The sequence below is a fragment of the Aythya ferina genome (genome assembly GCF_964211825.1).
Source record: "Aythya ferina genome assembly, chromosome: 12".
NCBI classification, from domain to species: domain Eukaryota; kingdom Metazoa; phylum Chordata; class Aves; order Anseriformes; family Anatidae; genus Aythya; species Aythya ferina.
The window spans coordinates 9,571,233-9,634,150 of NC_140308.1; the positions used below are offsets into that span (position 1 = coordinate 9,571,233).

Sequence of the window (62,918 nt, forward strand, 5' to 3'; positions counted from 1 at the left end):
TCTCCTCAGGAGGAATTTTCAGCTTATCAATATGTTCTTGCAAGACACTGGCCCATTTCTGTAAAGACTCCATAACAGTCCACGGTCTAGACATATCTGCGACAAAGACCACTATGGTGTCTTGCAGGGATTCTGCAGAAACAGCAAACTTCAATAGCCCTTTATGGTATAAGTCTCCATCCAGAATCCAAACGTTACAGCGGGTATGATCTGAAAAGAAAAGGCACAGTTGAAGCTCAATTGATGCCAACTTGTTGCTTTGCTAGTCTGTAAGCAAACAGAGGAGTGTGCATCAAAGACCACAGCCCAGCTAGCAGCAGATCTTGATGGTTTACCTTTTAACTCAGGAACATATATAAATGCCCAAGTTATTTGGCAGATGCTTCCATTTGAGAGGACTTTTCTTAGTTCAGAATATTTTTAACAGGTAACTTCTGTTCTTTGGCTTTTCTTAATGACAGCTGACACAACAGTTTCTAGATACTGCACAGCACTCCTCAATTTAAGCACGGGTATTACAAGTAAATCAAGGATACACATAACACAAATGTAATTCCAAATTCTAAAGAGAGTTACAGTATAGCTGCGCTCAGCTGGGAAGCCCTAAGTGTCCCTCAGACACTGTTTTAACATACTGAAGACATCTTACAACAAAAATAAGCTGCAAACAAGATACAAGCAATAAGCAGCTTTGGTTTCTAGCACAGAAGTAGGAGGAGCCAAACACGGGATAAACATAAAGCCTACCAAACTTTAAAGCTGTGCTATATGCTCCTAATTCACAGTGACTTAACATTGGCTTCTACTTACAGCCTCTTTGTAGAATTAGTACTAGACAAAAGATTTGGTTTTTAGTTTTTGTGTTTCTCCCCACAGCATTTTGATAGTGATTGAAGAATTTTTGTTGAAACACGAGGGGAAATAATCAGCTGGAACAGACAGCTGGCATGAGAATTTTGGACCCAAACATGAACTTTGGCAATAAAAAAAAATTAAAAAACGGAGCATCATCTAGGAACCATGCTTCAGGCACTCTGGATAAACAATTCTCCTCAAATTAAAAAAAAATAAATAAAAAATTATATTATCCTCAGAAGCCTTCTCCTCAAAAAAAAAAAAAAAAAGCCAACTCCCTTTGTTTCTATCCACTAGACTCATCCTATTATCTTTTCCAAAATACTCTCCATTCTCTTATAGTTGTCCAGAGAGAACAATGGTTCTCTACAAGTATTACAGATGAGAGGTGAATTATGAATTATTATGTACTAGATCAGCAAACCAGTAACTGTAGAGTACATATTTTCAAAACTGCTGCAGGGCTTGCAGGGTTGATTTTTTCCTCCAGCTTGTTGCCCCCTGTATTTTCCTGTCATGTGCTCCAAACCTCTCAACTTCACACACTACATCCAGTCTCTGTGGCTGGCCTATCTTAAGGATCAGGTCATAACATAAGAATCCATCAGGATCAAAACCACCGTCTCTAGAAAAAGGCAAAAACTTGACTAGAGAGATTGGAAGGAGAAATGAGCACAGAAATACACATACAACACTTGCTAATAAGGTCTCCAACATCTCTGAGCAGCCCAGATTACATCAAGATGCTGTATGTGGGCAGTCTTCCTTTAGCATCTCTGTTATGCTCCTGCTTAAGTACTCCTAGAGTATCCTAAGTTATTCAAACATCAGTCATCACCAAATAGCCCAAAAATCATGTTTTTAACTTAAATATCTTACTTCCAATTGTGCACTTCAATGCTATTGTTTGCAGTAAACAAAATCGTTATTGTGTACTTAAGAAATACACCATGCAGCGATTATTTTCACCTTCCTTCTCCCCCCACTGCAGCAGACTGTCTCACTGATAACCAGCAACGAATCTCACAGCACTGGATGCACGAACTGAAAGCTGTTGGAAGGCTTCTAAGGACTGAAGGAAAGTCTGGTCAAAGTTTGGAAAAGAATAAGTGAAGCTAGAACACAATGTGAGCACAATCACAAGGGCACATCAAAGATCTCTTCAGGACTCTTACCCCTGCACCCCTTTGTGAATTCCCAGAAGCAAAAATCTACCAGTGGACAACTCCTTGGGCTTTCCATGAGCTACAGATTATTAGGAGACATTTGATAGCACAATGCCTTCTTGAAGCAAATATGCAAAGTTTTAAAGAACTATCTTAAGTCTATCCGCGATCTATGGAAACTTAAACTCTCAACAGCACTTTGATAGCTTCTTCTGTTGTGAGAGTCACAGGAAAGACTTTCACATCTTAGTAAGCAACAAAAATTTACAAACCCCTTAATTCACCGATTTTAAGTCACATATTAAGCCAAATTCTAAAGGTTACAAAGGTTTTGTTTACTAAACACCTTTGTCCTAGGGTTTAATTTCTACTTAACATCTAGAATAGAGTGGAACTAGAACACACAGCAGAATTACCGCTCAGATGAAATCCATCTGCCAGGGTGACTGCAAGCCCAAAGCCTAACGCTCACAGCACACGATGGTTGTTTTTTTGTTTGTCCGTTAAAGATAGCTTCATAGGAAAATAAAAGGTTTCCTCCTTTCTTACAAAGAAAGACAAGCACCAGGTACGGATTGGCAATTACATTTACTATAAGTATTAAACACTTAAAAATACAGTACTGCTTGTTCACAATTTGGCAAGGACTTGACGGCAAATTCAACTTTGTCAGCACCGCGTCAAGCTCCCAATTAGTCACCCGATGCAAATGTTAACTGGACCTTTCGTAACGCCTATGACATGAGATACCGAAACAGAGCAAACAATTATCAGATCCTGTTGGAATAACAGGTGTTGCTAACTAAAGACTATTAAAATAGCTGCCAAGATTACATTTTAAATCCTGTCAATACCTTATCCCTTGAGCCCTGAAAAGAGTTTCCTATCTCTGATTAATTTTGCTGTAGATGGTTGATTCTGTGAACTGCAACTACATCTTCTGTATTTATTCAAAATGTAGCAGTGGTAATTAGATATCATATCCCTTATCCAAGCCGTAAAGAGAAGCAAAATGGTGAAAAAATCATTTTCAAGAGAATGACTTTAAAGATCTTGACAAAAAAAAAAAAAAGTCTCCCATTGGAAACCAGTGTACCATCAGCACTTGGCTCACTCTGGAACAACCAGTTCAACTGGAACGTGTGCATGGTGTGACTGAGGCCAGTCCAAACCTGAGGCAAAGAAACAAGACTACTTGACTTTCTTACAAGGAGGAGCACCACAACAGAAGGGCTGTACCGCACCTGCATGTTTGGTACAGCCAGAGCCAACTCTATTGCATTTGGAATGTGAGGCAGTCCAACTCAAAAACCTCCAGTGTTTATAATTGCCTGCTAGCCCAGACATCACTGCTACCAAACCAGTCACCTGAGCAGCTGATACAGTTTGCCTCACTCCACTGCTGCACATCCTCGCTTCAACTCTGACCATAAGACACTCTGAAAGCTACTCTAGAAAAACGTATCCTGTAACAAAATGATGCAGAACCCCCCTTTATATCCTACCAATTAAGACCCTCTGCTCTCAAAAGTGAGCACAGACACAAGACATCTGCTCATCATAAAGTAAGGCAAGAAACTGAGACTTAACACATCCCTGGGAAACTCTACTAAGAGGAATCTAGGGCCTGAGCTCCAAGGTTATTAAATGTTCTATGTGAATTCTACAGTTAGCATTCTAAGTGCTTTCATCCAGATGAACTAAGGTGTCATGTATGTAGAAGCCATACGCTCCAAAGATATTGTACCTGAGGCTAATGATCTAGGAGAATCCTCTCAGGATTGCTTGTCAGGCTTCCCCAAGCCTCTTCTTGAACAAATGCCTTAGCCTAGGCACAACTGGGGATTGTACCCTAAGGAGAAGATTTTTCAGGCAGAGATTCAGTAGTGGACTTATTCTAAGTTATCCTGAGACCTAGGGACCAAAGTAGTGCATGTTACATTGAACAACTAACATCTGGCAGAAACAGAACTGAAGCAGCTAATTACCAAGGTAGTGGTGACATGCATCTTGGCATCCAAGCTAGCTGTGAGGCACTGCCAAGAAACAGGCAGCAATGGTGAAAACAAGAAGTCAGTGGACACCTGCATCGGGCACAGAGGTTCGTAAACAAACAAAACCAAAAGTGTTTTTATAAATTTATTTAACTTTTCTTAAATTTGTGTAACTTTTCTTAGCAGAAAAGACAAAAAGGAAACTAAATTATGCACCCTGTGTGAGCCAGCATGAAGTAGTAACTCTATGATTCTACTTTAAGCGTAGGACGAAGGAGGAGCCAGATTCAAATATCCCTTAATGAGGGAGACAGGAAAGGAAGGGGGAGAGGTAGAAATAAGAAGCAACACAGAAGATTTCCTTCAAGACTTCCAAAGGGAGGTAGATAATAACTTGGCACTATGACCAAACTATTTTACCCAGAAAGAATAAACTCTTCTGAAATGAGGAGAAAAAAGGTAAAAAGCAAAGAAGCCTTCCAGCATCTGGGAAAGGAGCTGACAAGATCTTGACTCTACTATTCCACTAGTTTCATCCGCAAGGATTGGCTTGACACCCATGGAAATCCTCGTGGTTTGCTGGTCTCAGAGACTGGGGTATAATAAAAAGCAGATAGCCTCAAAAATGGGTATGTGATAGTAAGCTCCTGATTACCTATCTTCAATTTTTTATGACTTCAAGAACTGTGGGACAATTATATGGGCTTGTTCCCACATCTGTGTCTGACCACACACACACCATGCAACAAGTTTAAAGAACCCAAGTGCGTCGCAGAGAAGTCAGAGTTAACTCTGCCTGCCAGGAGGTCCTGACCTACTTTGCTATTTATTTTGCTTGCTGATGACACCAATGAGACAAAAAGGAAAGAGGCAGATATTATTAGATCCTAACACAACCATGAAAGGGACGTGCAAAGATCTGAATTCTGCAGCTGAGTCTGATAAACTAAAAGGTCTCATTTTTTCCTGCTACTGGTACAAGAGTTCTTATGACAAGCTTCTCCCAATCACCTCAAATACTTATCACTTAGAGATACTCACAAACAGACCCAAAATAGTTCCAGAGTGGAGACATACTTGAGGTTTAATAGCACCAGTAAGAATAGCACACCCAGCAATCGCCTGCTTACAACAGCAAGAAGCTCGATGCCACAAGCTATCCTAACACCCCTACCGGCAGGCTTTTCACCCTGAACTATTTCCGCAGTACAGAAGACAATCATACACAGGGAGCAAGCACGTACAGTAAGAACCTCAAAAAGCGAAGAATGGCCTCAACATTGAAAATTACAACACACAAGATTTTTAGGAACTGCAAGGTCAGGTGGCCACTGAAGACACAGGCAATGTACTCATGTACTAACGGTGCCTCACTAGTATCTGAAGACAGTTTATTACCACAGGAGCACAGGATCAATCTCCATAACAACCAGACACATATGGTACTTAATCACTTATGCAGTACATTTCCATTTCCAAAATACCATTCTAGGATCTATCCAGTTCATCTTTCTTCAGGAAAGATGGATGAACCACCATCAGTGCTTTCCTCTTCAGCATTGGAAAATCACAATGTCACAAGTTGGAAGACCATCATTCCCAGTTTTGGGGGAGGGAAACTAACATGAAAAGGTCCAGCATTTTGCCCAAAATGAGATAGGCAGAGGAAGACTTAGGAGTGAGGATAATTAGCTCACTCTTCATTTCTTCTTGTCTCTAGCCTTCCTAACAATATCCTAACAGTATTCTCATTGTTAGACCTGCTTGTATCAGTCTCTTGCCTCCCATCTACTAGAAAAGATGTATCGTTAACAGCAACAAAAAGAAATACAAGGGACAAAGAGACAAGCTCCATTCTGAGAAAATAAAATCCTAATTCTGACTTATCTACTAACATATCTACTAGTAAGTCAACAGCAGGAAACATATCTACCCTAAAAGTAGATGGATCCTTAACTATATCAATAGCTCAAGTGTACTTTCGCCTCTTGCATAGGGGAAGTGTGAAATGGGTGAAAATGAGAAACTAGTCCAAACATAAAATGCATTTCACTTAAGAAAATGATATAGTTTATAAAACATACCCAATAATACTGGAACTAGGTACTTGGGTGTAATCCAAAATGCACTGATGAAACTGGAATTATAAAAAAGCTTGTCAGCTATTACTGAAAAAAGATTACATACAAAATAAACTTACCATCCCTGTCTTCATCGTGAATATTTAGATATAAGTATTCCAGTCCTCTTCCTTTTTTGCCATGCTCTGCTCCCTGTATTTTAGCCATAAGTGTGGTTTTACCAGAACCATCATCACCTGCCAATAAGTTTGTACAGAAAAAGAAAAAAAGAAAAAAAGAAAAAAGACAATTTCAGAATTAACTTTAACTTTGTAGAAAAGACTTTCAAAACACGCTTAGGAAATCAGAAGTGTTCTTGCATATTTTTGGACCACACTTACTGTATTATTTTAAGCGTTCTAGCAGAATCCAGCAGCTTATACCACAACAATAAGAAAGAAGCACTTCATTGTTCAGTATTACATTCCATTTATTTAAATATATCTTGTAAAACTAACAGAGTAAACCAGAAAAAAAATAAATCTACCAGCCTGAAGACAAGAATGCCATAGATCATATTATGTAAGCTAATTTTAACAAAGTGATGTGTCAATTTGTTCACATCATTGTTTTCAACATGCTTTGCTTCTTCCAAAAGAAGAAAACCCTCACGCTTGCATGTACTACTTACCAAAAACAAGAATATTTTTGCCTGAGGGCAATTTAGATCTCGACCGGGTAGAAACTTCGCTCAGTATCGAAGACCTAGAAAAAGAGCATCGTCCTCGTTAGGCTGACAGGCACACGCTGCACACAGGCAGCAGCACGCACCGCACCGCTCGTCTGACAGCGCTGATGAGCTCAGCAGATCTACACGGACCAATCCAGTCACATTCGTTCTATTTACAAACTGGGCTTGCTGCAGGTAAAGATTTGAGTTCATCTCAATAAAAGGCCTCCCCAGCAGCCTGTCACCTTTTTGAGGAAAGTTTTTGTGGCACCTTGAGCACGGGCACTGACGCCTCCCGAAGCTGCTCTCCCGCAGCGGAGCTCACGTTACGGCTCAGCAGTGCTTCCCAGCTGATGACTAACTCTTCCCACAATCCATTCCTGCATTTCACACGCGTTTCTTTTTCTTTTTAAACAGATAACTGACTGAAAAGCAACACGCCGACCCCCCCAGGCCCCCTCCCACAACCCCCCGATCGCCACCACCCAGCCGCCGGCCGTGCCCCCATCCCGGCCCCGTTCCCCCCCGGGCCGGGAAGCTCCTGGCAGCGGCTGCGGGCTGCGCTCCGCCACGGCCGGGACTCAGGGCTCGGGGCACCCGCCCGCCGCAGCAGGGCCGGGGCGGCGCCGCGGGGCAGGGGGACCCCGCCGTGACAGGCAGGGCACGCCCGGCTGGCGGGGCACGAAGGACGCGCGTGTGCCCCCCTCCGTCCCTCCGCCGGGGGCTCACCACAGGTTCTGCCCTTCCTCCTCCTCGCTGGGCAGCTCGGCGCCGCCGGGCCCGTCCGGCCCCAGCAGCTTCTTCTCCACCAGCACCGGCGCCATCTTGCGAGCCGCAGCCACAAAGAGTGACCTCAGCCGGGCGCGCCGAGGACCCCGCTCCTCCCTCTCCCCGGCCCGCCTGCTGCCGCTGCCGCCGCCGCCCGCTGCCGCCGCGCCGCCCCCGGCTCCCCGCTCCCGGCTGCGCCCTGCCCGGCCCGGCGCTGCCCCTCGCGGCCGCGCAACCGCCCGCAGCCGCGGCCGCGTCGCGATCAGGCGGCGCCCGGGCAGCCCCGGCAGCGCCTCCGCCCTGGGCGGTGCCTCCCGCGGCGGGGGGCGGCCCTCGGCAGCGCCCCCTGGTGCCGCAGGGTGAGGCGCGACGGGGCCACAGCGCTGCCCGGGCTGCCCGGGGTGAGGTGTGAAAACTCCGGCCATAGGTGTAGTGAGAGGGCTGGAGTAACGCTCGGAGATTCGCCCCCATTTTCTTGCACTTCTCCGATAAATTTTGTTCTTCTACTCGTGTTACAAAACAATTTCTTTTTTTTTTTTCTTTTTTTTTTTTTTAAATACTTTTTCTGAAATTCTTTCCCTCACACCTGGGCAGTAACCACCAGGCACTTGGACTTCTCAAAGCATGAGGTAGCATAAGAAGTCTAAAAGTGACATGAATGGGTCTTACACAACTATATTACTAATAACCATTCCGTGTGCATTTCAAAGCAGTTTATACAAGAAAATACAATTACCCAGAGTCTTCGATCACTTACTTTCAGACAGATGAATCGACTTGCACAAATTCATACAACACGTCTCTACTCGCTCCCAGTCATGACTCTCCCTTGCTGGATTTTATAAGAACGTTTTAATGATGCCTATTTCAGCAATTTTCATTACGAGAGAATTAAAGCGGCAGAGGAGATTGTGGGGATTTCAGCTTTGGAGATTTTCAGCACTTACCAAGGCACAGAGCACTTGAACTAACTTTGAAATTAGGCCTGTTCTAAGGAAGGTAGATTACTGACTTCACAACCTAAACTGTTACCTATAAATAGGTAAATTGTCAATATTGCAATACTCTGATTACATCTGTCAACTAAAGATGTACGTCTTCCATATTTTTTCCACTTCAAATACATTTAGGCCAGAATAATATGGATTACTAATACACATTCAGATACTACATGAAATAGAAGCTTGCCTGGACTAGCTTATGAGTCCTTGGAAAAATACGTTGTGGAGTGCGTAACAGACCAAAATCTCGCTGATGTATGCACCACTCCTTGGTATTACTTTTGGCTCAAGTTCTGCAAATATGTAGGCCAATATTTAATTACACCCCTTGGAATAGCTCCATTCATAAAGGTTTATAGGATTGGGCCTTTACAAAGATATGCCTTAAGGCATCTTTTATAGGTTCTTTAGTATTTTAACAAGATATATATATATATATATATAAAGAGCAACAGCTGAAAAACATTTAAAAACGATTTATTATACCATCAGCATCAGTGGAAGTCCTTCAGTTTCAGATTATCATTCTCACTTTTAAGCATTCAAGCTACATCATAGTAAAAGCCTACAGCAAATAAGATGACCAAGCTTTTTCTATAATAAATGAACTAATTAGAACAGAAATACTAAGGCTATCACTGAAAAATCAAGCCTTTCACTAAAGCTTTTTACAACCATTGTATATTTAGCAAGAACAGTTGTTCTGCTCATGCACTTATATAATATACAAATAAATGTTCCACTGCAAATAGAAGTCAAATTAATCAGTAGCTACACTCTATTTAGTTCACCACATAAGTATTTTACATAGGTCCATGAATGTCATATAAGAAATACTGCAGCTGAACCACACACTATCTTACGTGTATAAGTTCTGAAATCTCCACAAGCTCTGTAATTCAATTTATGTGAACCTCTGTAAGATTTGCCTAGCGTATTCAGCAATGCTCAAACATACATTTGGTGCTTTCTCTCATAGATATATCCTGTTTTACTCAGAATTATTTGCAAGTAAGAATTTAACAAAATTATAAAGCTTGTCCTACCAGCCCTTTCTCTCTGAAAGTATACAACCTTCTGTTCAAAAATACGTCAGGTATGTTAATTTTCTTGAACGTTTCCTACAACTTCTATGTTCAAAATTAATAGTTATTAGCATTTATATTGTGAATGTTTTGATATCATTAGAAAGGTCCCTATAACCTCTGCAATCACTTAAACATTTCTGCTAACTATACGATTCTCTTAATTGTTGACCTGACTGTATAACTTAGAATAAAAAAAAACACCTCTTCTAGATGTCTGGAAATGTATTCTATTTTTCTACACATACTGCACATCAAGTGCATAAAGTATCTTAGCTGCTGATTTCACTGATTAAAAGGGGAAAAAAAGTCAGAACATTAACACTTAGCAGTTTCTGGCATAAAATATTAATAAAAATATTCAGTAATTCAAATAATTAAATTCAAAATATTCAATAAACCTTTTCTTTACAAATACATTTTGAAAAGAATCAAAGCAAAATAATTGTTGCAAAACCAAAAGTGTAAGAATGTTAAATTAAGTTCTTTTAAAAAATAACTTTTACTGGTAAAGACTATTTTAGTAGCTATTTTAGCATTATTAAAAAAATTACATTTAAGTGAAAATCGCAAAGCATAACAATTTCTGTAAATGAATGTTAGCAGTGAAAAACACAAGTTCAAACCAATCTAAATTCTCAACAGGCTTGTATCATTGTGGTAGTACATCTTCATTAATAAAGCTGTTCTTCAACTTTCTGCATCAAAATCGAAAATATTCTTGAAAGATGTTATTGATGGATTTTGTTTTTTTCCTGCCTCTGTAAGATAGTAGATACAAAAACCATCATGACCAATGTTGACACAAGACACTATACAATTTTAGAAAAAAGTCTCAGTAGAAAAATGGTTGCCCAGTCCCACATTTACCCAGAATACAGCAAAAAATGCTATCTGATCCATCCGTTGTGATAGCATCTCTAAATTACATTGGAGACCATTCAAATCCTCAGCATGCAAAACATTGAAATGACAGAAAGACCAGCCCCACAGGCTGCAAATTCTAATATCCTATGGGTTTGTGGGTTTGTTTTTTTTTTTTTTTTTTGAGTCAAATCAGGGTAAAAAGATTAAAAATGACCTGGTAGTATATATTATTAGTAGAAAACTAAACTTTAGTTATTTGCACCTGCAACTTGTAGTATTTGCTGGAAAGATCAACGTTCGTCCGTCCTTCCTGAAATGGGTAGGACCACAAAATCAAATTCCAGTGATGACCCATTTCTTTTACTCCAGTTAAAAGATAATTGATTTCTTCATCTGTGAAATCTTTTCGGATTCTTCTTTTCTTGTTGAAAGTTCTTATGTTTATATCCAGGGAGTCTCTCTCATTGTTCTGGAAGTATTTATTTTGCTGTAATTAAAAAATAACTAAATTTACACAGTATTTCCCATTCAGAAGCAATGCATTATTACTGGTGATGCAACCTTAACTAGTTCTGAAGAATCAATTGCTTTATCAGGATAATGATGGTTCTTCAATATATTACATTCAGCCATTTCTTCAGTCATCCACTCAATGAAATACAATATTTTTAAACATTGACACATTTATTTCTGTTGTGCCTACCTAACTTCTACCCTCAGTATCTGTTTTCTAGCCAGAACAGCTATGTCTTTAGTTTTCTACTATTTCTATACTGTAGGAATTTTTGTAAGTACAAGAAAAAAGTATACCTCCATATCCACCAACTTGAAAGGGCTAACAGTAGAAAAATGCTTAACTTCTTTCAGGGATAAATCACTATGAAGTAGAATCAGCAGAGGAGGATATGTTTTGAATATGGTTCACTTTGTTACTGGGGTCCTGTTAAGGGTGACTTGAAAAGAAAATATGTAATTCACACTCATGTTACATTTATAAATATGTGAGCGTATGAGTAGGCTTCGCATAACTAACCTCATTCTCACCAAGTGAATATATACAATTTTCTTTTAACTGTTGGCATTCCTGGCTGTGCTTTTCTTTCACACATTGTCTCTTCAAGTTAGCATCCTGTTTTTTTTGGAAAGCTATGAAATTGTGAACAAGGCCACCTCTTAGTTGTTCTGAAGTAACTGAGCTCTACTGTAAAACTGAATGTAGTGTTGTAAAAGAATATTTATTCTAATGAACATGAATACATAACTGTTGCTTTATTAGTAATATCTAATTTTCATTATATCTTTTTCCAATCATTGTTATTAACGTGTCAGGATTATTTAGGTACTGGAAGCAACTAGCAAATAATAGGATTTAGCCCAAAATAAACCTCAATAATACTATGAGTGAAGGTACAAGAATGACTATTTAAATTCTCAGCTACTTGTCTCTAGCAGCAAGCATGGATTCCTTTTTCTTCAATGCCCTGAGCTAAAGGTAATGAATGGTCTTTAAGTTACTCTTATTACAGTATTAATTTTCTGGTAATACTCACACTTTTCATATATCGGTAGCAAGTTATATTCTTCAGGTAACCGAGTATTTTTATTATGTTCATCTCTATGGGAAGTATCAGGTTTGTTTCTTCTAATTGGAGTCAAAAGAATACCTAAAAAAATAAAACATCTTGTCTTTTTCTTGAAAAAAAAAAAAACCACCACATAAAACACAGGTAACATTTTAGGAACTAAAATTTATGACAAAACCATGTTTTGAGCCATACTACTATCTGTTCTTGGAAGAAAGAATGAAAAATCCAGTTAAGTTCAGAAAATGTTTACTTGCTAAAGGTTATTAGTGTAATAAGTTATTGAGATGAAATAAACAGCTGCTCTTTTTAACAAAAGTTTTTAAACTTCCATGGCTATTATTGCCAAATTAGTTTCTGAATATGATTTTAAATATGTATATATATATACAGACACACACACTAGCTATTACCAGAAATCAATTACATAATGATGTAAACAAGGTTTTTGGAAATAGAACACTAAAAACAAATTCCTGACTGGTGGGCTGATTTTTCAGAATTGATTTTTTATTTTTTATTTTTTTAAGTAATATTAACATTTATGAATTTAAGTACTGATTTTGAGAGCTTCTTCAGCTTGCTTTAAAATTTCTGGTCAGTCCTAAGTTAACAGTATAGGTCAGTAGTTGCTGAATGTATTATTTTGACTGCAGTCAGAGCTCTGCAGGATGTGCCCAAAATCACCACATTCTGAAGAAAATTCCTTGTGAATTATGCAAAAAAAATAGATATATTTGTGGAGTAAATAAAAGAGTTCAAATTATAACCAACTATTTCATTATATTGTAGAATAAAATATTTTAAAAGATACATATTCCGCTATTTACAAATGGACAGTTGTGCATTATAGACATAGACCTTAGCATTATAGACCTTTTTTTAGGGGCAACTGATGCTTTTGTAAGCACAGGGTTCTGAAATTGTCCTGCAGAGGCTGATAGAGCTAATATTCACTTTTCCATCTCTATTTGTCAGTAATGTCTTACTCAACAACTCAGTATACAGGACAGGTAAACAAACCTCTTTAATTTTCTGATAGATCACTTCCAGACACTTGCTCCAGTACTGTTGTATATTTCAAGTTTACTTTTAGCTATTTAGCACACAGAAACCCAAGTCCTTAGCGGAACTCCAAGAAGGAACAGAAACAGAAATAGGATAACACAGCTATAGTGCTGAATCTAGGTGCAGATGAATGATGCTGAATCTAGGAACAAACAGCTGCACTGTGATCTGATCTTGACTGTGCCTCTACATTTTTAAACTTAAGGCTACAAAATTGAGAAATAGTAGATGGCATGGCAGTAACCCTAGCAGGATTCAATGCAATCACCAGATCACTTAATTGTAAAGTAGTATGTGTAATAATTTCATGAGTATAAATTACGCATTCTCTGACAGATTGTTGACAGAATCCATGTACAATATCATAATTCTTTATCCACAGGCTCTCATGGTGAAACCCTGCAATAAGATTACTCAGACAACAAATGCTTTTTGTATTAATTTCCAAACTAAGGCCTTACTTTGGACATTATCCTTTTTGCTCTTAAAAGTTGATGTCTCTGTATGCAATTTTCCTTTCTTTATTGGGGTCAGCAGTATTTCTAAAAAGTATAAGATAGAGACCATTAAAAATGCCAGCAGACAAGAACTATTTAATTACTTTTAAAATTTGCCTCTGTTAAACCAGAAAAATAAAAGATGCTTTTAAATAAGATTAATGCTCTTTTTATTGATCAATAATTGTAAGCCTCTTTTCATCCATGAGCATGTAATATTGGAATGAAACAAGTTCGTTGTAAAGTTCATCCATTCACACTTTTTGCAACTTCATATATTCACTTCTATTAATATTTGACTAACTGATCCTCCCAAAAAAATGGCAGTTCCAATCTCACTTAGTACAAATCATTGGTAAATCATATAAAGTGAGTAGGATATCAGAATAAGAATGTTAAAACAAGTTACTAAACAGTTACTAAAAAACAAACAAAATAAATTACGCTCAAAAGCTGCATATCCACTAATATGAGAAACAGACAACTTCTGAAGTTCCTTTTTATATCTTTCTTCAGCTTCCAGAACAACTTTGTGATGATAACATAGGTATGGACAAGTTCGCAGCATCTTGCTAAAAGTTTTGCTATTGACAGACAGACCTGCTGTTGTACAACCTGGAAAAAAAAATAGGGCATTGTAGAAACAGTAAGCATAACTGCTATAGCAGCCATCATAAAATTCAGCATGTTACTATGATCTACAATTTAACCTCCAATTTTTCATATACATATGTTAAAAGAAGTTATTTATCTCTGTATCTTCTTGAAAATACTTATTTATTGTTTTGCGCTTGCTCTCTAAATTTGTTTTCAACATGACCTATGGAACCAAATTGCACTGCACTTCAACTCTAAAATTACTTAATTAGGCACAGATTCTCTACAGAAATAAAAATATTGATGGGATGGGAAGAAAGGGCCCCTGTTCACTTTGCACAGAAGGAACGATTTCTGCAGGAGCTAAAACATAAAACATGTCTTTGCTTTACTGTGAAAATTTGTGTTGTGACAGCTATCTGCATTAACCTGAATATAACCGATAAGCCTAGTTTATGCATGAATTCCCTCACAGGAAGCCTTCTGATTTTTTTTCTGAGGTCATAACCCATTCTAATATACAGTTTAGTTACTCTTAAGTGCTCTCACTGTTAGTTATGGCAGCTGAAAAAGAACTTCTGTGAAGAATTTGAAGGGCACAGGTGTATCTCAGCAATATTCTAGCCTAAGATAAAGCACTGCTGAAACTCAGGTTGAAACTATTTGGACAACTTGATTTCATATGCCCACATGATACTTCACAGTGGACTGTGGATCTATTTAAAAAAAGACCATACAGATTCCACTTACAAACGCTGAGTAGCAGAGGCACTGTCATAACCTACTGATGGACTGTGTTCAGGAAGGAAAATACAGAGGAAATGCAGGCTGCAGTCATGGATAGCTGTGATAGCCTCTCTCTATTTAAGAGCAGTAAGGCAGAGAAAATAGAAGGGCTTCATAATAGTTAGGAGGCTTAGCAGGGCGAATACATAAGGGATTTGAGCAGGGCTTCTTTTTTTTTTTCCCCTCTGAGGAAGCAAAGACCTGCTCTGTAACTACTAGGTGTTCTCTAAGCTATTGTACATTGTTTCTTAGTAAAACCAGTATTACTAAAGACACACAGATCAGGATCAGAATATGTAAGCTTTATGTCAACATTTCTTTTATTTTAGAAGCAGAGAAAGTAAAGGAAGCAGTTAAGGATTAGAGAACAGGTAATCCAATAGAAGTGTTAAGATTTCTGTAATGTCAGGTTCACTTTCTGGTTTGGTGGCTCTTCAATGCTTCTTTTTTGAATTTAGGAAACAAGGACCTAAGATATTTACCTATACACCTTATATCTGTCATTTTAAGGGATGCAGTTGTAGTCAAGGTACTTTTTCCTTCCTTGGTTATCTCTGAGGACAATGAATGGTTGTCTAAATAAAGAGGAAAAAAAAAACAACGCTAGGAAGAAAATGCAAGCTATCATTTGCTAGGGGAATCATGCATCAGCATACTTATATTCAATTATATTTTCAATTTATAGATTAGGAAAGTTGAATTCACATTAACAGCAGAAAATCCAAATGAAATTTCCTGAAGTTAAACAGAGAGTATTCATGTTTATGTAAATCCAGAATTATGTATAATTCAATGCTTACTTCTTATTTACTTTCCTAATGAAGCGTACCACTTCAACTTGAACACAGCAAAATAACCCTGTAAACTCACATTGCTTAATTAAGTTCCATGAACATGATCTTTATTTAGAATCAGATACTGAAAGTGTGATGTACTGGAATACTACTTATTTTTCATTTAAATAACCATTTGTGAAAGTCAGCTTTGTCCCTTGTAAAGCTACCATCCTGGCGAACACTGAACTAATGAATGATTTTGTAAATTAATTGGAGACTAAATTATAAGCAAAAATTTGATTGACTATATTCCAATTCTGAAATAAATACACATAAAGAAAATCACTGTAAACCTGAAAAACTCTTATTCTACCACCATCCACACACACTCAAAATGTAGGAACATCTTCAGGCAAAAGTCACTCTCACAGGTAGGTTCTATCCCCACAATTAAAAGTACAGTACAAAACCAGTAGCCTTGCACATGTTCTGTTAAGGGCTTCAATTGTTCAGTATGGATTGCATTCAGACTTAATTTAAAACATTTATCTGTAAGACATTCAGTTGAATAGTTAAAATAAAATAAAATAAAAAGCTAAAAAATCTTAAAAGAAAAAAGAACACTCTAGATAAGGTTGTATTTAATATAAAATTCCAGAATTATTCAGTTAAAGAATATTACAAGTAATGTATTTTGTCATCTAACTTAAAAAAGTAATGATAAAAATAAACAAAACAAATTAAAATAGTTAAGAACAAAATTATCTAAAACACGAATATGATTAGCTATTTGTACCTGACGTGCACGCCTGTTTCATATTTCTAACAGTCTTTGCTGGTTGTTTAAATAAGTCTTTCCTGGAAAGATTAACAATGTGAACCAATTTTATATAAAGTTTCAAAACATACATTTAACTGTAAATTAATACGCACGTTCCAAAATACAGAACAAAAAGCACATTAAATATACAAAAGATAAAATTCTACAAAAAAGATTGTATTTATCCCAAGTTCCTGAGCTAGAAGTATCCAGCATGATATTATCATCTTAGAAATTTGTTTACCCAATACATGTGATTAGCATTCCTTGCAGTGCTATGCAGCATGTTTGTTCCAGCATTCGGAACACAGTACTTTTCCTGGCATTCGCTGCTTTCCAGAATCATTTCCAATTCCAGTTTATATCACAGTTACTTAGTGCACATTAAACTTCCAAAGAAGTGTTCAGAACACTGTAACTTTTACCAGATGTGGCAATTGCTCTGAAAGGCAATTTGTCATCTTCTCTTCTTACACCGAGTATCTTTTATGCAACCAACACATTCCTGTGATACCACGATCATGCGTTTTTCAACATCATTGACCACCTTTGAATGCTGCAGAAGCAAGGAGCCTAATCCATGGTTGTGCTCAGGTAACTCCTGTTTTTACACATACACACATGCAAGGAGAGCACTTTTTCCACAAAATGTATTCATTGATAATTTTGTGCTTCAAAGGTCAGAACAACAAACAAAAAAGCTGTGTGAAATTATGCCGATTAGTAGCAAAGTAGAATTTAAGTGAAAGTACCACGGAAAATATACTAGGCCCTTGATTATTTCTGTGCTAGCTGCAGTCACAATATAACACATGCTAGCAATCTGTATAGGACCATGGTCCAGCCAGCCACATAAAGGAAGCACAATAAAAATGTGGAACAACAACAAAAAAAAGATCCATAGTTTTGTTCATATTCCCACTGCCTGTCTCAGAGGATACTTCTATGTAAATGCAAGACAATGGAATCTATACTTATTCTTACAGGTTGCCTATAAATCATTTTTTGTTTATCAGTAAGAAAGATAACCATAGGAAGCAAAAGAGGAAAATAAGCATTTGTGTGAAACAGGTGTGTAAAGCAAGAGAACAGTAAATGACTGTCTTTTTCTTCCCATGCAGTGAAGGAACTGAGTACAAGGGAAGAGAAACATGGGGGGAAAAAAGCTTTTTTTTTTCCTTCTTCATAGGAACTACAGTTTGAGTTCTTGCAGAACAGTTCTATAACTGCTGTTTTGCTTTTAAGTGCACATTGCAGAAGTATTAAGGGTTTGGTTTCATCCAAACCAATGGGTCAAATCCTCATCTTCTAAATCAGTGTGAATTTGAAGACAGAAGACTACGGATGCTTTCTCATCACTATGTTCAAGACCACAGAACATGGCCTGTAACAGGCTCTCTATACAAATCATCAGAAGCCTACCATTAAGAGGGAAAAAAATATATATATAAACAATGACACTGTAGCGTCTATAACCTTTGGTACAAATACATAGCTAGAAACCACTAATTGAAAAGGCTGACATTCAGTTCAGAAGTTACTAATGAAAAGCAACTTACTATTTCTGCTTAGATGCAAGATACTTACTGTACTTGAAGAATAGATTGCCTTTTTTCACAACCTGTTTTCTCGTTTATACGATGACTTTGAAGTACACTGTCTCTCTGCACTTCACAAACTGGCCGTGGAATATCATTCTGTTCACTTTTTCTAGTAGAAGTGTTTACTGGATTCATAGCATTCACTGCTTCATTTTTCAGGGGAGAATTTACTGCTAGAGCAAGAACCTGACCATCCAAATTAGACGTTAATCGTGGATAACATGTTTCTTTATGTGTTCCTTCTACATATGTTTCTGGATGAATAGGATTCATTTCATGGTATTTTGTTGCTTCAATACTGTTTTCTGAAGGTCTGCCAACAAATACTCTTCCTTGCATTCTTTCCTGTATTGAAAAATATTAGTTAGTAACTGTATGGGCTCTTAAAAACCACAATAACAACGAAGTAAATCTAATAAGATGATCAACTAGGATAGATCAATCTAATCCCTGACTGAATTGAAAGCCGACAAAACATCAAGGCTATCAAAGGTGTCCAAGAGGTAGTTATTAAGTGATAGTTCCAGACTGAAGCAATGGATGTGCTACTAATACAGAACACTTGGTAAATTTTAATTAACTGAAGATCCAGACAAATAACACAACATTTGCTATTCCACACCCAGAGATACCCTCCAGTTATACAGCACAAGCAAAGTTATGTAATAACAAAACTGTTTACGTTCACATGTGCATTAGCTATCCTGTCATAGCTGTACAGTCATGGATATTTCGTGCTTGTGAATATTAAACTATAAATTTAAGCAACTGGCGATTAAAATAAAATTTAACTCTTGTTTTTCAACCTAAATGATCTGAACTTTATTATCAAAATAGATTTTCTACAAACTAAAATACTTCATAACATTCAGATGCTGTCTTTCTCTGACTGCACTCAATCCTTCTAACTTTGTATGATATACAATAACGGCAAAAAACAGAGGTTGTTTCTCATACATCCCATATCTTCCCTACTTTTCTAGCTCACAGTGAAATAATCTTAAGGGTTTACTTCCTATTGCTCCCTAGACTCTGAGAAGATGTGCTTAGTTTTACCCTGCTTTGGTAAACATGCCAACCTCATCATGTTCCTTTTCAATCAATTTTATTCTGTGTAAAATTTCTCTCGCTTTCTTCCAGTAATCTTGTAGACTTCTTTCTCTGATTTGCATGTCTGCTTCCAACTTGTCTGCATTCTTCTCATTTAATGAACTCTCATTTATTTTCAGGGACAATTGTTCAGCTTCATAAAACATAAAGTTAATATTCCAAATTTTAATCACTGAATACTTTAATATTTATTATATTATAGTATTCTGAGGAAGTGACTCCCCGTAAATAATAATGCAAAATATAACCCCCTGTTAATCTAAATTTATACACACATGTTCATACACTTCAAAGATAAACTGCAGTCACAAGAAGCATGTGCAGTGTTTCCATTAAGTAATCACTGAGCTTGCAACTACAGCTGTTATAACCTGTTTATAAAATTATGATTTGTTTTAAGAAATCACTTTATTCTGGACAGTTCCTTCACCAGTATGGCTTTTAAAAATAAAACACCTCTGTATCGATGGAGCCTGAAAAGTACCATGTCCCCTCAGCTATACACTTAAACAAAACTCTCAGATACACTTTTAATGCAAAAATATAGATACATGCTTTTTACTGATTAGCACTGCATAATACCTTCAGTGCTATAGAGACTGAAGGACAAGGTGTCTTTCTGCTCCACGGGTAGTATTACACAATTTAAAAACATTAAACAGGATGCTTCAAAATGCACCCTACTTTAAGATTGAAGTTCACACTTTTTAATATGGTAAAATAATAGTAGCCATGGTGATTACAGGCCTGATTATCCATTGGTTTAGTCTCTAAAGGTACAGTGGTACATACCCATGAACAGAGTACTAATAGGGTATGGGATTATAATATTTTGTACATTGTTTATAGACTGAAAAGGTTTTATGAACTGGGCCTACATATGTAGGTTACACAAATGCGTTCTTGTCACACCATTGAAGTTTTTACTTTTATTCTGCCTTCACTGCAGAAAATAAACATCTCTGAGTACACAGAATCACAAAGCTGCTACAGTTAAAATAATTTAGAAAGTCAAGAAAACTTAAATATGGAAGTCATCTCTCATTTTTAGAGCAGGAACAGTAAGCTTACTCATTTGTTTGCAGTTCTGCAGCACAAAAGTAGCAGCTTTGTTTAGTTCCTCATCTTGAGACTCAGTTAGTACCTGAATCATAAGTGGAAGACCATTGTTCTTGAGCAGTTCATACTGATTTTCTTCTAAAATAGAAAATTGTAAAAGAAAATAAGTTATTTGCAATCTCATACACACTTAATCTGAACTAATTTTAGAAGCTTAATACCAGTAACTTCCAGGGAAATTCTGGGAGGAAAAAAAAACACAAACAACATTGTTATGGATTCAAGTATGCTGTAATGACCCTACTAACCAGGCTGCAGCAGAAGTGCTCTAAATCACACAGGATGATTTGACCATACTTCAAATCTATTGCAAGAAACTTGAAGAAGGACCAAGCCAAACTAGACAAGTCAAAAATGTAAGCACTGCTCGGCATCAACTAAGACAGCAGCCTAAAATTTTATTGTTATCCGTGATACTGTGATAACAGGTAACAGATACTCTTGTACATGCCATGAGGAGCCTGGCAAAAACACTTCAGGGTTACTTAGCAGTTAAGTTACTCTAAAAACATTACCATTGTACAGCATTTTAAAATACTAATAGATATGTAAACAGTGTACAGCAGCTGTATCTATTCAAGGACCATTAAAACAGAGATCAAAAAAATTTGTTATGTATGTGTTTTAGTAGTTTTCAGGACTGGATGAATTTTACCCTGTGATACCTAAAAACAAACTGAATTCTTGCCTACTTTTCTAAAGTTCTGAAAGATACTATGTGTTAACAGGTCTTACAGTTTAGAGATCGAGTATATAGCAAACTTTTTTTTTTCCCTGCATATTAAGTTACATTATTTAAAAGAACATTCCCTCATGTTTCAAAATCTTGATCAAATGTCACCACTGAAATAATGTATGAGAATTCAGTTAAAAAAAGGGGCAGAAAGAAAGAAAAATTTCTTACCACAAACCTCAGTACAATGTCCAATTGTTAGAATAATACTCATTTTTTCTCCTGTATCCAAAGTGTCATTAGACAGCAGGTTCAGTAGCTCAGACACAGTGTGATACTTCACCAAAGCGCTACCCATGGCAGCTATTATGTTAAAAACAAGTTGAAGAAAAATGAACTAGACAATAAGTATATAGACACCATTCAAGTCTGAAATTATTATTTATTTTTTAAGAGAACTCTCTATAGAAACTTGGGACTCTAAAAAAAGCCTTGGGACTGCGTAAACTCTAGTCTCTCATTTTTAATTTCAACACTTCAAATTGGCAGACCTCTACTGGTGTAGTAATTCTACCATGCCATTCCCCATATCCAACACTGCCTTTTCGCCCAGATTGTACTCTAGAATTGTGGTAGACCTGACAAACAAGGACTTTCCAATGTGCAAGTTGTGTAGACCTCTGCTGAGTTTTCTCACATCAGTTCCAGAACAGATTAAAAGAGTAGAGGAAGGTTTGATTCAGGCTATCTGCCATAACAAGAGCTAGTTCCTGGTAAAGAGGGCAAATTCTTCCTAAAACTGGGAACAGCACTGCTAGTGCACGCATACTCCTAAAGCTTACAAAGCTTATTAGTCTCCAGTACAAGCCTACAGAAGCACAACTCTAACTCCAGAACCCAAGCTTACTGCCATGCCTAGTTCTCAGCTTTACTTACTGAAAAATAGCACCAGTAACTTATTTTTAAATTTTAGTATGGTTTAAATTTCACTAAGTTTATTTTAGTAACAATAGCAAAGTAATCCACCTCAGATTAACTGAATCATTCCCAATACAAGTTTGAATCTTAAAGATTTTGCAATACAAACTGGATCTGTGTGTGTATATATATGTATACATACATACACATATATATGTAAACTAATAGCCTTTTAGCATCCATTCCTAGCACTTATCCACCAAAACCAGGCTTTTAAAAAATGCAATTTAGAATTATCAGAAATAAGTGGCAGTGCTCTCTTCACTCACAGTCATTAGCAATGCAGGCATCCAGAGTCTTTGTTACTACTACCGCAAGTTTTGTGCTGGATTGATTTATACAGGAATCATGCATCAACTTGTTGAGAACTTTAGCTAAGGTATCCAGTCCTCCAACAGAAACAAAGTATTTCTGCACAGTGGCTTAATATGAGGAAAAAAAAGAGTTTTTTTAATAGTTTTAGCATTTTTTAAACTCACTGCAATTTATCTATGCACATATTAATCACTTTATTTCCATCCATACAAAGAAACTCAATTTGGATATATATCAATCTTGAGAAATTGTTGTAATTGTTTTTTAAGATAGTTACAAGAAACATATGGATCTAACACATGCATATAAATGTTTTCAGAAACATAGTAATGAAATATTTTCAAACTACTTCTAATCAAAAAAGCTCCCAAATAGTTTTTACCAACCTCAGTAATTACAGCCAATGAGGCTGTTCGTGTTCATAAGCACAAACCAGGGAAATGGAGATAGTCGAATCTAATTTTCAATTTAAAAGTTGCAAAAACAGTAAATGTATTTGTAGGGATTGATGATAAGAAGAAATCAAAAATTTAACTATAAAATGAAACTTACAAAAGGAAACTGTTTAAAGCTTCAGCTGTACTTACAGTTATTTGCAACTGTGAGGCCAACAAATGAACAAATAGGACGAACAATCTCAGGCTCCGTGCAACTTTCTAGCCACTCTTTTGCGTATGGAAAAACTGCACAGCAAATGCTTTGATTATCTTCTGGGAAAATAAAAACAAATAACCCCAAGTACAAACATAATTTGGCAAAGCATCACACTGAAATTTCAGTTGAACAATAAAAATGAAAACAGAACTTATCACTTTGGAAAAACACTTCAATCATTTTTCACAATTTTAACAGCAACACTTACCGTTCTGAGGATTGTTAACGCAGGCACAGAGAGTACTGCAGACTGAAGACCACAGTTGATAGCTCTGGTAAGTATTTTCATCTGACAGATTCATCTCAGATGTGGAAAGAGTTGTTCTGTTCAGGAAAAACAAAGGGAACAGGTCCTAAAAATTCTATCATTTTTCTGTTTGAACAGCAATTGTTTGTTACCTGAATAACTGTAGCAGAAGACCAATGCAGCCTGTTTCTCTGACATAAGTTTGCCCATACTCTAAAAGAGAAGACATACCAGACTCAGAAGACACATGCAACTTGAAACAAAATCCTGATGTCAAATTTAATTTATATATTTGAATTGTATTTCCATTTCCTAAGCAAATATGCACCCCCCTCCCCTGCTGAAAATCTCAGAAAAACATTGGCAAAAGTGTTTTATTTTTCTCTATGTCTAACTTTTTCAGAAGACTTTTGTCAGAAACTCCTGGTTTGCATGTAATGTTAGAATTTAAATACTTTCTGCTACTTAAGGAAATCCCAGTAAGCAATTACTTACTTATATTTATTTCATTTACAATGAAGACCTTAAAGGTCTTTTTCCAATCTCAGTGATTCTATACTTCAGTTCCATTGACATGCTATGATTCATCTTTTTTAAGTTAACCTCACAAAAGCATTATTTATTGAGTGTTCCAAATTTCCATAACATAGATTGGCAAACAGAAAAAAGGAAACCATAAGTAAAAAAAATGGTGTTATAACACAGAAGAAAGCACTTACTGTTATTTGAAACCAGTACTAAGATGACATAAACAGACATTCTTTTTAAGTTCACACCAGAATCCTTATTAATTAAAACTAAAATGAGGTCCTCAAACAATGCAGAAGTACATAAAGATTGTTGACAGTAAACTGAAACCAGAAAATAAAAGCCATTAAGTCCTTAAAGCAAGTCTTTTTTAAAAAAATCTTAAATTAGTTTGATAACATGATAACATAGTAAACAAAGGCTTAGTTTTATCTAAATCATTGTGAGGGCCTCTAAAGGGAATTAGGGCTTCCTCCTGTGGTCACTTCTAAACTATGCTGGTCCTTGGCAAACTTTGGAAGAATCTCTGAGTCATTACACTTGTTAACAAGGAAGTGAAGCAATAAAACTGTCCATTAGCATTAAGATGTGCTGGATACACAAGTCTAGCAGAGATAGGCATATCAGCAAGGTATTTCTTCAAACCTTGGGGTGGGAAAGTGGAACAGTGGCAACTTTATTTCCCCTTTTTCAAGCTTATTATTCTGTAATATCATTTTTGATGGGAAAAATAATGGAGAAAAAGAACAAGCCAAGGTATAATATGACCATGAGTAACTCAGAAATATACATAATAGTATTTATTACCATTACTCTCTATTATAATTCCTAATGTAAATAAAGCTGCTTCCTTTACTATGCAATGGACACTTGACTTTGCAAGATCGTTTATAAACCTCAAACCACCAATTTCTCGAAAATATTCGCTTGCTTCACCTACAACAAACAAAGCAAAAAATAAAAATTAAAATTTTGCTTTTGTGTAAAATTAAAATCTTAAGATTTTACACCCCATCAAATCTTAGGTCTTTTAGCTAACTTATTTTCTCCCGGCATTGACAGCTTCTTAACATACATTGTGAACATAAACGGTTATGTTTTTTTGAAGGTAAAACGATTCTTACTGTTTTGTTGACAAATTGAATAAATAGTGATCAAAGCCTCTTTCTGAGATAAAGGGCAGTCCATCTGGTATTTAAGGCATTCAAGCAGTAAGTTCAGATCTGTTTTTATATCTAAGAGTAAACAAAAAAAAACTTCACGTGAAGTGTTATCTTTTCTTTAAATTCATTTAGCATTACATTAAACCAGCTCAAAAATGTACCATGGATATGTATTTTAAAGAAAAAGCAAGCAAAACACAGAGCTACACCACTTCTATCCATCTATAAATAACTAAAGTACTTAACCCAAAGTCAACTATTTGAGCATGATTTGCTTCACTAAAGTAACAGTCCCATGTTAATATTTCTGGCTTTTAATTATTGTTAGTATATGTTATAAATTTAAATAACTTAATATTTAGCAATTTATATCACACTAAGTTCTCCAATTGCAAATTATATTACTTCTATTTAACAAATAATATGGAACTATGAACATCTGAGTGAATTAGGAACAGAATCCAGTGGAGGATTAGGCTAAATGCCAAGGCTTGCTATATGGCATTTATTTAAGCGAGACTGAATCACTTATCTCAACCGTTAGCATCTTGAACCAGGTCGTTATGTCAGGAAGTTAATACAAAGCATTTAGGGGTGCACCTACGTACAATCTTTAGTAGATAAATGACCATAGAAATCTGTTTCTTGTATTTTTGATGTAATAAAAGACTCACTAGACAATTATTTCCTAATTTGGCAAGAACAGATACCATATTTTTCAAACAGTTCAGGTTTTGTGTTTCTTAAAGAAATTAAATAGAAAAAATATGTTTAAGTATCAGCAGAAAAAGGTGAATGTGTGCTGGCATTATTTACTGTTTGAATAAGGCAAGAATCCAAAAATTTGGCAACAAGGAAAAAGAACATTTCCCCAGTAGGTCACCCTCCTACAACTGACTTACTACAATCTACTAAAACTTTGTAGAACAGATTCAAATAAATTAGAAATATTTTCAGGTATCTTACCACACAGTGTTGTCTGCACACTTTGATTTTCCATTTTAGGTTGAACCCTTATTCTTGTTCTAAAATGACAAGGAAAAAGCATTTGCTCTTTGTTTAGATCAGCAGTTTCTATAACATACGAAATATAAGTTAAATATTTTTTTCTTAAATTACACCCTTTAACAGCTTTCTAGTTTTACACTATCACCTGATACACAAACTATTTAATATAGCCTTGCATGGTGAAAGTTTCCTTTGGAAATACCCTATTTTATAGTGATGCTACTTCTAGTTGTGTTATGTCAGCAACTTTGAAAGGTAACATTTAACAAAAATAAAGTGATTCCATGCTGCCATTGTGGGTCACCACAAAAAGCACCTGGCATTAAAATATATCTAGCTCTCTCATTGATCACAATAAATGTCTTCAAATTTTCCTTACAACAGGCTACCAACTTCATCATCAGCCAACAAGGGGCAGCACAATTACCAGATAATGATAAATAAGCAAGTTTCTGACATCCAGTATAAAACAATCCACTTCCTACCACTGCTACGTGAGCCAACCACTAAACCATAATTATATTGCTTTATCAGTAATGATCAAAACCAAAGACAGAAATGCACAGGAACCAAGACACTGATTATTTATTAAACCAAGACTTTATTTTGATTAACTAAAGAAATTTTAAATAGAACATGTAAATCAGAAAAACCCACAGCATTGATTCTACATAAGTCTAACATACCAGCATTTCCAATTTATGTGAACAGCAGAGCGAAATTCAGGTTTGGAAGCATGGTTAAGGCTTGTTGGCAGTCCTTGGCTGTTCGTGCCAGGCCACAACCCTATGGTGTATTAGGATGAACTGACATCTACCCTCAAATCTACTGTCTGCCCAAATGCTCAAATACACCATTTCACTTCCCTTATCCATGCTCCAAGTCCCAAATGTGATGAAAGGTTGATGCAAGTGTCACAGTAACCTATTTAAATATCTCAAGAATGACTTAGCTCCAGGTAGAAACTTTAAATCAGTAACAAAATCAGCTTAATAATGGATGAATTATCCTTCTCAAAGTAGAGCACAGGCTCTAAGAAATATCAGTGTCCTCTTAGTGAAAACAGCCAGCCCTGCTTTCCAATTAGAGTTACCAAATGTCCCCATTCCTGCCCCACTTCCATCAGTTTAAAATGCTCCATATATATCCTTACAGTAGCAGGTTTTGAGAGGGATAGGGTAAAAAGGCTTCAGCTTCCTTTACCATTTCCAGAAGCGGTAATACATACACGTTCCTCTGTCTTGCAAATCTAGCCTTGCCACAACAGCAGAAAGCTCACAAGTCTCCCTCACCTCTTTTTTCCCCTCCTGACACCACCTTGCTAGCCAAGAGCAGCCATATGCACTCCCTGCAAATTCTTTAACAAAGACTACAAACATTAGCTCACTTTGGAGCAAATTTCATTTCAGTGAAGTTGGATTAAATACACGTTTATACAATTAGTCTTTCACATAAGTAGCATAGATTTTTAAACCCTATAGAAAGGCATTTTTAACTTTAATTGGATCTTTGAGACACACAGAAGGTACAGAAAACAGCGTTTATAAACCAGCCTACATTAACATGCAAATAGTTCAACTCTGCTGTTGCATCATGGAGCAAAGCTGCAAAGATAAATAACACAGTTTGCTGCAGCAGATTCTTGGTAAACATCGCAAATAAGGGAAAACAGAATAACCCAGTAACAACCCTTTCAAAATTAATAATAATAATAATAACCTAAAAAAAGCCCTGATGTATTTGTCTGCTTGCTCAGCAGTGTCAGAGCACCTGATGGATGGCAGCACCGCGAGAGGAGTTTAGCAGAGTGCTGGGCCGTGGCTGCTGGACCTGGGCCCTGCAGGCACACTGGGGTGATACCAGGCAGCCTCAGGCCTGCTCTGCCTTTTAAAAACCCCGTGGTCAAACCCTGTCTGGCTCACTGGCGTTCTGTGACAATTGGAAGTCGGGCCAGCAAAGGACGCGCCCCCAAACTTCTCAGAAACACGCTGTCCAGAGTGCCATAACAGGCCTCTGATGTCTTCCAGAGCTGTTTGGGAATTCACCCCATTCCTCTTCACTCTCAAATAAGTCATGTATGATACATTAGGTTCATTACTAGAGTTTGACTCTGAAGCAGCAGTCATAACAAGTGCCCCAGATGATCCTGAACATAAAAAGTGGAGACTACATAAAGGATACGGGATTAAAACAAACAAACGAGGGATGGAACCGCAGAAGCATTCTTCTGCCGGCTGGAGGGCGGGAGGGCTGTCCGGAGCTGGGCAGAAGGGCAGGGGTTCGTTCGCTACCTGCAGCCCGGCGGCGGCACCGAGCCCTGTCAGCCACGAAGGCGGCCCCGCCGCCCGGCCCCGCGGCCTGAGGAGCGCGAGGAGCCCGAGGAGCCGGCCGCCCTCAGCCCCGGCGCGGGCTCTTCCCGCCCAAGGGCGCGGGCAGCTCGCCTCAGGCCCCAGCTGCCGCTCACGGCCGCAGCAGGGCGGACAGCCCCTCGTAACCGTCCCCAAGCACCACCCGAACCTCCGCGTGCCTCTAGGCTAAGGAGAGGGGAAGAGCAGCTTGCAGTGCAGCTCACTTTCCGTACTCAGCATTTGGGAAACTACAATTACACCATGAAATGCATACAGTTAATTGTTACCCGACATTTGCCAGACACACAGTGAGGGAGAGAGACACCATCTCATGCTAGATAAATACAGCTGAAGCAAAACAAGTAATTTCTGAACATAACCCTTTCCCGTAACATCCTCAGACTGGCTCAGTAAAGGGCACTACAGCTTTCCCTAGGTCTCCCCTCACTTGCATCCTCTTTTAACCTTTTGCAACTCATCCCCCCCTCAACCAGATTAGCAACTTTAATAAAAAAAATCATCTCTGCTGCAAACCAGGAAAACTAATTTGTAAATGCCACTTAATCTGCAAACAAATTTTTTTCTTACACAGGTAAGAAAAAGTCCTAGATTTAAAAAAAAAAAAAAAAAGGAGAATTGGGAATGATTTTATTTATCCTCAGTGGGGGAAAAACAAAACAAAACAAACAACAGATAAAATCATTACAAACAAAAGAAGTTTAATTTTGCAGGTAATACAGAACAGTCCAGTCAGTGGCAAACCACCACAGTATTTACAGAACACAGCAGCACAGCCTGGTGGCAACAAATGTGAGATGGTTATTCTACAGCTGGAAAGTTGCTGAAGTCTGTGACATGCCACTGTAAATATAGGTGTTATTAAAAATTACAAATTGTCCTGTAATGACTTTAATGACCTCCTGAGCAGCAGCTCCTACAAAATAAGATAATATAGTTAGCAGGTGATACTTTAAATCCATTAAAAAGCATGTTCTTAATCTAGAACTGTATGCACTGGGATTGCTGGAGAAGTGCTCACTGCAACTCCTAGTTAAAAAAAAAGTCTTTCAGTACTTCCCAATATAGAAGAGGCTCTGCAAGCCATTACCTCAAAAGCTTCAAATCTAGCTTTAGACACACTTTACTAAATATAATTTCTCTGTGCATGTATCTACACATAATTAAAATGTGAGCAGTCAAGATTAATTACATTTAAACATTACTTAACCTAAAAGTTACATGGTACACATTTTTCTTTAAAATAATGTAATACACTCAATATTATTGCAAATATTCCCTTTCAAAATTACTATAAGTATTCCTTTAAATAAAACTTAAAAACAAACAAACAAACAAAAAAAAAAAAAAAAAAAAAAAAACAACACGCATCTACTGGGATTATTTAAGTTTACTTGGTTTCTTTTACTGACTTTAAACCCTTGCTAGGAGGAGCCACAACTGAAGAATTTTATTACATCTTTGACAACAGTCCACAATTACAGCCTTTGCTCTGACAATACCAAGTCATTAAAACAGCAAGATTCTGACTCAAGCAAGTACAACTGCAGGTTGCTTTGTTAGTTATGGAAATACAATAGCATTCTTACCTCCCATGAAGGCAGCAATAGCATGTGGCTCAGCAGCTCCATAGCGACAACTAGACAGCAAAGTAACAGTTAGTATTTCCAAGTCAGTTTTACAAAGTGACTCTTAAAATATTTTACTTACAATTCATGAACATAGTCATCTTTCACCACTACAGACAATCCATGTTCTTGTAAGAAACTTGTAAGGCATGATTTCAGTTTTCCAATATCATCTTCTACCTGATAATTGTAGACACCTGGAAAATAAATAAAACTGTTTCATCATGTAGCTTTAACACCACATTCAAAATTAATTATTTTTCTTCTGAAGAAAAAAATTCTAAGTAGATTAATATATTAGACTAATAGCAATAGATAATATTTAATAATTCTGTTGATGTTACTCATGATAATGACAAATTGCAGCATAGTTGAATTAACTCATAATCCATGCAATGCATTTCAGTGGTATCAATTTTATCTAAATTCTTTAAATTCCCCCCAAAATAATGTTTAATTTTTGCAATGTTGAAGTTGCATTAATAAGGAAAAAAAAAAAACAACAAATGTTATATATGAAGTTTGTAACTAGTATTGTAGTAACTATTGAATTTTCATACCTCTTATGACGACAACTGATATTAACATACCTGGGTATCTCCCATGCTGCTTATAAAATCTATCAACAGCCCGTAGCATCAAGTACAGCACTACTTCACTGTCCGGGTTATCCATATTGGAAACTGAAAATAGAGAAGTGGTTAGCAGGTACAGATTAAACAGAAAAAGAGTGTTTGAATTACTTGAAATCAAGCATTTCCCCACGTACTTAAACTGTAAAACCCTTATTTTTTTTTCTGTTGTTAAGAAAGTTTGCCACCAAGAATGTAAACGACTGATCTAGCAGATAGTTGATTTTGACTCCAGAGTGCCTGACAAAACTGTTTCATATACTTGGTATAATTTCTGTTCAGTGAAGATACTCATGTTTCAACTCTGACAGCTGCTGTGTTAAATAGGATACTCATTAGCTGTAATTTTAGGCTTTGAAACGCATGCTACTTACGTTTAATTATGACTAATTATAAAACAGGTCTTAAATCCCTTAAGACAATTTAGTAGTTTTCCTAAAAATTAACTACCTAAGTCTCAAAAGGTATTATCAGCTAATTCAAGGAGCTTTTACTGAAGTTATCAATATTCCCAAATGTATACATGTACAAACTATATATATTGCATTTATAAACGCGTATACATTTTGTCCAAAACATTTAGAGAACTTTTATGAGCTTCATTTAAACAAGTTGTGATGATAAAAAGTATTTCCAGCTTTTTTTTTTTTTTTAATTTATGCAGGTTCAAAAAAAAAAAAAAGTGTTATGTAACTAGATTTTCCCTTTATTCACGTACAAAAACCTGAACTGAGAGAGGCCAGCATAATTATTATCAAATCTTTGGTCAGGTGAAAGCACCTTTCCATTTCTGTCAGAAATAAAAGGGATAGAAAAAAAGGAGAAGTTTAAAGAAAGACGTTTTATGTATGTGCTATAAAAAAAAAATGGAAAAATATGAAATATGCATTACTCTGTAACTTCATTTTTGAACTTTCAAAAATCAAAATGAAATCAACATTCTACAGTTAACAAAAATGTAATTCTAATTGATGGTGAATTATAAAACTACATACTGAAATAGTATATCTAACATGCAATTCTTTCTCATAACAAAACCATTCAAGTTGAAAACACAGTTAAAGTATACGCCATAAAGGAGTACTTACTTATTTCATCCTTGTTAAAGGTGTTTAAACCATACTCTTCAGACAGAGATCTACACCTCACTACTCGAAGAAAAGCTGAGTTGCTGCCTAAGAAAATGCAGAAAGACAAGCATTACTGACTTGAATGCATCATCAATTACTAAATCTATAAATCTTATCTTTGATCTGTAAAACGCTGTTAAACAATACAACGATGAGTTTGTCTTCAATCTGTTTCTTCTTGTACCTCAGTGATAACATCTATTAGACTACATTTACGTCTATATTTTTACAGAAATACTTTGTGCATATTTGCTTCCACATTCTAAGCATAACTCTTGTGTTATCTAGCAGCTACGTGTAACAGCTCACAGTGTGTGCATCTTTTACAGCAAGTCATCAGTTACAACCATCAGCTTCTGCTGTAAATGAACACAGATACTCTATCTTTCACCGTATCTACCACTGTCTCACACATTCTCAATTAATATTTTAACTACAGCCATGAGCAAATAAAGGTTCTCCTCCACTATCACTGCAATGAACCAACGCAATGAGCACCTGGCACTCAAAATGTGTACCTGGCACTGAAAACAAATGAGTAACTTGTAAGAGATGCTTAAAAATTCCAGCAAGTGATATGTAAATGCAGCATGTTCTTGGCTACATGCTTACAGGAAAGCTATCCATTGTGAGGAGACTTACTCAGGCTGCTCCATTGACATGAATATATCCATAACATAACCTAACTGCCATAAGCAGTACTATTCCCTGAATCATTGTTTTAACTTTTCAGACTACAAGAAATGTACGGAGACTACACTCAGAAGTCTGAATCATAGAACGTATGACAGTGATTAGATAATAATTACAGAAAGTAGAGGCTATCTACTACCTGTTGTTTGGACCTGAAAAAAATATTCCATCTTTTTCTAAAGCCAACCTTTACAGACTCACTTTTGGAAGATGCTGAGCGTGTTCTCTACACTGAAGATGATGAATGCAACTGCTAAGCACATGGCTGAAAAGTTCAACTCGTGAGCTAACAATTAATAGCTACGCTATCATTCGGAAGCTTTTTGTTGGTTTAGCATTACATTATCTGCAAAACACTGAAATAGAATCCAAGCATACTCACAAAGCAATTTCAATTCTCTCTCTGAAATTGACTCAGGTGCCTAGAACAGAAAATACACTGGTTCCAGTACAATACAATGAGCAGACAATTCATGTTTTCGGGTATACTAATACATTCACTGTGATATTACCTACTCATTCTTGTAAAAAGGGCTATCTTAAACTTGTAAATAATATAGCTCTTTATGTATTTTGCTTTTATTTTATATGACCAAATCAAAAGTGATAAATAAAACAGACCACAGATATTAAATCTCATTAGAACTTAAGGGAATGAGATAATTCAGCTCTCTTTTCATAGCCATCTCTTGACTTATTTCTTTACAGAGTATCAGGAAAAAAGTATTTCTGCCCTGTCACAAGTGGCCTACATTTGTAATTACCTTGCCTAGGGATTGTAACAATTTAGCAGCATGGTTACCCACAGCAGCAATATCCTTCTTTGCTTTTTCACGGTACCTGTCAATAATAAAATATTCTTAATTACAGGATAGAATTATCATCTTAGACTTCACAGAGAAGACCATTTCCTCCTGCTTTATATTATAAATGTAAGATACATGCACCATGAATGGAAGCAAGCTATCTGAAGATCATGGACGCACTCATATTCCTGTATGACAACTCAGCAGAACTGAGCTGTTCACTAAATAAATGACTTACAAGCTACATGCATAAATATTCTAGAAACCAGTTCGTATAAAAAAACACTATTACTAACAGTTGGAAGAAGATTAAGTGAAGTATGAGACCAGCAGGTATGCATCCTTTACTGGGCATGAAGTATTTTAAGAGTTTCTGAAAATACAGTACAATGCAATAAAAAAAAAAAAAGTCTTCTTGGCCCAATAATTTACATAATATCCATGATGCACAGGAATAGTAAGTTTATGGTGAGGATACATGCCTTCAAAGATGGCCTTCCTAAAATCTTGATCCATGCTGATGCTGCTTAGCATTTATAGTTAATATTCATTCACCAAGTCATTGCCCTTGCTTATCTACAGAGTGATGCCTTCCAATGAGATTTATTAGAATTACATATTTAGAATTAATTATCTAGGAAACTTGAATTTCTGTAACCAGGCTGACAATCATATTAAGGAAAATAAAGAGGCTGTGTTTAATCAGTGATCTACTTTAAGCAAATGTTCTGGACTGCAGTAGATAGACTATGGGATCCACTGTGTGTAAGAACATCTTTACTAGATTTGAAATGAAGAGAAGTCATCTGTTACTACCTAGCATCAGGAAACTGGCACGTATGAAAGACTCGGGGTTAGGCCCTAGTTCCAGATAACAAATAGTATTTGCTGCAGACAGGAGCAGGTAGGCCCAGGCTGCAGGGTTTCCTCAGCCCCTCCTCATCCCCCCCCTTTTCTTTTTTTTTTTTTTTTTTTTAAACACAGGTCTGAAATCATCATCCTTTAGTATTATTAGTTGCTTTTATAGAAAATACAGATACTTACACATTTTGCAATCTGATAAATTTATTGGAGTCTGCTATCATATCAGGAATAGTGCCCCGGACAGGTAAGCTTCCTTGCCCTTCATTTGCCACAAATTCCTTCAGAGCTCGAACCAAAACCCAGAAGGAGGGTGACTGCAAATGAACAATAAAGTTATGTATACCATGTTATTTGTAACACTTTTTCTACAATTAACTCCTACCTTTAATTACTCATTACCTGCTCTGTGAGATTTGTGCAGCAATCATCATTAAAAATTTCTTCAATACATCTTGGAATCTATAAAAAAAATAAATTGGGTTTATACCCCATTTACTAGACTTAACTTCTTCAATTACCTCAATACTCATTACACTGGGGATCCAACCCAAGTGACCTCAGAGTTTGGTACTAAAGCATTTCTTGACCCTTTGGCCATCAGTGCTTCTCAGATGCATTCAAAAATATCACTGCCTGCGAACAAGACACCTACTTCTAATCAAGACCATTACAAACAATTTTTCCATATTTTTTATCTCTTACGTGAAAGAGTTTTTTTTTTTTTTAAAAAAAAAAAAAAAAAAAAGAGCGGTCACACCATCAGCACAAGGTATTAACAGTTGCAGCTGCCCGTCCTAACAAGGAGAGGCAGAGCAGCCAAAAAGAATTAGGAAGTGAAGAGGAGCCTGCAGAAGCGAGAGTGACTCCGTAACTGCTGCAGTTCAGAGTCTGACACAAATTCAAATAAATCAGTAATATCCTGGAAAGTGGACTACAGTAGCTCAGATGCCAGCACAAAATTTTACCTGCTGCCTTCTTGGTAGGCTTGAATGTCCAAACAAGTATCAGCACAGTTGAAATAAAAATGGAATGTAACCTATGAAGATTGACAGAATGTGATTTGACTCCACATAGCTTTTGCAGCTTATCATGGATGACAGATTAAGGTAAATTTTAAACCAGGAGTTACTGCAGGATTAGATACAGGCAACAATAAAAACCTCACTTCTAAAATTTTTAGGCTTGATCAGTTTATGAAAGGAATATCATATACTTTCTCCAAGAGGAAAGTTCTGAATTTCCTGAGTCAGAAGTCTTTTGCAGCCCAACTTCTATACGCATTAAGTGCTGTAGTAAGCAGCTTCAACATAGCGTAACTTCAAGCACTCTTTCTCCTAGCAATGTATTTAAATTGGACATCATCCACACTCGTGACTACTAATTCTGTGTAATTATACCAGGCCACCTACTGGATTTTCCTCCACAAATTAAACTGTAAAAGTTTAAGACAGCAATACACTGCTAATGAACTCTGGTTGCTGACTCATTCTATACTTAAATTCCAGTCATCATGAAGGAAATGGAGCTTCCTTGCATGAACAAGCAAAATTAGGAGTTTTCATAAACTACAGTGCCACCTAGTCTAGGTCTATTTTATTGCACTTAATTTCAATTTTCAGGTTGTACTAATGCCATTTTACTTCAATATCGATGTTGCAAAAGATTTTGTCCTAGAAGAGTATGTTCTGAAAAAATGAGGTGTTTGAAATTTCTTTAAGCTTATCATATTAAATGGTTATTTTACCTTTGTAGTATTTAATGCTGAGTTCACATTTTTTATAGCTTCTTCAAAGTTTTCCTCATCTTCTGGGATCCCATTTTCATTCTTTAGGATACCTTATTGAAGGAAAAAAAAAACACACACACACACCACAATTCTTTGAATTACATCTCATCATTTAGGTCTTACCAACAGAACAGATTGGTTTTGGATCTCCCTGTGGCATTATGACACATCAACAAAAAAAGGATTATCACCAGGATATACTGATCAAACTAAAAAGCAATTTAACACTCCTTCCCACACCCAATCTTTGTATGTGTGCGCATGCATGTGAGCCACTTATGCTATGGTGCCCCATTATGCTTTTGAACTCATACAGCAATTCCAATCAGGAAAAGGACTCTACTAAAAACTTCACCGAAGGTCATCACTACTTTTCAAGCAGATCAGTTCCCTAGCATAAACTAGGGATGAAAACAACAGAACCACTCTTAGAAGCAGCTCACACACAGGTCATCTTTAAATGATGATATTCCTAAACTATCATGTTTTAATTATACAACATATTTCTAGATCTCAAAAAAAAGTCTCAATTTTAGCAGCTGCAAGAGGTATTAAATTTAAAAATCTGAATAAATGAAGTCTGTTCACAGACTACACTATATTCAGTAGCCCACATAATCTCTCTCTTGACTAGTCATTTAGGACTGCAACAACTACCAACAATTTGGTGGGCCAACTGAACAAATAAATACTTCAAGTTCAAAAGTCAGTGTCAAAAGCCACTCACTTTCCTCTTTATCACACTTTCAATGTTGATAATTAGCATTTTCAACAGAATTTTCTCAATGCCTCTCCTCTCATACAAATGAAAACATACTGTATCTTAAACAGTGAACAATACAAAACACCGTTATGATGTATTTATATAAGCAAAATCAGGGTTCTTAAGATCCATCGGTATGAAATCATGTAGCAAAAGAATCACATCATATATGTCAGCAGGTTTTTTGTTTGTTTGTTTTTTTAAACTTAACCCTGAGAGAACTTCTGATTATTTTTCAAATATTGCCTTATATATTTCTGCCAGTTTAAAAAAAGAAACACTCCTAGGAGGTATTACCTTGCCGAATCAGTTGTCTGAAGGCTTCTTTTTCTTTGTAACTCTTGGGCAATTGATCACTTTTCTAAATTTAAAACCACAAAAAGAGTTTGTTTTAAAAATATCTACTAAACTCATGGTGTTCATACTGCTAAACTTTAGGAGTCTGTTAAGGTTCACATACATTCATTTGTACTTCACTTAGTAATATTTTTATGCTTCCGTCTTGTTTTGAACATATTGCCAACATCATAATCTGGTTTAGAAAAAATAACTGTGTAGTAGTAGTAATAACAACAAACTGATTACTTATCCTGTTTTGCAACATACCTCGTTGAACCACTTTGTTAGATACTTGGCTACAATCACAATCCATGGAGTGTGGCTATGGTCCTGTAATTGAAAAGCAGAGAAACTGTTGTAAAGTTTAGAAGAGATAAAAACAGGAAATGAATTAAGAACTTATTTTCATTATAAACTTGTAATATCCTTTCTACTATTTAACAACACTGGACATGTTCTGGATTTTGATTCTGAAATAAGACCCTCTAAATTCTATAAAACAAATTGTTATTCCTCTACTTTAACACAAGTGTAGATGAGCCAAATTCTCCTATATTTTTCCAAAGCAAAACTTAATATCATGTACAAATATCCACACCACAAAGCTCTGTAGCAGTAAAGCCGTAATTGATCATAAAGAAGGCGAGAAGGGGAGAAATCAATCTAAAGACAAATTGTCCTTCGGTAATCTTAAGACATTCCCCTTGCTTAAGGTTGAAATACAGACTTTAATATCTGGGCCAAAAGCAGTACCTCGTGACTAATTCTCCTGTTGCCTCTGTTCAGATGAGATGCAACACCAAAGAAGTCATCTGCTGAGAAGCGTTTTCATAGAATCCGTTTGTGCCTGCATGTGTCTTAGAGACCATAGTGTAAACCACATACCAACCTTTTTGTCCATATGATCCAAGTCATAAGACTGAATGTGTTCACTCAGTTCTGGAAATGGCTTGTCCAGTCTCAGATCTTCCAATGCATTGTCAGGATGAGATTCAACAACTGCAAAAGAAGTTACACGATGCATTTCACAGTTTTATGCTCAGCCCTCAAAACACAGCTATACATCAAACACAGTACATCACCTGTTTGTTTAACTGTTGAATTCTCAACATGTTTCATAATAGGCTAAGCTTAATGTCAGAAGATAACCTCCAAAACTATCTGTTGCAGTCCATAGTTTTTATGCATTTTTTAAAGAATGCTGGTAAGGAACTGCAAACCATAGAAGACTTAGCAAATACTAAGTACCTCACAAAATAAAGTTGAAATAGGTGACATAACATTTAGAAGCTTTACACTTAGAAAAATCTTGATCTCAAAAAAAAGAACTCTAACCTGGATGTTCTTTGATGATGACTCTCATGTAACCAACCAGTCCGTAAGTCCTACAGACCAGCAGAGGAACATTAGAATTCCAGAGAAGTTCAGCTAAACGTAGCAATGTACTGTAAGGAAAAACATTTGTTTGTTTGTTTTTCAGATATATAAGAGAACAACAGCCACAAAGTTACTTGTATAAGAATTTTTCTACAAGAGTTAACTCGTACAAGAATTTTTCTATATGAGTATTCCATTATCATTATTATGATTTTAAGCACATATGATCAAACTTCTGACGGAGACTAATTTTACATGTGAATTTAACATAGACTGGTCATATGATTATTCATTGTCTTACGCATATTTAACTCTATTGTCCCAATGCTCTGAATGTTACTTAAGTAAAATTTTTTTTCAATGAGTTGTGAAAGAAGAAAACACATTAGATACGTTTATTGCACAGACAAACTTAACCTCTAGTAGAGGCAAGTCAAATCAGGTTTTTAAATAGCATTTAAGAAATTAATTCCCAAATGTGTGCATGCAAGGATCGCTTTAGTAAGAAACAAGTCAGTTCTTAATTGCTATTGCTTTTATGTAAGCAGGCAGGGGGTGGGAGGAGAATGATTGAAGTATGAACAGCTACTTCCTTCCAAAAGCAAGATACAACAATTCATCTATCCAGCAACCTCTTTCCCCTGTGGAGGAAGCTTGTCTACAATAACAGAAACATGTCCTTTTCCCCCAAGCATTTTGATGCTACAAGAGCTGTCATTTTTTCAGTTGTATTTTTTACTGGAAGGCAGCATGAGAGACCAGAGGTTAAAAAAACATTCAAGAACACTGCGTCTTACTGAAGTTCATCTATGCAATATTATTATGTAGGTAAAACAGAGCGAGTGATATGATAAACAACAAAACGTAAAATACATTTGCAAAAATCCAAAGGTATCACAGACCCTGCTATCCATTAGGTTTTACATAATAGGAATAATTGTTATAGCAACTTTGGACCAGAAGCAATTTCTACTACATAAGAGTACTTGACACAAACAGGAGAAGGCACCTAAAAGTCAGTCATGGATCTGAACAAGATTTGCAACTACATATCAACATATAGAAAGGTCCATTGAAAAATGCAGTCATTTATTATAACTTTCCTTCACAATGGAAGATTTTTGTTTTGCCTAAGTTTTCCTGCAAGAACATACCCGCAGTTGAAACCTGCTTTTACCACTGAATGAATACAAAAGAAACAACTTGAATGGATTCTTTACCTTTCTGGTAGTTGTGTTGCAACCACTAAGTTAAACCGATTGAAAAAGGAAGGGTCATTGTCTAGCAGTTTTTCTGGACTCTGAACAGTAGAGAGAAATATGTCAGGAAACATGACAAGAATTTCTGATAACAAAGTCTTCAACACTAAATGTAAAATATTCAGTGAAAGCTACAGTATTATTGAAATTACAAAATAATGCTTAGAATTAACTTTTATCAAATAAATTAAAATCATCTTCTTCAAATGTCATTTTATCATGAAGCTATTTAAATTGCATTACTACAAACACAACACAGTTACCATTTCACAGTCTTCACAATATAAAGGAAAAAAAAAAATCTATAAAATAATTTAAGACAGACCTCTTCCACAAAGTTTCCAGAAACATCGTTATTTAATTCCTGCAAAAGCTCAGTGGCACTCTGGGCACGACTCTGTTTTGGAACAATAAAGATGTTATTTAATTTCTTGAAACTCAGTTTATATAGTGTATCAGTACTACATATGCTAAATGGTAAACAAACTTCTTCATAAGCTAAGATTTTCCATGCCCTGTTTGCAAAAGAAAAAATAAATACCATAATAGCAGACAATTGTTTAAAACTATTTTTAGTAATGCTTTCAAAACAAAAGTTATGTGAAGGCTATTTATTAATTTCCAGGTTCATTTGAGAACTTGTAGGAGTTACTCGTGCTTTTTGTATTCTTCTGTCCTTGTGATTCCTCCTTGCCCCCTGCTCCTTCACCCCTCTGTTCTAAGCCTTACTCCAACTGCAATTCTCTTCCACTTTATACTTCCAATGATATTCTTAACCAGATCCTGTTATTTTTTTCATTCAGTTTTTCCAGAACTGAGCTTTTCTTCTCATTTACAAGGAATGAAACATTAATGTCTTAATTAAAGAATACAGGGATTTTAACCCATACATATGTTTTGGGCATTAATTACAACGCTACATTTGAGTACTTACTCAATATATTCATTCTTTCAATATACTTAAAATGACATTTATTACATCCTTACCTGACCAATATGACTTTTCTGTAGGAAGAAACTGAAAAGGAGACAAGAAGAAAAAATAAAAACATTTAATTTTGAAAAAAAAAAAAACAGTCTGCACTACAGAAGGTAGCTTCATGTTATGTTGTTGACTCTCGTATTAAAAAAAAAAGTCTGAATCTTCCCCTTTAAATCTGCTTTCCTCCTCCCTGCTTATTATGTTCTCCTCATGATCAGATTGTAAAGGAAGGTTTTCACTGCCTGAGCCACCAATCTGAAAAATAAGACATGCCAAACTCCTCTAGAAGCCAGGATCATACTACAGATTCATTTTCACTGGGCTCATTAAAGAGCCATTAGTACTCATTTCTTCGTGTAATAAAATATCCTTACCCCACATTTAACCCGACAAGTAGACAGGTATTTTGGGGTATGTACCTGAACTGTAAGAGAAAGTTATCTAAAATTATTACAGATAAAAAGTAACTTGTTAATCTGTAATAAGTTTCTTATCCTATCCCCGTCTGCACACCTTTCAAAGCTATGGAAACTAAGGAAATATCAGTCACAGTTTCACAATGGTAAACTAATAAAAAAATTTGTCACCACAATTGTTACGCCACTAAGGAAAATAACTTTAACCATGCTGAAATGCAAGCAAATCTTATTCATGTTTCGAGGACAGCAAACAAGTTATTAAAAAATATTTTCATACTGAGCAGACCATTGCCTTTATAAACCGGACATATGAAGCAAATAGATCTATAAGGTACAATAACAGCAGCTAAAGAAAAAAAGTAAAAGCTAACATCAACTTGCTGATCACATATGCTGTATATATCGCAAACATCAAAGAAGAGGAAGACTTGGAGCAAAATATAGAGGTTTAGCATTATGAAGAATTTTATGTAACTTTAAAAGCATGGAGATGAAACTGCTTATGGAATTGTTAGTTCTCAATTTGGTTAAGAAGCCAGTAACAAACCTACTTATTTCCAACATCTTCTCCAGAGACCCGATTTCCATCCACAATCGTAAATGAACCAATACCTTGAAGGAAAAATAAATACTGTGAATAACTAGGCATTATGAACTTATCAGCTATACTACAACACAAATATAGAACTGACACTTACTTACCTGGTAGCACCAAGTTTTTAAGTATTTCAGTTCCTGTGGCCGTTGCATTTATCACACAAACATGGGCAGATTCTAGAGCTTCTTGTCCATGATCACCCCACAATCTATATTGGGATATAAACAGAAGCACTCTGCGTTTCATTTTCTATAGTAAAGTGATCAAAAAAAAAAAAAGAACTGAACGATCACAAACGGAGGCTAGCACACTATTTTCCATTTGCCATTGAGAAGGACTAACTAGCATCAAGTAAAATAAACTTTCTTTCAGAAAACTGTGACAGACCTCAAAGCATCTAAAGAACAAGTCTATTTTATTGCTGATTCATTTTCTCTGTCCTTACACTCTGCAGCAGACAAATGTGCACACCCTTCCCTATTGCAACATACTTTGCTTTTTAAAAAACAGAATTGGTCAAAACACTCCTTAAGTAAAGTTTGTCCTTGGGAAAAAAATAAAACGGAATGCTTTTTCCTAAGTTTCACTGTAAATGACATACTTAATGAATGCTTTTTTGTAAGTTGCACTATAAATGAGGTAATTCTATAATCTGAGGGGGTGCAAGGCACAGAAATGTACGGGCAGCTTGGCAAACAGCCCGGAGGAGTTGCTTGGTTAGGCAATGCACTTAAAACATCAATAATCCTCAAGTTGAAACCGTGTCTCCGCTGTCCTGACTCACAATCCCCCGACCTCATACTGGCTGGGATTTTACTCTCCTCACATGCAGAAAGCTTACTGAAGACACAGAGGAAGGCATTAAACCCTCTGTGAGATTCCCAGCCGCGCGCAAGGCGCTGCGAATTCCACCCACCCAGGCTCGCCCCGCCCCAGGACGGGGCTGGCTGCAGCCTCAGCCGCCCTTTCCCCAGCCCACTCGGTTGCTCTCTGCTCCCCGGGGCCGCGACGAAGGCTCCCTCGGCAGCAGGGCGGCGGCACGGCCACCCGCCTCGACCCCCGAGCCCCGCCTCAGCCCCCTGCCCTCCGCGGGCACATCCCCTGCGGCCGCCCCTCGCGTGCCGAGGGGCCGCGGCCGCTCTAACGGGGCCGCCGGGGCGGCTGCAGGCCGCGGCGAGAAGCGGGGCGAGGCAGGGCCGAGGCTGAGCCCCGCGGAGGCCGTGCGGGTGCGGCGCTACCTGAGCTGCCGGTCGTATCGCTGCTCCTTCAGGCTGGCCCGGCCCGGCTGCGCCATGGCGGCCCGCTCCCGCGATGCGCAGGCGCGGCCGGGCGGCGGGAGGCGGCCCGCGGAGGCGGTGACGGGGCGGGCGTGAGGGGAGGCCTCGGCGGGGCGACCGGGGGCGGCCCTGCCCCTCACGGCGTGCTGGCGTCGAAGCCCGAAGGCGAAAACGCTGCGGGGGTCTGCCTCGTCAGGCCGGGGGCTGAGAGGCACCCTCCGCTGCTCAATTGAAGAGAAAATGTGTTCTGATAGGAAAAGCCGGAGTCAGCTGTGTCCGTGTGCTTCTGTCAGGGAAGTCTCCATATAGGATCAGTACAGATCATACTAAAAAGACAAAACGTTTACATCTTTAAGCGTTTCAACCGACACTTGTCAGTAAATTCCAACAAGAGGGGCCTCCAGACATGTGCACTGTTCCAGTATCGGTTACCTTACAGAAGCTGTTACATTACACTTTTATCCTGCTGCTCTTTAGTACATTTAGTACTATTTATCCACTGGAACAAAATACACAGCAGTGCAATTACAACCTAGGGTTATATACCTTGCCAATGACATTATGATGCACTCCAGTGTTTCCTCTTTTTTTTTCCCATGTACAGCACCTCCTCTGAAGTTCACTTCTCAGGCTTTGTGTTTGCTCTGTCGCAGTAAATCCTTCCTTCTGTTGAAGTGCCAGTGACTGTTGGAATATTTAGTAGGGCTCGTTCTGTTCTTGCTAACTGCTACAGTCATATGGTTTCAAATGGTCAAGCCATAAATTAGAAGAATTACTCTTTCAGACTCAGTTCAAAAACGTAGTCCCTTGTTTGTTCTGGAGTTCTGCCATAAAGCTGCTTTAAAAGTCAGGGATGAGTCCCAACAAAAAATGACAGGTGAAGGCTGGGAAACTCCTAGGGGCCAGGTACCCAGCTCCTCTTTTTCTGCGCCACTTTGCCTGTCATTCCAAAGGGAAACCTTCTTTCCTCTTGGCCCTCTTTTAACTCTTATTTTCCATGTTTTAGTCAAGCTCTTACATTTACAAATAAACATTTGAGAATATAAAATTTGAAATGTAATGTATATGTTATCAATCAAAAAATCAAAAACTGTAGGCAATCACTTTTTTTTTTAATAAAGTACTAAAAAGTGAAAAAAATCTGGAATTAGTCTGTTTTTTGATTTTTGATGTTGCACTACCCGCTCCAGTTTATAGTTACATTTAAAGTATTTTTGTGCAGTTTTTGGATTCATTACAAATGACTTTAATTCTCACATACAGAACAGATATCACCATAGTATAACTCCGATTTGGAAACTGGCAGCATTAGTAATGGCAATGTAAGAAGAGAGATGAGCTGTCTGGATAAACTAGATACCCTCAAGAACCTGAGGTGTAGGCAAGCCTGGGGGTGATTAATGTTTTAACACTTCGTCTGCTCCTGTCTTCTGTACTCCAAAGGCTCTAGGGTTAGCAGCTTGTGTCCAAACTGATTGTATTTCTGGCTTATTTTGTTAATAGCCAACGGCACATCTGACACATTCATATGTATTAAATAGAGTAGGCACACAGCAAGATGTTCAAATGTGTGTTGCTCTCAATGGAGATAGCCAATGTCAACAGACATCAGGATTACAGAATGATCTGGTATCTGTCTATGCAGCAGTGTTGCTCTAGCTTTAAGTAGAACCTAATTTTTGCCTCAAAAAGAAAAATCAATGGGGGAGGATATTAAATACTGTGTATATAAATAACTATGTATTTGATATTGTTATAATTCATAGGTAAATTTTTATTCAGGAAGGTTTTATCTTTCAGGCACTGTCACTCCTCTTTTACACCCTTCTTAAATCCAACTATTAAAATTTCCATTATGTGGAGTCCACTTCCTGTCACGCTGCCAGGAAGAATATGCTATTCTTGTCATTCCCCCTTTGAAATACACATATTTAACCATCTATGTGGTTTTGAATGTAAGGAGATGAAGGGGAAGTGTTGAACAGTATCAAACACATGTAGACATTTGGCCACTTCATTGGCACGGTGCCCTGAGAGCAAGGTCTGAGCCGCAGTTTTTAAGCTTCTCTTGAAAACAGTCACTGGGCATTCTCTGTCTTGGATGCAATTTCCCCCAAACTTCTATGCTTTGTTAAGATGCAAAATTCATCTTCCATTTCCTTTAATTGGAAAGTTGTTTTTTTGTTTGTTTCTTCATTTTTTCCCACCATCTAGGACAGCTTTCCAGACTATTTGCATCTGACTGACCCTGCCCATGTCTGGTCACCACGTTTGCCTACAGACACACCACAGAGCCACACCAGAATAAGGGGAAGCACCCCCACCTCCTTACAGCCAACCTGTCCTACAGAGCTGCAGTGTTTTAACCCAGTGCCACTGCAGCAGGACCTGCGTGTGTGGATTTAGGCACACGGACTCACCAGCAGGATCAGGGCCTGGTGTGAGTGTCAGGTCTGCTCAGCAACCTCAGCAGATCACGCTAGACAGAAGTAAATTGAGAAGTGGATCTGAGTAAGCCATTGTAAAACTGCTCTGTGGACACCTTTACAGCAGGTTACATCCCTTGTTGAGTGATTTAGCTTGAATCAATAAATCTCAAAGATTTTAAAGCTGACTCTCGTGGAAAGGTCCTGAAAAAGGAAATGAATTCTTACAAGGCTGTACAACAATAGAAAAGTTACTTAAAATGCTTTCATTGATTTTTTTCTTCCATTTGCTTGATTGCACAATAGAAGGATCTTTATCTCTGCATGCTACCGCCTTTAAGAAAATCAATATGTTTTACAAAACGTAGCATTTACAGATGGTGTTCCCTTAGATCTAATAAAATTACTGCCAGGGAGACATGTTTCTTGCCACAAAGATGTCCTAAGAGCTTTGAAAATGCAGAAATGCAGATTTGGTATCTCATTTTAGCTTCTCCATGGGTTTAGCTGGATGCAGGCAACAACTGGTTTATAGGACATCACTGAAGCTTCACAGACAGGCTCCTATTTCTAGAGTCTGCCATGTTCTGTTCCCTAATGTAAGTCTGCTTTTATTTTTGCCTTTCAAAAAGCTTCCTTGGAGTTAACAAGAAAAAAAATCATATTGGTGATTTATCTCTAATTGGTGTGATCCTACCTTGTTTAAAGGTAGCACAAATCACTTTTATTTTCTAAGAAGAGATTGCTCTGCATCTCATCTAAGCACTGCTTCTTAAGTTTTAGTTACAAACCAGCTGGTAATATCAGTCTTTCTTGCAGCTAGAGAGAATGAGAAACGAGAGGCAGTAACCAGGTGTTTCTCCGTGCAGAACACACAAGAGAGACGGGCAGTTCCCATTACAGTCTGCACGTTGCTGTGCCCTGGTGCTCAGAGCAGGTTGTGGCTATTGCTTCCCTGTGCAGAATAAGAAAATACTACTACTTTTCCCTAAATTTGATTTTCATGTGCAAAAATTTAGCTAGTTGTCACCTGGACAATCTTGTTTCCTCTCTAGGTCCTGAGACTCCAGTTACTTAAATTTTAAGCTTCCCTTTTCCTATGCTGTGTTAGCAAACAGAGTGAGCAGGGCAGGGCAGGGTAGAGCCCAGCAGCAGCAGCAGCAGCAAACTTCAGAGCAGCAGGAAGTCGGATGCTTTCCCCGTCCTGCAAGAGCTGCTTTGGTTGCTCTGTATCTTTAAGGGGCTGACCCTATCCCACGGTGAGCCATTATAAAGGCAGGTAAGCAGCAATGCTCCGATCAAAGAGCTGAGAGCAAAGCAGGGTGCAGCTGCCCTATAATGACTGGCCACCACAGTTGGGGATATGGGCAGGATGACGGTAGGTTATAGCGTTTCCATGCTGCATCTCTCTGTCTTCCCCCGTTCATTTTCTTTCTAGAACTGTTGCCTGAGCCCTGCAGAGCTGCCTGCATTTCTATGTCTGTAAGAATCAAGTAGATACAGCAGCTAATTAATTACTTTATTGATAAAGAGCACACAGAAAGTGTTGCCAAAAGATGCATCAACTTATACCTGATGCCTTTTGTTGTTGTAATAATTGCTCCTAAATTAAGAGACTCAGTACTGAGTGTTTTTTTTTTTGCTCAGGCTGCATATATTACAGATGGGTCCCTTTCCAAAAAGCTGCTATGAAAATGAACTATTTGTCTCTCCAAAAACAATTCTTTTAAGTAAAGCAGATTTATTAGAGCAGTAATAGTTCTTCTGGTCCTGTGCAGCTGCTGAAATGTGATATCTTGACTTCCAAAGAAATGAATAAAAAGAGGTATATGTTATATATTTCTGGAACATCAATAAATTGTACAGATCAGTATCAGAGACCTCTTACTGAACAAATCGTGCTTTCTGATTTGACAGTCTTTAATTTAGCCATCTTCCTTCACTTCCCACCTCCGAGACTGTGTCAGTGAGAGGATGTGTGAAACTACTGAAGGATCCCTACAACAATGTTTTCTACCACCTGTACCCTTTGCAGAGAACGATGGATGAATGACTGATCTTGTCCAATAAAACAGCCTTTTGCATAACCTTCAGGAGCCTGTCTCTTCCTCTTTTGACAGCAGTTATTTAACAGGTGCTGTCACTATAAAAGCAGCTTCACCTGAATGATAAGTGAAGCTGGTTATTGCTGCTAGATGGTATTGTTTGCACATCTAGGTAATACTCATAGAGTTATGTATGCTAACACAAAGCTTGGAAGAGACAAATGATACTGCTTAATCTTGTGTAACAGCATTTAAACCCCAAATCTGCTTTACAGCCAGACCAAGAAAATACACTATTTTGTAAGATTAAATCTTCAGAAAATGCTAAAGATAAGAGGATAATGTGCTTTAAAAATAATAGTAATACCATGTAAAACGGTGAGAATGCTACCACTAAAAATGTGCTACTTAGGAACCTTAAAGTGAAATTGCTACTGTTTAGATTTCTGACCATGAACAGTAGAAGAATTGAATTGCTTCTTGTACTACCAAAGTAGAAAAATAAGTGGTAAGAATAAGGAATTCTGATACGTAAGGCTTTGTTATCTCAAATGGCACGAGTGTTCCAGATCTGCCAGTAGAGAGCAATGTTATTAAGTAGGTCTTTAACCCTATTGTACTGGCTTCAGGAAGTCTAGAAATGTTAATTATTGCACTGAGAAGTATTTCTTTCAGGACAGAAAGATACAATAATGGGCATGAGTGAGGAATGAAGCTGCTTCAAAGGTTTACTGCAGCCCTAAAATGGTTTTAAAAATAACTGCATAGTCAGTAGCTAAGAGATTGAGTCATCTGCATCTCATTTGAATGAGCGTAGCTTTTACATTATATTTCCTAGGAAGAACTAACTGCTGTTTCTTTGAGGGAGTGTGTGCGCATATAAGTGTGCTTATACCTGCACATCTAGTCCTTGGAAGGACTTCAGATACCTTTAAGATATAACTACCAACTTCACAGAAAACTAGTGGCACAAGTAAATGGAGATGCAGCAGTCTATTGATGCGCTGTGGCTTCCCCAGTTTGTTTTGTACGTGATACTTCAGTCCCTCATCTAGTTGCACTGTGCTAATAAAAACACCAAGCTTGGAATATAAAATGAACTTGTCAGATGGCAAGTGTTCAAGTCACTCGTGCTAAGTGAGCCTTACATCAAGCCTCATGAAATCCTGTAACAATTTTGTGCATTGCAGAAAGAAAATAATGGTGCTCTCCTTTCTTTGGTTTTGAAGGGCCTTCCGAGTGGCACAGATCTTATCCTATTGCCCGAGGGAACCGTCAGTCACCTATTGATATAGTTTCTGCAAAAGCAGTCTATGACCCGAATCTGATGCCGCTTACTGTCTCCTATGAATCCTGCACGTCTCTCAACATCTCCAACAATGGCCACTCAGTTATGGTTGAGTTTGAAGATACTGATGACAAGACAGGTGAGGCTACAACATGGCCAACTACCTTGGCATAACATTGTGTGTCTTAGGGAAACAATTAAGTATATCTTGGATAGTGTATTTTATGCAACGTATAAATTCAGTTCAGAACAAGGTATGCAACCAGCGCACTTTGAATTTTGTGTACGAATAAACCTGAACCTTACGTTTCTTGCCTTCACTTCAGTCTCTCAAGCAATATTTCATATCATGCAGCTGAATAGTTTCTGCATTAGGAGAAGCACTTTTATGAAGAAATTCAGAAGCCTGCTTGTAGTGGTTCCTTTTCAATGGGGATTGTCAGTTTTCTGGAAAGCCAGTATGCGGAGTAGGCATGAACACTTCTCAATGCCCTGCTTGTCTGATCACCTAAATCAGAAGTACTAGCTTTGGCTGGCCCACCCCCCCCAGTTTTGCATCCGCAGGGGCAGAGAAGGGAAGAGGATTATCAGAGACCAGGTCATACAGAATAGTCATCATAACTGTAGCGCACTAGACCTATTTTGATATCGACCAGTCACTGCTATCTTGCATTTTATTCTTTCCTCATGGCAGTACAGCTTCTTCAGAAATGATAAAGTCTTGAGCTCATTCTGAATTGGTAGGAACTGGTGGATGTTGCACTATATGCAATTACTTGGCAGAAAACTTAAATGCTTTATATGATTACTTCTATTAATTCTACTTCTATGGTAGATCTTGCTTTTACAATGGGGGGGGGGGGGAGAGAGAGAGGTGAGGAAGGAAGGATGGTGGTAAATACAGCATCAAAATAGAGATGAAGTAGCTGATAAATGGAGAAGAGTGCATTTAAGAATACTCTGAATGATTTTAAGCCTGACAATTGATTTCATCTTCCATTTGGTTGTGTTCATCGATCTCAGTTAAATAGGATATCCTAGGTACTCAAAACCAGTTACTTTCTCTGAAGTGGTTTGTCTATCTTGGTAACCATTTGAAATAGGGCCTGGGGGTTTAAATTCCTGCCACTTGATTCTTAATTTCTGCATCTCAGATAAAACTAAATAACTGCCCAAATTATTGGTCAGGTTTTCAGGTATTTCTAAATGTTGAAGTTCATCTTCTAAAACTTATTGCATAGAAATCCAATAAGCATGTAATCCTGAAAGTAACTTGTAAATTGTACCTGGAAATATTACCTTAGCTTGCTAATAAGTTTCATGCAATTCAAAGCTGAACTCTATCAATGCAACAGTGCACTTCATTCAGTTCTACAAGTTTAGGACCATTATGCATCACTCTGCAGAGAAACTCAGAGCTCATGCAGAAATGAAGGCACCTGCACTTTCTATGCTATGCATGTGTGATGTTTCAATAACACTTAGAAGGAACAAGATTGCTAGGAGCATAAACACGGTTTTGAGGATTTGAGTTGTGTTGAAATAGATCTAGTGACTCACAGCTTTGCATAAATGATACAACAGAGTTCTGACTAATCCATCATAGCTAGATTTCTCAAAATATTGGGACAGGTGATGCATTCTCTTAAGTTCAGCAAAGCGTACTAGAAAATAGTTAATATTAATTAATACTAAGAATATTTTTGGCAAGGCCAGTGTCCTGCATGAAGGCTAAAGCTATGTACCTGTGAGGGCATGCACAATGCTACAACTTTAAGTTTTGGAATAAAAATGTTACAGATTGCACTGAGAGTAAGTGCCTTATGATTTCTAGATGCACTTCAATTGCACTTATTGCAAGACTTTGATCAGGATTTTATGTCTGCTGAGTAAAACTTAATTGGTTTAGTGCCATATAAACATACAAGAGAACTACAGGTATGGTTGTTAGATTATCTTCTGTAGTTAGTCTTAAACATTCATCTGTTCTTAAGAGTTATTTCTAAATGATGTATAAAGTTTCTCTGTATCCCTTTCCCATCTTTATGAGGTGATTTGAGATTCTGAATGGTGTTGTCTAAAGTACAAGCTATTACATTACCTGTTTTTATGGGATCAGGTATTTAAAGGAAGCAGAACATAGAGATCCTCCACTGGAAAGAATTCTTATAGAGGAAATACTTAGCTGATTTCTCTACCTGATGCTCAAGGTATTTACCTTTTGCACAGAATCCCAAGTAGTGTTGTCAAAAATATTTTACGTGTTCAACTTAGGTTTTGTGTTAAACAGGAAAGGCCTAGCCATAACAAACCTACTAAACTTTCATATGTTAAATGTTTTCTTTCCAGAAAAAAAAAAATGTTAGAGAATCCTGCATAAGTAGCTACTTGATACTCTACAAATTTATTTTTTACATGAGTTTGGGTGTTTTCCAGTAACAAATCTAACCCTTAACTATCTGCATGTGGTGTCATTTTTATACTGCAAACTGAAATGTACAGGATTAGAAAATAACAGCCAACAGCTGTTAGGTTTTATTATCAGGGAGCCAAAAAGTGAGAATGCTTTACTCTTATTTCCTTCTACCTAGTGATCAGCGGTGGTCCCTTTGAAAATCCCTTTCGGCTAAAGCAGTTCCACTTCCACTGGGGGGCAAAGCACAGCCAGGGATCAGAGCATACAATTGATGGCAAACCTTTTCCCTGTGAGGTAACTGTTTTTATGGATGAGATTAATGCATGCAAATGCTGTTGGCAAACATCTGTAGTGGTATCTGTATGTTCCTTAGCATTCTAATGATTCTATGTGACTAAGTCATATGGGCTTTAATGAGAATTTTATTTTTTACATGAGTTTCTGATCTATTGTTCATCTGTTAATTGCCCTGTATTTGGAGAGCACACCTCCGTGCAGTGCAGCCCTTTCTCCAAGATTCTCTGCCCATGGTCAACAGCGCACAGTTGGCTCCACAGCTCAGCTGTTTTGCTCACACAGCACTACTTGCACCTCTAAAAGCCCTCTATGTGGTTTAGCATGCTGCATGTGATCAATTCCATCCTTTCACTGGTGCAGACGGGAAGGATGTACTGGCCAATATGATGCTGAGAAGCAGCATCTAGCTCTGCTACCTGCATGGACAAACTAGACTACAGCAGAGGATCACAACCTATGAAATGCTGCTGCTGCTGCCACCTATGAAGCTTAGAAATGGCTTCATTTTGAGGCTCCTGAGCATTTTCTGCAAAGCAGGGACAAGGCTCAGGCATTTCCACAACAGTCTCTTGCAAATCCTGCAGCAGGGTAACATCCTGGAGTCCCCCAGTGAGCAATGAGGCACAGTGTTTCATGGGATAAAGGCCCATATCAGCAAAGTTAGGCCACAGAATCATCTGTTAATGCCTGAGTTGCTTCTAATTAAGGATAATAGAGACTTAATTTAGTGTCTGTCCATGCTTATGTCCAGATCCAGAAGACTGAACTTGCTCATATTCCCAAAGATGTCTTTGGAGTCTATACTCCATTATGAGCAAGCATTACTGCCTGTTAAGTATGAGTCAATCTATGTTCCACCTATGTTGACAGCTTCTAAAACTGATTTGTTTAATTCTTCTTTGTTGCTGCCTTTAAAGCTCCACTTAGTTCACTGGAATGCCAGAAAATATGCAACATTTGGAGAAGCAGCAGCAGCTCCAGATGGCTTGGCAGTCGTTGGTGTTTTCTTGGAGGTAAGAATTACAAAAATAGCATGTTTACATGATGAAAAGCATTATGCTGTCAAATGTTTGAGAACCATGCTATGTATTTAAGAGGTGCTCAGGGAAAACAGATGACTTACTGGAAGCAGTAACTCATAGCAAATTGCTGTTAAACCTTCCTTAGTAGGAATGCTGAGATTGAGATAAGAAAGCTATGCTACCTATTCAAAGCGTAATTATAGTCATTCTTACTTAACCTGTCTATTCCATTACTATTTTAGATTGGAAAAGAACACACCAATATGAACAGGCTCACTGATGCTTTGTACATGGTAAAATTTAAAGTAAGTTTAACGTGTTTAATTTTTCTTATTTCTGGGACGTCCTCTGGGGAAAAAAGGTTACATATCTTTGAGACAACGAAAAACGCAAAATCAACCACCACAAATCCTTTCATTAGAGTACCAATGCAGTTTTATTCTTCCTGTCCAATCCCTCTGTTCTCTGACCCTCCATACTTCAGTATATTTGCCTACTGTTAGCAGGTGCCTCCCTAGGCTATGCTGACCTCACTGGTCATTCAGAGGTTTTGCTTTTCCTGAGTTACCTAAAACAAAAGCTCTGTGACCCTTCAGGCTCAGCAAAATGAATCATCAAGTCCAGCTTGAACAAGTTGAAGCTGATTGTCCAAATTATTTCTGCTGCAAAGCTCTGAGGGGATAACTTTCATGGGGTCCTAAGCTAGTTCATTGTCAGTAGTATGTGAAGGTTATCTTTTATCAGATGTGTCCAAGATCTTTGAAGCTTGCTGAAGGAAGACTAATTAGACTACCACAAATATTGTTCTTTTTAGATTTATATGGGCTTAATGCACTCTGTAAGATGCCTAAGTTCTAATATTAAAAAGCACTACCTAATACTTGAGTTGGCATTTTTCTTTTTCCTTTGTATATGCTTGTGAAAGATGGGGGGTTGGGAAAGCAATCCAACAGTTGTATGTAGGTTGTAGATACATGAAGTGATATTTAGATTTCAATAAGAGATTCCCTGAACATACAGGCAAGTATCATTCCTCAGTTGCAGTGATAGGTCTGCGGGTTTGTCACCAGGGATAAGCTGCTCAGTCTGTTCCTTATGAGCAGCTTTAGAGACTTCTGGGCAGTGCTTTGTGAGTGACTCCATACCTCTCAGATACTTGTGAATAGAACTGCAGGCTGAAAAAAATCTTGCCCTGCAGTGTGGCAGTCAAGGCAATTGCTACCTTAGGCACAGCACCTCCTTCTACTGGTCTTTCCGTTGATCCAGCTTGCTCTACTTTTAGACTTAGATGCTTGTTTTTTAAAGCTGATACTTGTCGCAGCAGGCAATGATTGTTTTAGAACAAGTTTTTCCAAGGTTGACATTTTTTACTGAAGCAGATGGATAGTGTAGAAAATAGCCAGTAACAAGACAAGGAAATTCTTCATGATATTTTCTGTATTTCACTGAACATTAACATAGGAAGTATATTTTGTCTATATTTTTGGACCTTTTATCAGCAGCTCTGAACTTTGGTAGAGGCCATGCAGCAAGAATATACTTCCTGAACTATTTTTAGATGTTTGTCACTAAGAGATGAACTTTGGTAAAGGCCATGGGGTAAAAATGCCAAGTCCAATCAGCCAACACCAGAGGTCACAGTTGATATGCAATAGTATGTAATATTTTTCCTGATTCTTTCTTTATGCTACCTTTTAGGTAACAGTAGTTATGAGGCAGCCAAACTATTACAGACTCTTCTCCTGCTCTCCATTCTTTAGTATTGCTCTACTGTTTTGTTTGTTTCATAAAGACTTCCTAATTTGCACTTAAAAGTAAAAGAAATATCAAATATCAATTGTCTTCCAGGGGACAAAAGCTCAATTTAGAAGCTTCAACCCCAAATGTCTCCTGCCTTTGCGTCTAGATTATTGGACATACCTTGGATCTTTGACAACACCACCGCTTAATGAAAGTGTAACGTGGATAGTGCTGAAAGAACCCATCAGTATTTCTGAGAAACAGGTAAACTTCTAATACTCTCCCAGATCTTTTAAGATTTTACACTGGATACACAGGCAATGGCTGTTTTGCTTTGCAGCAGGGCCAATTGAAAATAGCATTAGCCTGTGAATAATAATCCTGTCCAATAATCGGGGCTTGTATTTTTTTCTATTAATACTACCTAGGATATTTGCTTGAACCTATTCTATCAATAGACCTCAATGAATGCTCTCGTTTGGTCCTTTTTCAAGAACATTAATATCAATTGCCTTCTGAAGCTTTAAATTATCTCACATGAATTTACAGCTGGAGAAATTCCGCACACTCCTCTTCACCAGTGAGGAAGACCAGAGGATTCAAATGGTGAATAATTTTCGCCCCCCTCAGCCACTGAAGGGGAGAGTAGTTCGAGCTTCCTTCAATGCCTGAAGAAAACTGACAATGGCCCTGAAATATCCAAGAGCTTCCACATGAAAGACAATCTGTTTTTTTTTTAGATCACTCCTGAAGTGTGCAAGATAGCCATTTCCCTGAACACGCCATACTTGGAGGGGGGCAACAACTTTCTGATTTTATAGTTGATTTAAATATTTTAAATCTCACTCTTTAACTTAATCTTTCATCTTTTTAACTGGAACTCTTTTTGGTGTAAGGGGTAGTGAAGTAATTGGGAATGCTGTCCAGGACTCGAAACTAAAAATCAATATAAGAAACTGTTGATCTATTAGTGCTGATGCACACATTGGATTGTTTGATTTAATGCAAGATGAAACAACAGTCAAGAAATTTGTATTAACTGGACTTAAATTTTTCATAGTTTGAGCTCTCTTTGAAAGATTTTCACTGTATTTTAGCTGCCTGACAAAGTGCAAAAGTAGTACAGAAGTTGTTCTTTATTCACCTCAAGTAGGCGCTGATGGGAACACCACTACCTGAAAATGTGTACATTTTCAAGTTACTGTTCTAAGATGCAAATGCTGAGTTTAAAAACAGGCCATATTATTGCACACTATTGTTAGACATCAATTCTTTTAGCCCATACAGAATACATAATTAGTGGCCTCGTTAGTTCTGTTGAAAACATCTGTAGAAATTCAGGTATGTAACTTCTGGCTATCTCAATTGTTCAAATTCTACCTCAGGTGATTTGCTTTGCAATATGACCTTCGGTGTCTGCCCTACAGAATGTAGATTGTTTATTTTACTTAAGAACTAATGTGGGTAGACCTTGACTGCACTGAATGTACATTGCTGCACAAATCATCCCCTAGCTATGGCCCTCTTCAGGGATATTCCCTGCAAATGTGAGGCTTCATCGGTCATGAATACTTTTACCTCCTCAAAATAGTGGCTTTAGACAAGTCGTGCTTTAGTATTGCTGCTACTGCAGCGTAGTGATGAAATTATTCAGACTACTGTGTCTAGTGGTAAATAGTGAGGTTATCTATAACTATCCTCACTCTATTTTCAGTTATTTAATTATGGGCTTCAAATGTTTCATTAAATCTGTATACTTCAGACACGATTTGTTGATTATCAGTTATCATCTTAAATGAAAAAAATGTTCAAAGCTGTATACCTTAAAGGAAAGCAAGGGGGTTAGTGAGGAGAACACCTACTATGGCCTATTTTTTTGTTTTCTGAAAAGGGAGAAAGATACTATGTGTGAAGCACAGTATGAGGAATTGAAGGCCAGAATTCTAGATGAAACTCTTTACAGCTTTTCTGGTATGCCAACCTAAAATACTCTGTTCCTTTGTTTCTTCATATGTAAAACAAGAGTTACACTTTATGACTGACCTACCTCACAGGGATGTTGTGAGGGTTAACTCAGCACTGTTTTGTATTTGAGACTCTTACACAGACTATACTAGAGGAAATAATAGAGAAGAAACATAATGAAATGTTTTTAACTATATGAATGTAGCTTTGCTAGTAATGCAAACTGGTATTGCAAAAAATCTATTTATGTATCTTCATTTGTCCATTTAAATAAATGACACTTAAATATGCATCTCATCTATTTTGAACAGGTCTGTATTTTCCTACATATTGCAATGTTGTTTTTTCCTCAGGCTTCCTTTAGCAGAGAAACACCAATACCTTCACCTGATGCACGTGTTTCAGAGTGAGGGATGATCTGATTGCTCACCTCCAGGTTTCACAGGAACCTTGACCATGCAATAGTAGAATAATATGAACACAGATAGCAGTCATCCCTCAAGTTTCAGACTTTTTTTTCAAAGTTCTAGAAAGTCTATCAATTAAAAACAAAAATTAGTCTGCCACAATTCTTCCCATCTTCTGGGACTAATGCTTTCTATTGCTGTTTATTCTTTTGGCTAAGAATTCTTGACATTTACTACATCTTTAATGACTTTTTTGCCTACTGTCAGAGTTGGATTTTTGAATCCAACTATGAATTTTGAATCTTATTTCCCTTTTATAGTTACTTACTACATGAAACACCTTTTAAAATTTAAAAGGTCTTCCAGAATTCCAGAACAACCTTACAGATTTGATATCCCTGTTCTATGTGGGCTAAATTAAAAGCCTCTTAATTGAAATTTAAGCGGTATCACTTACTTCATATGACTTAAACTATCAAAGTACTGCTGCATTTCTACATGCTTTAACAGAGTAGGTTGCAGATAAATATTTTTTTTTTTTTTTTTTAATTTTAAGCATATAAGGCTTCTCAAAAAGTGTTAATGGGGTTTGTGTACCAAACCTTGATTCATCTTTTCCCAATTACAACCACTGGGGTCCAACAAAAGAAGCTTACTTATCTACAGAATGTGTCCATGCTGTGACCTTGAACATAGTACTTAAGCTTCTTTAAGGGTGGTTTACTTGTGAACAGCAGAAGGGTAATATTTAGCTCACAAGGTTATTGTAAAAGCTTAGCTATAGTAAAGAGCTTTAAATGGTGAATCCTACAAGGTATTCAGTTTCTGGGAGATGTTTACTACACTTTGATTTAGAAACTTTATAGCTTTTCTCAGTTGTTAGATTATAAACTATCTTTTTTTTACTACAGTGAAACAAGGCACATTGATAATACAGAAGCTTTTGTAATAATTTCTTCCTTAAAGCAAAAGGAAGCAAAAATAATAAAATTATCCCCCACCAAAGACTACAGATTACTAGTCCACAATGTTTTTTGAGGTAAGACCAAATGTTTGACTGATAATTCATTTTAATTTAGCAAAGTTTCCCTAGTAACTATGTTCTGTAGTGCAAGGGACCATATTAATTGGTATTTTATATACAAATTCTTAATTTGTTAATATATTGGTTGAAATATGGCTAGTATGAGAGCTTTACAGCAAGAACTCTTTTATTCCTTTTACTGATATTATTTTACTATCTATGAGATGAGAAAAATGAAATCCAGAGACTGTGTACTAAGATTTATAATGTGCTGTGAGACCCTCAGAGGATAGTAACTATGACAGTACAAACCGCTATTAGTCCAACTCCTGGCACCACACAGGTCTACCCAAAAATTCAGACCACGTGACTAAGTGTACAGTCCAAATGCTTCTACTGTCTAAATGCTCCTAGCTGTATTCTAGTCAGTGACTCTAGCACACATGTACCCCTTAAAGGCTATTCATTGGGCTGAATAACTGCTATGCACCACTACTTTTCAAGGATTATCATCATTTTTTCTGCTTTCTTTTTACCCTCTGACATGCCTTCTAAACTTTACTCAGCAAAGTTGCTCTATCACAGACATTCAAATTCTAGAATGTGTGCTACCGTTGTATATTGCCAGCTCCATTGAAAGAAAGCTACCAGCTGAATTTAACTACTCCAGGGACATTTGATTGGCTTAACTTGCGATATGACCATAGTTCTCATGACTGAAGGAATGCAAGGCCTTACTTGTAGGACAGTGACAAATTGAACACCTGTAAAAGTTAGACTAAAAATGCCATCTAGTGGCTGCCTGTTTCCATTCCTTACCATTTCTTACACTTAAAATGCTTAAAACAATTTTTTAAGGCTACTTGGTCAAAGTACAACACATGAGAGAAAATGTAACTTTGACAAAAAATATATATATTTTTAAATGTATAGGTGATTATAGTTGAAATCCCTGTGCGGGCTTGAAGGATATGCAGTCCTTGAACCCTCGTTATCAGATAAAAAGATTGATCTTACAAAAGAATCATAGTAGATCAGTTACGTCAGTTACAATTTTGTTTCACTGGTAGACTAGAGATATCGTCTGCTTGGTAAACTACACACTCCACTACATTTAACTCTTTGACTTTAATGGTTCCAGTTAAGGTTCAGCTTAGTTTTTTACTACCCTTTACAAACAGGAGGATATTTAGGCAACTTCAGTGATATAGGTGATGTATATAGCAGCAATTTATTATGATGTTTCATGATGAGTGTAAAGTATGGTATATTGTAAAAATGGTATATTGATGAAACCTGATTTTACCAGAACTATTCCTAATTTGCATGGCTGTAAGGCAGAGAATATTTATGTTTCTGATGTTCTCTGTATAATACTATTTGCATTACCTTTGAATTTTAGCCAAAAAAAAATCTTACTGCAGGTTGTGAAGAACGTCACAATAATGGAAACCATCATTTCACTTCACATTCATATAGTGAGTTTTCTAAATGTTGGCACTTCAAACTAAGTCTGGAGACTTCCCTGCACTTGTAACTTATCCTCAAGAAATTTAAACTCACATTTGGAGTGGTACAGAACCTTAACTGAACATTTATTTCAGCATAAGAGTGATTTTCAGTTTAACTTCAACCAGTTTGTAAGTAAGTAAATGATAAATGTGGAATAAAATGTGGGTAAATGTGGGTAAAAATTATATATGTGGAGTTAAGATCCAGTCACAGCAAATACATATGCCTTTGTACTAATCCAATCACTTTAACTGAAATTGGATCATCAGTTTAAACTGCAACTTCGTGTATATGCACACTGCTTAGTCTCTGTTGTAACAGCAGGGGTTAAGTGAAGTTGGAGAGTTGGAATGACATTTTTCCTACAGTTGTTCATTGTGTTTACCTCTGTTCATTGACATTTCTTGCAGCTTGTTTGCTTTCCTAGCATTTCAGTATTTATTTTAGATTACATAAGAAGATCAAAGACTGGATTTTATTTGCAACCAAACTAAGAAGAAAATGCAATTGCTTTAACAGACCTTGAGGAAACTTATTCTTCCCAGTCTCATTCATAATTTTTTGCTTGTAAGAGACCTCTCCATCTAAAGTGCTAATTTACCTCTTGTGAAAGTTCAAAATAGCATATACATGTACAGTAAATGAAATGTTTGTCACTATTCACAAAACACATATAGCAAGTAGCTGGCATCTTTAAAGGCTGTGAGCAGTAACAAATCCAACTGTTTTGTATTTGTTTCCTTTCAAAAAGCCAGTTAGGTATACTGGTGTGCTGTCTATGAAAAGGCAAGTTCTGACTACCTGTATTCTCCCAGCCGGTCCAGAGCGTCAAGTCATTCACAGGACCTATCTTTCTTTGCATGATGGGCATTCCCAGGTTCCCAAAGGGCGTCTATCTATGGCTGTTTTCTAATTCAAGTACTAGACTAAGCCTTTCTCCTCATTTCAAGAAAACTTCAAGTAGACTTCTACCTCTTTGGATTCAAATTGTGTTTGTTACTAGTCTGCTTTCCAGAAAAGTATTAATTATTTGTTAGAAATATTAATCTGATGTTTAACTTGTTTTCCTAGGAAAACCACACTTATTTGGTTGATATGATTGATTGATATGATTCCATTCTTCATGTGTCCCCATAACAAGCTATGTTTACAAAACACCAGGAGTCCCACACTTTTCATGAATTTCAGTGGGTTAGTGGAAATTCATATACATTAGCACCTGCTGTGAAGGCAGTGGTAATTAACAGATGTCTGTTTGTAGTTCCTGGAATTGGAAAATAGATATATTGTACCAAACTAGCCACAGCCAGTTATTTGCCCAAACAAACAAGCGGAAGAAGGAAAAGGAATTTTCCATAGGAACAAAGGAAAACCCAAGTAGTGCAATATCAGTGTAAGGCAAGTCAGATAGAAAGCTTTAAGTTTCACTAGCCGGTTACAGAATTAGACTCCTTTGATAAAAGGACATGAAAAACTATGAACAGCTGTACTTCCACTTCCTAGATACATTCTGGGCTTGTTTCTTGACTTCAGCTAAAAGCCTTATTATGCCAAACTATCAGAGCTATACCAAGTATACTTTCATATGTCATTTCTGAGTGATGCATATGAACAGCCTTTTTTTCTTCCTAAGATTTCTGGTTCTTCCACACAGCGTTGGATTTTCAGAGAGAAAGGGTGATACAGTATGTTGTGGAAACATTATCTGAGCTCTAGCCAACTCGAGTTCTCTCCACAACTTAGATGTTCTGAGAGTTGAGATGGTTGCTGCTCTTTTCAAAGCAGAACACTGAGTGCCAAAACCCTTGAGCAAAGTTTAAGATTGGTTGAAAACTACCTCCCACCCTCTCCCAAGATGTCATTTTTTTTTATCAGTTTTGCAGACATCTGCCTCTAGTTCTGTGTGTGAAAATCCTCGTTGTGCAAATATTCTCTGTTACCCCTGATTAATTCAGGTAGCTTTACATTAACTTACTTGAGCTACTGCAGGTATATAAGATTGTGTATCTTTCATTATACTTCATCATTTTTTCGGTGCAAATATTTACAAGTTAAGACTGCTGAAATACGTCTGCTTTGCAAATGCTGCACAAAACCATTTACTTTTGTCACTTTAAAAGTTTTTGGGAAACGATAAAGTAGAACAAATATAACTGCTTCTGTGATTGTGTCAGCATCTTCATCCAGTATATTATATCATGCTTGGCTAAGAAACTTAACATAGCTAGGATTATGAATAGTAATAGTCATTTTCGCCTTAACATTAATTTCATTTTAAAGTATACAGTGATCTTAAGGAATAAAAGATTACAAAACAGTAAACCAAACCCTATTTCAAGTCCTTAGATACAATGGAAGGCATGCAATATAAGCAGAAATAAGATAATTTATTAATATTTTGATGTCTCCTGAAGAGCTTACCAAAATACATCACCCCTTCCATAAGTCTTAGAACACTAATTCTCCAGTAGGCATCCAGACAGTGATAACATAATTCCAAAAAATTGCTAAGATGCACCATGAGAGAAGAGGTAAACTCTAGCTTTCCCATCCTTTGTACCCCGTATCCAGAAACATACAGCCTAAGAATACAGCTTCAGGTGTCACTCATCCAAATTAACTGAGGCCAATGCCAGAAGCAGCAGTACTCCTCTTCAGCCTGCGTTTTTCCCCTTTCCCAACATTTGATTTAATGATCCTATTACCACAGAGGAACTTGTATCACAGCATCCCTCCTAACAAATTATTATGTTGTCAGATCTGATGACAGCCTCACTTCCCATAAGCTCACATGATAGCTAAAGCTGACCCAACAGGTGGGTTCTGGGAGTAGAGCTCTAAGCAGCATCCAGTAATTACATCAAATTCAGTGTTTCTCATAGTCTTGCACTTCTCCATTCATACAAACATACAAGTTGGCTGAACTAACTTAAGCAATGTACTCCTGTCTCAAATACCTGGCATGATTTATCTGCTTAGAAATTCCTGTGGTGGTAACTTTAGGTCAGAAGTAAAGATGTCACATGCCTGCATAGCCTGACTGCAACCTGTTTCATGCAATGGGATTTCTGAGACTGACCCTTTAGGCTCACATAACTTTTTACTTTATCTGAAACCTGCTGAAACTGGGCTTGACCTTAATGGGAGTTGGATTAAGGCCTAAACACGCAGCATGGAAATGAGCACAAAAATATATTTGCGAAGAGAAAACAGAGTTGCTGCCCACACAAGTAAAAAGATAAAATTATACCTTGAAAAAGTCTAAATATAGCATTTGTTACATTTTAACCTACCATGTACCTTAATAAAATGCTTCTGGAATTGCATTCATTTGCTTATAAGAACTCTGTCCTGGCACAGGACATTTGATAGTCACCTTTTGCTCACCTATAAACAATGAAGTCAAAATGAAAGCTTAATTTTATTTAAAGAAACTTGAGTTATATATATTTTTTTAATGTGAATTAGCTAGGTAGGGTGCTATGGCAACCAAGCCACTGTTGCCACAGGAATTCACCATAGTAATTAGATATTCCTGAGGGCAAAAATACTGCAAGCCTGAGCAATACAATTTCTTTCCCCAAATCATATCAGAGAGTAGCATTTCTACTTTTTAACTTTAATAATGTATCTCTCTGGTTCATCAGCATAACACACCAAAACAGAATCTGAATCTCAATTGACCTTAATACCTAGTCCTGTCAAGTAATGACACTGAAAATGTTTAAGTTCCTTATATGCCTTCATACAGTATTCCTTCTTGTACTTGGCTTATGTGGAACAAAAACAATACCTGCAGGATTGTTAA

At 37.2% G+C, this 62,918-nt stretch overlaps 4 protein-coding genes across 17 annotated transcripts in view; 1 reads left to right on the forward strand and 3 right to left on the reverse strand.

Annotated features, from left to right (window-relative positions):
- DYNC1LI2 (dynein cytoplasmic 1 light intermediate chain 2) overlaps window positions 1-7,811 on the reverse strand; it is a 25,286-nt gene extending 17,475 nt beyond the window's left edge. Inside the window, exons 1-4 of the mRNA XM_084533357.1 lie at window positions 7,535-7,811; window positions 6,767-6,840; window positions 6,216-6,332; window positions 1-210 (exon numbers count right to left, since the gene is read on the reverse strand). The exon at window positions 1-210 is cut by the window's left edge and continues 21 nt beyond it. Coding sequence (XP_084389483.1) covers window positions 1-210; window positions 6,216-6,332; window positions 6,767-6,840; window positions 7,535-7,629 — 496 coding nt within the window. The 5' untranslated portion in view covers window positions 7,630-7,811. The remainder of the gene's footprint in view (window positions 211-6,215; window positions 6,333-6,766; window positions 6,841-7,534) is intronic.
- Window positions 7,812-10,840: 3,029 nt separating this feature from the next.
- TERB1 (telomere repeat binding bouquet formation protein 1) lies at window positions 10,841-29,008 on the reverse strand. 10 transcript variants are annotated; one of them, XM_084533774.1, is made up of 20 exons: window positions 28,341-29,008; window positions 28,148-28,215; window positions 26,008-26,066; window positions 25,003-25,113; window positions 24,686-24,814; window positions 24,070-24,201; window positions 23,503-23,563; window positions 23,312-23,427; window positions 23,037-23,159; window positions 22,404-22,556; window positions 21,388-21,519; window positions 20,436-20,561; window positions 19,334-19,497; window positions 18,241-18,599; window positions 16,630-16,691; window positions 15,540-15,632; window positions 14,119-14,289; window positions 13,639-13,719; window positions 12,079-12,190; window positions 10,841-11,013 (listed from the first exon to the last, which is right to left on the reverse strand). In XM_084533774.1, the coding sequence occupies exons 3-20, from the start codon at window positions 26,039-26,041 to the stop codon at window positions 10,968-10,970; spliced, it is 2,205 nt and encodes a 734-aa protein (XP_084389900.1). In that variant the 5' UTR covers window positions 26,042-26,066; window positions 28,148-28,215; window positions 28,341-29,008; the 3' UTR covers window positions 10,841-10,967. The 10 variants fall into 10 exon arrangements, with proteins under 10 accessions (XP_084389900.1, XP_084389901.1, XP_084389898.1 ...); XM_084533775.1 differs by lacking the exon at window positions 28,148-28,215; XM_084533772.1 differs by having other exon boundaries at window positions 23,037-23,156; window positions 25,003-25,134; window positions 28,148-29,008.
- An 88-nt stretch (window positions 29,009-29,096) lies between these two features.
- On the reverse strand, window positions 29,097-43,081 carry NAE1 (NEDD8 activating enzyme E1 subunit 1). 3 transcript variants are annotated; one of them, XM_084533783.1, is made up of 20 exons: window positions 42,930-43,081; window positions 41,796-41,899; window positions 41,645-41,705; window positions 40,680-40,710; window positions 40,018-40,089; window positions 39,654-39,733; window positions 38,392-38,501; window positions 37,946-38,055; window positions 37,324-37,386; window positions 37,015-37,078; window positions 35,913-36,004; window positions 34,568-34,627; window positions 34,349-34,482; window positions 33,263-33,338; window positions 32,881-32,920; window positions 31,764-31,850; window positions 30,634-30,726; window positions 30,126-30,240; window positions 30,005-30,054; window positions 29,097-29,331 (listed from the first exon to the last, which is right to left on the reverse strand). In XM_084533783.1, the coding sequence occupies exons 1-20, from the start codon at window positions 42,983-42,985 to the stop codon at window positions 29,222-29,224; spliced, it is 1,608 nt and encodes a 535-aa protein (XP_084389909.1). In that variant the 5' UTR covers window positions 42,986-43,081; the 3' UTR covers window positions 29,097-29,221. The 3 variants fall into 3 exon arrangements, with proteins under 3 accessions (XP_084389909.1, XP_084389910.1, XP_084389908.1); XM_084533784.1 differs by having other exon boundaries at window positions 41,641-41,705; XM_084533782.1 differs by lacking the exon at window positions 40,680-40,710 and having other exon boundaries at window positions 40,018-40,129.
- Window positions 43,082-46,644: 3,563 nt separating this feature from the next.
- CA7 (carbonic anhydrase 7) lies at window positions 46,645-56,463 on the forward strand. Of its 3 annotated transcripts, XM_084533790.1 has the most exons (8): window positions 46,645-46,772; window positions 48,669-48,866; window positions 51,319-51,437; window positions 52,358-52,453; window positions 52,705-52,767; window positions 54,311-54,466; window positions 54,752-54,808; window positions 54,943-56,463. In XM_084533790.1, the coding sequence occupies exons 1-8, from the start codon at window positions 46,733-46,735 to the stop codon at window positions 55,021-55,023; spliced, it is 810 nt and encodes a 269-aa protein (XP_084389916.1). In that variant the 5' UTR covers window positions 46,645-46,732; the 3' UTR covers window positions 55,024-56,463. The 3 variants fall into 3 exon arrangements, with proteins under 3 accessions (XP_084389916.1, XP_084389917.1, XP_084389918.1); XM_084533791.1 differs by having other exon boundaries at window positions 54,752-56,463; XM_084533792.1 differs by lacking the exon at window positions 54,752-54,808.
- The last annotated feature ends 6,455 nt before the right edge of the window (window positions 56,464-62,918 follow it).

Excerpts from the sequence above, each read along its gene's own strand:
- TERB1 (XM_084533772.1), bottom strand. The coding sequence starts at position 26,041 with ATGGAAAATCAAAGTGTGCAGACAACACTGTGTG. Across the intron at positions 24,202-24,685 it reads AATTATAATAGAGAGTAATG|TTTACTGTCAACAATCTTTA; the intron begins GTAATAAATACT and ends TTCTGGTTTCAG. Across the intron at positions 19,498-20,435 it reads GCAGAACTGCAAACAAATGA|CTGAACAATTGTCCCTGAAA; the intron begins GTAAGCTTACTG and ends TGTTTTATGAAG.
- NAE1 (XM_084533782.1), bottom strand. The coding sequence starts at position 42,985 with ATGGCGCAGCCGGGCCGGGCCAGCCTGAAGGAGCAGCGATACGACCGG. Across the intron at positions 37,387-37,945 it reads TGGATCATATGGACAAAAAG|GACCATAGCCACACTCCATG; the intron begins GTTGGTATGTGG and ends TTTCAATTACAG. Across the intron at positions 30,241-30,633 it reads GCAGCATGGGAGATACCCAG|GTGTCTACAATTATCAGGTA; the intron begins GTATGTTAATAT and ends TTTATTTTCCAG.
- CA7 (XM_084533790.1), top strand. The coding sequence starts at position 46,733 with ATGACTGGCCACCACAGTTGGGGATATGGGCAGGATGACG. Across the intron at positions 46,773-48,668 it reads GGGATATGGGCAGGATGACG|GGCCTTCCGAGTGGCACAGA; the intron begins GTAGGTTATAGC and ends TTGGTTTTGAAG. Across the intron at positions 52,768-54,310 it reads TGTACATGGTAAAATTTAAA|GGGACAAAAGCTCAATTTAG; the intron begins GTAAGTTTAACG and ends ATTGTCTTCCAG.